This window comes from Pinus tabuliformis, chromosome 9, assembly GCF_031772625.1.
Source record: "Pinus tabuliformis cultivar Carrire ecotype Pingquan chromosome 9, CPIR1, whole genome shotgun sequence".
Lineage (NCBI taxonomy): Eukaryota > Viridiplantae > Streptophyta > Pinopsida > Pinales > Pinaceae > Pinus > Pinus tabuliformis.
In genome coordinates, this window is record NC_142307.1 from 1633080560 (window position 1) to 1633152648 (window position 72089).

Sequence of the window (72089 nt, forward strand, 5' to 3'; positions counted from 1 at the left end):
GGCAAGCCTATCTTCTACAAGCATAAGAAGACAAAAAATAGAAATTTAAGTGAAATTTATGAGCAAGATGAAGTTGATATTAGCGCTGGTATGAATTCCTTATTTGCATTGTTTTGTCATGTAGATGACCCAATCCATTTTGAAGATGTAGTCAAAGAAGAAAAATGGGTTGCAGCAATGAATGAAGAAATGAGAGCAATAGAAAAGAATGACACATGGGAGTTAGTGGAACTTTTGCAAGGAAAAGAATTCATTGGAGTGAAGTGGGTCTATAAGACCAGGAGCAATGTTGAAGGAAAGATTGAAAGGCATAATGAAAGGCTAATTGTCAAAGGATACAAGCAACATTATGGAAGAGATTATGCGAAGACATTTGCGCCAGTCATGAGGATGAAGATGGTGCATACCATGTTGTCAATTACCGCACAACATAAATAGAAATTGTATAAAATGAACGTAAAATTAATGTTCTTGAATGGAGTGCTGAAAGAGGAAGTATATGTTCCGCAACCACCTAGTTATGAGCTATCAGTACAAGGCCAAAACATCATTTTTGCTTCAACAAGTGATGGAAAATGCATCATCACTTTTACAATATAAATTACAACAAATGATTTACAAAAATACAACCATGACAAGCTAACACATCTAGAGAAACCATCTCTCACTTATCAAAGTGAATGGGTCATCTCCTTGTGGAAGATTCGCTTGTCAAACAACTTTTTCAACTAGTTCATGCACAAACGCTTTTCCCTAAAGACGTTTCTCTAGATGGACCTTCCAACATGTGGCTCTTTGATGACCACCTTTGTTGCAATGACTGCAAAATTTTTTCTTCCTCTAGACCTGCTTAACCTGCTTCTTTCCTTGTTGTGGAGAAGGCCTTTCAGACCTCATCTTCTTTCATGTTGTCATTCTCTTGCAGCACTCAGCAACCACATGGTTATGTAGACCACAAAAAATACATGTTTTTCGATGCCATGATTTACATTCATCATTAACAAAATGATTGTAATTGAAATGAACTTTATAATATTGAGACTTGTTATACCTTTCTTGGATGTCTTTGGTGCAATTATGGCGATGAGAGCTTGCCTCAGCTCTTCATGTGGAATGTGCACTGCCATGGGGTGATGGTGATGTGTTCCCATCATTCTTTTTCCATGATGGTTTCAACAATGTCTTGGAAGCTTCTAACACCTTTGAGCATTTTCCTTCACTGTATCCCAAACCTGTGAATCAAGGTATTTCCATGTCCTACAATGGATGAGTAACGCCTTGGCCATTAACACCAAGTCCTCCTCCTTTATACCCCATCTTGGTAAGGAGTCTCATGCCAGTTCCTATAATGGTTACCTCCACATTTCCAATAGAAATAGTGTCATGTGAAAACAAAGCTGAAGAATGATCAACACTGTTTACCTCAACTATTGATTCTGAAATAGGTGATGATGGCTTCTTTAAGATTTTGTTGCACTTCAACTTCTTGAAGTCCTCTGTCGTGGCTCATAGCTAAAGTTTTAGTCTCTGATTCTCCTCTTTCGATTCTTCTAGAAGTTGGCTCAATTTAACATTCTCAGCGTGAAATCTCTCATTGATTTCCTCGTTCAAATGATGAGAAGATGATGAAGGCGATGAATGTTCACTTGAAGTGGTAGATGGAGCATCACCCTCTACAATTTCTTTCTCCTGTTCCTCTATTCTCTGTCATAAGCTTCATGTATTATGTCCACCATTTTGGATATCCATAGAAAGGCCTCATACATCCCTCTATCATCCTCCATTATTGCATGTTTAATCATTCACACTCACAATTCACATTAGCAAGCAGACCGATCTGATACCAAACTTGATCCATATTTCTTCAGCTATCGAAATTATCCAAGATATTTTACTTTTGTGATGTTAATATAATTACATTTGAAAGAGCATAAAAGAACCACATGTGCATTCTTAAGCAAGAGGAAACATGACAACGATCATCGAATCAAATACACAATAAATTTGATAATGAAGTTCACCTGGTGTTGGTTACGTCTCTGGGCTTGGTGTTAAGATAGTGGAGGTTGTTAGAGTCCTATAATAATAGGATTCATAATTTTGAATTGGTTGTGATTAAGTCTTATAATAATGTACCTACCTTTTCTTTACTGCAAACCTTTTCCATATTAAAAAATAAAAAATGTAAAGAGGGTATGTCCTAAAAGAACAAAAAAGAATAAGAGAAGATAAAAAAAAATGAAAAAAATATGAACCCCAAACAAAAAAAGATCATGAAAGTGTGCAAGTCCAAGGGCCACTACACTTTACTTTAATGTCTAAATTAATGATTGTGTGCAGCGTGTCATACATGCCACAACCCATGATAATCAAATTGTTTAATCATGCTTTAAATGTCTTGTTTATAGTTAGAGAATAAAGATCTAGCCAAACTGTTTAATCTCAGCAAATAAGTAGATAGGTAGAGAAATAAAAGGAGCTCATCAGTTTAATATAAGCCCTTGGAAGATATAAGGTTAGAAGTAGATAGTTTAATTTTCAAAAAGAAAAAGGAAAGAAAGGGTTTGCTAGCTTAAATGCACCCAACAAAGTGAAGAAATTTTTTTAGGGTATGTAGAAGAAAGGTTGTAGAAAGTACAAAGTTGATTGAAGCATAAGAACATCTATCATGTTTAATCATGTGTTTCAGTGTGCAAGAGTAGTTATCAAAGTAAAAGGATGCTTATAAGCTAATTTGGTTAACTTCCCATCCATTTCCTTTTACCCCCCACTAAATACTTACTAACTTCCCCTTTTACCCATTCATTTCTCATGAAGACACATTTTCCCTTAATTTTCACCCTTGACCCTTGGTTTCACACATTCCCTAGAAAATTACCCTCCAAATTCATTCCCCTACCCAAAAAACCCTTTTTCCCTTGTGTGAAACCCCTTTCGCCTTTAAAAAAAATCACTTTCCCTTTGATAAATTTCCCTAAAAACCCAAGAAAAAAAACCCATAAAACCCTTTATCATAAGTTTTATCCCCCCAATGCATTACTTTATTAACTCCACTACAATATCATTCTCCCAAGAAAACCTTGGCCCCACTTCATAAACCCGCATTACATTTTAACCCTACAATTATGTTGGAGATAATACTGAGAGGCGGGGGTGAATCAGTATTATCAAACTCTTTTCAATATATATTCCAGATTTATACTTTAACTTATTTGTATGTCAGTATCATATAATGATGAGCAAGAACAAGAAAAACAGATAGTCACACCAAAGAACACCAGATATAAGGTGGAAACCCAATGTGGGTGAAAACCACCTGCTGCAATATGTCTCTATCTTCTTTCAATTAGAAACTTCTTTTACAATGATTTTGTACTGGTGCAGTCCTTTACCAGTACACAAGCTGCAACCTACAGAGAGCTACAACCCTCTCTCATTTTCCAGTCTCTCCTGAAAGGGAGCTACAACCCCCTTAGCTCTTGTACTAGCTGAATTACTAGTACGTAGGTGCTGACCTACTTCTTTTCTTCCAAGGACCACGTTTCATTAATTTTCAGACTCGATCCATGAACATCAAATAATCATCAAGTACATGTGAATCAACCAATCTCATTTTACAATCAACCAATGAATGAACCAATAACTTCTCAGAATGTAGTAACCAGAAAAGCAATACCAGTCACCTAAACCCAGAGCTCTGCAGCAATAGACAAAAGGCAACCAACAAATACTTCAAGAAAAGTCCGCAACTTCACCAATAGTAACCTCTGAATATCCGCAGTTCTTCTGTGTCTAGACTGCATAGCTCCACACCTGCACTGTCTACCCGACAGCGCACCTCCGCACCTGATCCTTCTTCTGCACTGCGTACCTCCGCACCTACGCCTTCTGCTTTGCTACGTACCTCCGCACCTGTGCCTTCTGCTATGTTGCGCACCTCCGCACCTATGCCTTCTGCTGCTCTGCGTACCTTCGCATTGCGCCTTCTGCTGCACTGCATACCTCCGCACCTGCGCCTTCTGCTGTGCTACGTACCTCCGCACCTGCGCTGTGGATCACCTGCGGACCTCCGAATAGAGCCAAATTATCAGTCCTCCAATGTGCCACAGATTATCAGATCCTCAGATCTGATCATGTGCCAAAGGGATCACGACCTATCAATAGATCCGCCTTACAAATCATAGTTTTCACCTTGATTTAGATCTAGCTTTTCAAACCGATCACCCAAAATTTCAGATCTTAAGATATTCAAATGTTCACAAGTGTCTAGCCAAATGATCTCCTTTCCTTTTTATAGGCAAGCCCTTGCTCAAACCATGGATCAAAACCATAGAAAACCAATAGAAGGGACCCAAAATCGGGGTTCAATAATTTAGATGCTATACCACAGACCAAAACCATAGGATCATCCACGTCGGACTAAATACCATGGACCACCATAGGATTTCCCACGTGCGTGCGCTTTTCTCTGCATGAAAGTGTGTGTACTGGGGGTCCGCACCTTCTGTTCAGATAACCTGCTGACATGACCGCACTTTGTGAATGGCGTGCTTGCGGGCCCGCACCTTTTGAACGGTGTACCTATGAACCCCTTATTTTCTGTCATTTTGAGAGCCTGAATAGTGATTTGCCACTTGAGTGAGTTGCCATCAAGGACAACACCTGTGCCATAACACCAAACCTGAATCATAATGCCAACAAATTATCCATTAATTAATTATACTTCAATGAAATTATTTCCCCGAGCCCCACTAAATGTCTCACCCATCTCTCGTCGTGCAACTCCGCCACGCGATGGCCATTGGATCTTGCACCCTCAGATCCTATGACCCTCGGCCATATTGCATCCACCCATCTCCTGAACTTTACCAGCCTGAGAGCATTCGATTTGGGTGGTATTGCTTGGGCCCCCCTTGGGTTACATAGCCGCACCGTGTTAAATTGTGTGCTCTCGGGAAAATACCACCCATCACTCAAAAATAGTGCAATGGCTCCCTAAACCACCTCCCCACCAAAAGGAAAAACCATCACTATTCACTAAACGAGTTTTCGCGCCAATTTTTAACCGCTACTGGTTAAAAGGCCACAAACCCCCATTTTCACCCTTTTCACTTATTTGCTCTGCGAAAGCTTCCTAAACATTTTTGCACAATCCTGAGCTTCTGCAACTAGTTTTGACCACCAATTGCCTCTCGAACATGCTCTGGAAGCCCAATTTAGCTCTCCAGTGCACAACTGAAGCACCAGTACCCTCTGCAGCCACCATTCAAAACCAATTTGCATCTTGAACCACAAATTCCGGGTATTTCAATAGAGAACCAAAATGACCCTTCAGTTTAAAACGTACAGTGAATTCAAGAAATAATTAATTGAATTTAATTGATTTCCCTTTGAATTGAGAGTATTCCCCCCTAAAATACCAAAACCCCTATCCTACAAACTGCCAATAGCCTATCTTTGAACCAGACACATTCAAACTTCACTTCTAGAGTTGTATAAGCCCAATTTCCTAATTTTATCACAAAGATGGCTTCCTAGACCTCCCTTGATGTCAGACCTATATCAACCCCTCACCTGGAAATTGACCATTTGGCCCTAGTAGACAGGGATTTCCAAATTAAAGACACTCCTACTCTAGGAAACCTTCTGAAAATCCACTACTGGATTAAGGATAGGTTTCTAAACCATGTAGATGACATTCACCTTTGCGAATCCTTTTTGCACAAGTATACATTCCCAGAAGTTCACCCATTCTGAGACATTGTACATTTCTGTCATGCCTACTATTTCCCAAACCAAAGGGCTCTCATGGCACCAAACCATGAGTTACTATTCACCATTACTACTGAATCAATCAACCAGATGCTACAAATCCAACCTAGCCCTAATCAGACCCCTCTGTCCATTGGAAATCTGTTAGACCTGTACATCACACTAGACCCAGCCAAAATCAAACAAATTTTCTAGAATTTCACCATTGAGGAATGCCATACTCCTACAGACACTCCACCCTATGTTGCCTCTATTATTTCAGAGACTAGCAGGTGCATAATCACCATGCTCTCATGCATACTAGGATACACATCAAATGAGCATGTGGATGAGGTCATCATGGCCTTCCTGTCCATTTTCACTCCAGGCAAGCCTCCTTCTATTATGTATGATTATGCTCAGTTCATTGCAGACAGAATGCATGAACAATTCACTAGACTTCCCACTAAAAAGAGTTTACAAATACTCTTCAGTGTGTTTTAAATGTTTTTGTATTACTAGACAGACAAGTTCCATGCGAGGATCTAGAAATTGGACACCAAGGGAAAGGATAGATTAGTCATCTACTAGACACCCTTTGTCCAAACGTTTTCCACAACATTCACCTACAAAGACTTCATAGACTCTTTTGTGTACCCAGTCATGAACATGCTGACTTCTAAGACTCAGCCTAGAATCAACCCAGAGATCAAGAGAGTACTGCAATTGGCCAAGAACAACAAGGTGGGAGATTGGTACTTGTACCAAAACCACATTGAGATAAAAAATTATGGCTGTGAGCTAGCCCCCTATAAGCTGCCCAAATACCTCCCTATGAGGATATTTTCTCTTGAATACTTTAGACAAATCATCAACTCTCATGAGGTCCACTTCCTAGCTTATAGGAAGAAAACCCAGTTCAAAATGAAAAACCAAATGGGTCCATTCATTTGCAACATCAAAGAGGCTGGACCAGAGGCCAACAGGTTATTTCAACAAATGAAATTCAAAAATAGTTTCATGTGGCACTATGACTCACATGGTGTCATAAACAAGCTTAGATTCAGCGTCAAGTTGGGAGCATACATCCACCACCCAAGACCTGACATTGAACAGTTTTCTAACCACGATGAGTGGGTGGAGAGCACCTTGATTGATATGAACATCACTATTGTGGATGTAGAGAACACACTCATTGACCTTGAAAGACAATTTGATCACAACTCTTTCCTGCAGGTTCTAAAACAAGGGGAGCCAATGAACATTCCTCCTATCATACAGACCCCAGCCAATGAAGAGAAGAATCCTAAGAGGAATAGGGAGGAAGCATCTAGCTCTACCATGGAAACTAATGATGAGCTGTTTGAGCCAAGCAAGAGGTCCAAGTTGAATCTTGTCTTTGAACAGGAGGAGAACATTGCTTCAGAGGAAATAATTGACATTGAGGCAATGGGGAAGAGAAGTGATAAAATAGCTGCATCAGGTGAAACACAACAGCCATCAACCTCCAACACATAGATGATATAGAGACAATAGAGTATGGAGGTTTCTTCCTTGGTCAGGCCAGCTAAAAAAGGAAAGGATATCAAAGATAGATTCAAAGAAATAAAGGTGAGGAATGAAAAATTGAAGGCAGTGATATATGCCCAATACCTCAAGCTTACACCACCAAACCAAACTAGATTGATGTCAGCCTTTGACATCAAAGCAGGAAAAATGCAGCTATCATTTTCATAGCCCACTGTACAACAAACAAAGACCTCAGCGGACTACAAGAAGAAAAATTTTGAGGTGTTGGCCAGGGATGTTCATCCCTTTAATCAGATAGAGTTCCATAAGTAGGATGGAGAAATTATTTAGTCCACCCTCACAAAAAATGACATGGATGCCTTTAAGCTAAAAGATTCATTGGATAATTTGACATCCCAATTCAAGCTGGAAAAGGCCTCCTCACAGACCAAAGACATCGAGATAAAATCCTTGGAGGACTTGATCATTGAACTGGGCCATGACCCAAGTTATGTTAGGTCCACAAAGAAATTAATCAAGAAAAAGAATGAGGATATAACAGCCCTCAAGAAATAGCTTAAGCTACCTCCTTCATAGCACCCATAGACAAAGGAAGTCCTGGAAAGCTAGCCCAATCATGAGGAAGTGTTGGGCTTAGTGCTGCAACTGAATGACCAGTTGAAGGAGATGAAGAAAGAACTAGATAACTTGATGCAATTCAAACAAGCTAGTCTAGATAATGCTCCTGCAACTGTCACCACCGTTGTACCTTCTACATTGGCAACATCCTTGTCTCCCACTACTCCAATGGTGTTGTGGGGAAAAATGCCTATGCAGGACGATCCTATCCACCTAAGGTGTGACAGTGCCTTAGCAACAAATAGAAACAACTATTCTAGTATTCTTCCTTTATGAATTAAGAATGAAGAGAGATAGATGGACTAACCGGTGTCTTCCATTTGTCCCTTGATCCGGTTTCTCTTCTCTTTGAGGATTCCCAGCTACTTGCCTTCTCGCTCGCCCAGCTTCAACAGGTTTCTGCAAGATCACAAGAAGAGAACACTACACAAAGACATAGATTCATATTCATAACTAGTTCAGGATTAGAAATAAACTAAACATAATAATGCAATCATACATCAAAGATACATCAGTATATAGGAGAAACCAAGATAGCTTTATTGATGAATAACAAGGTTCAGGAAGAGATACAACCTAGAAGGCTCCAATCCAGCATCTCCTTCCCAGCAAATGAAATTCCTATCTTCACCTTCCTTCAAAGAATTAAGCACCCAATGATTCCAGTCTCAAACCAACAGCAATTCTTTGCAATAACAAAATTCAAGCCTCTAGATCTCATGGAGGAGAGATCCATATATAGATGTTTGGAGAGAGGATGAGTGAGCTTGAGATCTAACTAGTGTCCTCTCCCTCTGTCAGTTCTTGCTTCCACTTGGAGACTAAGATCCTCTTACTCATCACTAGTCAAATTCCTTGAGGCAAGTGTCATTGGGAAATATTCTGGAAGCTTCCAAGGTCTTTCCACCTCGTTGAATGAACTTTCCATTTGTCACTTCCCACTCAGCGCACCCTGGTAGTGCTTCTACCTGCTTTGCAGTGCACCTAGCCAGTGCAATCTTTGCATTTCAGCGCAGATAGCTAGTGGAGCCTCTAAATTGATCCTGAATTGACTTGTTTTTGAGCAGTTTCTGGTGGAGAACTTTTGTGAATTGCTGTGGTTTGTTAGCCTTGTTCCTCTAGGGGTAGGAAAAACATGTTTAGGGACTTTGGATCCCTTATATTATGGACATTTCATGCTCAATGCTGTAAGGCACAAAAATGTCTATAACAGTTGCCCCCTAAAGTATGAGGTCGTTTATCGGGTGAAATGCTTTATTAGGAGGATCCGAAGTTCTTTCATTGCTGGGAGGAGACCTGTAATACAATACAATACAATACATTATTTTTCATACTGCTTTCATGATCTAGCTGAGGCAGGCATCCCCATGCTCAGCTTTATAAATTCATTTTTCTGTACATAGAACAGACAATCATCTGATGGTAGACTGATAATTTTGATGAAATTATCATCCTTTGGGTAGGATGATTATCTGCTGCAATGATGTACATGTCAATGTCTTTATCTTTCCTGAATATATATCGCAGCCCGGATGGATGAAACTAGATCCAGGGTCTTCAAACTTGTTCGATCTTCACTCTAAGTACAAGTCGATCCATGTGAGAAATGTTCTGAAGTCGAACATGGAAAGACATCGCTTGATTACCGGTCAATGAGGTAAACCGTTAACAAGCGCGAGAGGAATCACCGATAATGATAATGACCCTCAAGGTACTGCAGTACAATTCACGTGGTGTGAATAAAGGACTTGGCGTCGAACACCACGCAAAATCTTTCAGTCGAAGGTCATTGATGTATACCTATCGCCGGAAGTGAGAAACTTGCCATTGAGGCATGCAAGCTTCAAAGTACTGAAGGGGTTGTTCCTAGATCAACTTCTTGGATAATGAGCTGATGTCGACAAGAAGCAATCCGTCAAAGGAGGGCCTTAATGAATCCCACATCAATGACACAGAACGGAGCAAATGATTTTGATGGAGGTGAAAACGATCTGATGACATATGATTCAGGGTGGCGATCATGAAAGGATGAAGGATAATGTATGGCAGTGGATGGGACATGGTTGACTTCTCTGAACGACTTCTCTTGAACATATGGCGACACTTATGCGATGGATCGGTAGCATTACCCCAAATATGGATGGTATGGCGAGACCATGGTGATGTGACCGGTGAATGAAACAACCCAACCCGATTGTGGTACGGAGGAAAAAGTGTCATGTTCAAGAGCGACTTGCTACCATCAAAGTTTTCTTGAGTTTCTCCCAATTTTTCCCCAGTGATTGCTGACCAGTACCTCTTTATTTTTGTCAAGCTTGAGGAGGATAACATATGCTTGTTCTATAACTTGCCCTTCGGGCAAGCCCATCGCTATGTTTTAACGAGCCTAGCGATAGTGAAACTCGTTCTCGTCTAAAGACAAGTTGGTCGCTATTTAATGCTTTTAACGAGTCTAGCGACAAACATAACTCGGTCCTTTTCATTTTTAGAGAGTCTGAAAAGGTACGTAAAGTCAACTCCGAAAGTCCTTTCTCGTCATCTAATCCCTTAAGTCCGAAAAAGTATAAAACAATACAGAAGGGATGAGTTTTCGATAGTTTTAACGAGCCGAACAAAACAAGCGCTCGATCTTTTTATGCAATAATCCCTTAGGTCCAAAAAGATTAAAATCTAGAGGAGGGATAGCACTTCTGGTCGCTTTAACGAGCTGGAAGGCCAAAACTCGGCAATCTTTTCATATTTTACGAGTCAGATGAAAAGAGCTTAAAGAAGACTCGTCTTTTGAGGAACGAGTGATAAAACGGGTTAGCAGCTGATTCTAGGTACGGGTTGGAATTTTCCAATCACGGCAGTGTCACAAGGATGGCTAGTGAAATCACTCTTCGCAGCTGTTCCTCAAAATGGGTAAACAATCATATGGAGGTGAACGATCGGCCAATGGAAAAGTGGAGGTGATGGTGCAAACACGACCAAGGCTTTAATGGTTGATGATATTACATTCACGGTGGTTATTTACCGGAATAGTTCATATTTTAACGAGCTTAAACGTGGGTGGAAACATTTGCTCGATCTTATGTTTATTTCTTAACGAGCATGAACTATGCGCTAAAACTGCTCGGATCATGCATTTATTTTTTAATGAGCATGAACTGTGTGCTAAAACTGCTCGATTAATCCAGTCATATGATAAGAATGTCTCATTAAGATTCTATTTTTTATGGAGCTTCATCTCACAAAGCTTTGCTCCAGATCCTTTCGTTATGCAAGTTTGGAAACGACTAATCCTACGAGTTTAAAGGGTTAGACCTACAGGTTTAAAGGGAGGACCTAAAAATTTAAAAAATAAATAGCCGCCCCTTGCTTGCACTCCAGAAGGTTTGCATGCCCCCAGGCATAAAGTACGATTTCAAGGTTACCCCTTCTTAGTCCAATAAAACATTTGTTTCACCGGGAGAGGCCTACCTCTTTCAGGTTATCCAAAGATTGTCTCGTTAATCTTTCAAACAAAACACTTCTTCGGCGATATCTACCGAAATAGACAAAGGTGAGAGACTCCGTCTGTCAACTCACATAACTTTGACAAAAGAATCTTATTCCAGAACAACCCCACTTCCAACCACGGATGGGGTACGGACTAGTCATATTCTCCCGCGGAAACCTACTTTATACCCAAAGTTTTCCTGCCGAAGCAGACCAGGATGCATGCCCCCTGGGTTCCAGTCATATCCTTCCGGATTACTCGCGCTCATCGGGAGGACGGACCGTGGGTTGAGACATTTATTGTGTGAAGAGACCATTTATGGACGGTATATGACTATTTGCGATGCATGATCTGGGAAATGAAAGCTGGTCCACGAGCTTGACCACTCTTCCTTCGTGCGGAAAACACATTGCTCTAAAGAGTGAGGAGACAATAACTCCCATGCAATATATATAGTCTCGTCCAAGGAGTAGGTTATAATCCAAGGGTCCATGAACGACCATCACGTTCATTTGAACGGTCTTCCCTTTCAATGTTATGGGCACATTAGGGAGGATCCCTAAAGGTCGACTATTTCCTTTATCAAAGCCTGTCAGATTTCTCATTTCAGGCAAAAGCGCTGGCGAACCAAGTGCTTTCCAAGCAATAGAGGAAAGGATACTCACAGATGCCCCCTCATCAATGATGGTGCCAGCATTACCATTCTGTATATTTGAATGATAATCCTGAATGGTATGCTTGCTGGCAAACGGGGTCTGCCTAGTTGGTTCCAGTCGAACGAGACAACTAGGTTGCTTGGTGGTGGGACCGAATAGACGGCCGGGTATGACTCTGACGAAGTTCCTTCCTGTGATAAAGGAATGGGCAAATTGCCCTCTTGTTCATCGAAGTCTGTGTTGATGAAGAGAATTTGGACGGTGTCGTCTTTATTCTCCTCTGTGATGGTATCATTTGAAGATAGAGCCTCTGAAGGCAAAACCGGGTCAACTGACACCTCAACCTTTTGACTTTCGTCAGGTATGGATTTAGACGGTTCATCTTCAATGATAGGTGCTTCGGCTGACCACCTGAGCGGGCCAGCTGGGTTCTAAACTGGTGAAGGACTTGGCAGGAGTTTTTGATATCCAGGAGGAAGTTGCACTGGTAAAACCGGGCGATCTTCCAAAACTCTTTTAGCCTCGTCTAAGAAGGGACAACGGTGGATGGCATGGTTGCCTTCGCACAGTCTACAGGGAGATCTAGCTTTCCCTTTTTGTCCAAGGACTTCACTTTCACTAGTTGATGGTGTGCTGTCAACATGGCTATCAGAGGTTGACGCTACCGAATTGTGCAAACGGGGAGACCAGTCCCTTAGTATCCGAGGGATGCAGGGACAATATCTGTGGAAGTGGTCTCCCTTGCATATGACACATGGCGATTTAGGCCTAGTCAGTGCTGTGTGTGGATTTTTGTCAGACGACACTTGTTTGCCCCTAGTCGCTTTTGGCTCCTTCTTCTTCTTCTCTTTCTTCTTCTTTTCCTTCTTCTCCTTAAGAACTTGGTTTTTTGTTTTACCAGTTCCGTCAAGCGAAGAGGAAGGAGGAGAGGAAGAATTAGATGAAGTAGAAGGCTGGTGGGTAACTCTGGTCTGGTCTAACTATTGATTCGACTGTTCAGGAATAGTGGTGTTCTGAACGACATTGGTTGAAAAGAGCCAGACGGGCAAGCCAATTGTCAGTCCTGGAAGCGACAATGTGGCCATGTGGAGCGCACCAACATCTCCCCAAGAGGAGAAGGGACTAGGATTTCCACCAAGGGGAATTCCTTGGTTGGTGTCCTCCACATTCTCAACCTAAAGATCAATGCAGGAAGAAGGGGTGATTGTTCCGTTTAAAATAAATTTTAACGACGCTTTAGACACAACTTGCTTTTTCAATTTTAAAGAGTCGAGAAAAAGATAAAGATGACTCTAGTCTCCTTCGATGTTTTAACGAGCCCGAAGTGAAAAATTCTCGGATGGACTTTTTCCGTTATAGAGTCTGAAAAAGGCCAAAAGGAACTGCTCTGGAGTTCTAGGTAGTGGGTGTGCCAAACTTTTAACAAAACCGCAGAATACTTTTTAAGGTACGGGTGGTCGATCTTCCTGAATGCTGTGTTCAGTGCATTGCGATCAGTAGGGCGACCGACACGGCTTCCTAAGGATAAAGGTTTTATGCCTATAGGGGTCTCCCAATATATACTCGATGGTACGTGGGAGCACAATCCGTACTGGCGCTATCGTTCCTCAGGAGGAATCACCCACCATCAACGAGATCGACAGTCACCAGGCTTTACGACGCCGGAACACGTCTCTAGCCTAGACCTCTATGTTGTGCGGTAAGTTACAAAGCGTTGTTAAGTTCATTCAATTTATTTTAGGTTGATCTTTTTATAAGTTTGCCTTTTGAGGTTCACCACGAGATGTATGATACAATTCCTAAATGCAGTCTAAAGATGATAAGCAAGCTTTATCTCTTTTTCAACATTGAAAATCCTAGCTACAAAGGGAAAAGAAAGACACCATCTTTTCTCCAAGAGCAATCAACACACTCTAATGCACTTTTCCTAAATCAAGCATGCAAACTATCAAGATGCAAATGCACAATGCAGGTGTTTGTTTTCTGCTCTCTTAATATTGATGCCTAAAAAGAAAGCTTTTTGTACAACTTTGAATTTGCTTTTAAATGGCAAATACAAACAAGTTTACTTTTTCGAAATCGGAAAGGGTAGAAGAGATTACAACACTTAATGATTTTCGAAATGAATACTTGTTTTGACACTCAAAAGAGACAAACTCAAACCAAAAGCAAAAATGAATGTATAATCAACTGTAAACAGCCAATGAATTCTCTCCTAAGATCACAATCAACAGATCTGAATCAAGGGCTACAGGATGACTATTTCACTCTTGCAAAGGAAAACTGTAAGTGACGCCACAAACACATAAAAACACTCACAGTCTTTTTGTAAAAAAGGAGGCGGAATTTAAGTAGAGAAAAGGAGTTATCAGACAGGTACCTATGCTGGTTACAGGCTGCAAAAATTAGAGATCAAAACAAGGCAAAACAGAGCAGAGAACCCCAGCTGCACAAGGCCTAACTGGATCAACGCACCCTCAACACAGAGGTTTTGACATTCAGTGCAGGTAGCCTTCACGGGACCTGTGTTGAAATGCAGAACCTCTTCACAGGGTCTGCACTGAAGGAGAAACGAGAGTTTCTCACTGGGTTCTAGGTCACAGTTTGCTATTTAATCTACAGTTTCAGGCCAAATAAAATCAACAAGCAAGGTACAATCAAAGGGATGCTTTGAGGAAGGGCTAAGATCTATCACAAAGGATCATCAAATCATTTGTGAATCCATTGCTCAGATCATAGACAAATCCAGTGATTGGATCAAAGCAGGAGTTGTCTACTTTGCATCTGAGAATAGCAGATGCAGTTCGATTGTTGCTGTTGAGTCTATGAAACAAACAATGATAGAGACACAAATAAAATGACTAAACAGATCTCCCCAGCGGAGTCGCCAATTTGTTGTGGGGAAAATGCCTATGCAGGACGATCCTATCCACCTAAGGTGTGACAGTTCCTTAGCAACAAACAGAAACAGCTATTCTAGTATTCTTCCTTTATGAATTAAGAATGAAGAGAGATAGATGGACTAACCGGTGTCTTCCGTTTGTCCCTCGATCCGGTTTCTCTTCTCTTTGAGGATTCGCAGCTACTTGCCTTCTCGCTCGCCCAGCTTCAACAGGTTTCTGCAAGATCACAAGAAGAGAACACTACACAAAGACATAGATTCATATTCATAACTAGTTCAGGATTAGAAATAAACTAAACATACTAATGCAATCATACATCAAAGATACATCAGTATATAGGAGAAACCAAGATAGATTTATTGATGAATAACAAGGTTCAGGAAGAGATACAACCCAGAAGGCTCCAATCCAGCATCTCCTTCCCAGCAAATGAAATTCCTATCTTCACCTTCCTTCAAAGCATTAAGCACCCAATGATTCGAGTCTCAAACCAACAACAATTCTTTGCAATAACAAAATTCCAGCCTCTAGATCTCATGGAGGAGAGATTCATATGTAGATGTTTGGAGAGAGGATGAGTCAGCTTGAGATCTGACTAGTGTCCTCTCCCTCTGTCAGTTCTTGCTTCCACTTGGAGACTAAGAGCCTCTTACTCATCACTAGTCGAATTCCTTGAGGCAAGTGTCATTGGGAAAGATTCTGGAAGCTTCCAGGGTCTTTCCACCTCGTTGAATGAACTTGCCATTTGTCACTTCCCGCTCAGCGCACCCTAGTAGTGCTTCTACCTGCATTGCAGTGCACCTAGCCAGTGCAATCTCTGCATTTCAGTGCAGACAGCTAGTGGAGCCTCTAAATTGATCCTGAATTGACTTGTTTTTGAGTAGTTTCTGGTGGAGAACTTTTGTGAATTGTTGTGGTTTGTTAGCCTTGTTCCTCTAGGGGTAGGAACAACATGTTTAGGGACTTTGGATCCCTTAGATTATGGACATTTCATGCTCAATGCTGTAAGGCACAAAAATGTCTATAACAAATGGCTACTGCACTACTAGCATCTACACCAACTACATCAGCTACAAGATCAACAGCAATAGCCTCCACAGGTGATGAAGCAAAAAAATTGGTCAAAGCAATGGAAGAAAAATCTGTTCAGACCACTGAGATGAATACACTTAAGGAGAAAGTCACCAACTTATAGACAGATTACAAATAGGCCCAAATCATGCATAAAGAAGAACAACAAAAGGCTACAAGGATGAATGGAACAATAAAAAGCCTGGAGAAAGAACTGACACTGAATGAATCTATAGGTATGGCTAAAGAGAAACTATGGGCCAATATCATTGACTCTGTCAATGATATTTGGTCATCCATCCAAGTTATTTTTTAACAAATTGATTTAATAAAGCAAGCCACAAAATCCATTCATAAAGACAAGGAAGAACTTGGAGATATGCCAGAGGAAGATGCAAGAATCATCCACTTCCTCAACTCTAAGAATAAGTATGAGTTGCAAGAACTTGAGATACTTGACAGGACAGGTACAATTTTGGAAGTCAAAAAAGTCCTCACTAAGAGGAATTTGATGTTAAACTTGGAGGATAAGTGTCAAACCATGCAACTAGTCGTTGACATGTGCATGGTTAAGTTCAAACTTTTGAAGGAAAAGGGATTGCCTAAAACCTTGGTCATAAATGATAAGCTAATCACACAAGAAGATTACAATAAAAAGATCAGGGAAGTGGCCAAATATCATGTAAACACTTCATCCATGAAGGGCATACCAACAGGCAAAGTATTGTATCAAACATTTGAAAACTTGTTTTACCTCTAGCATGAGGTAAAACACCTGTTTATTAATAACACAACTTCTGCCAAATACACAAAGGCACATGAGATATACAGAAAGATGCTCAATATCCAATTACCATATGATGAAAGATGGTAAAAAATGAATTATTTACTATAGTAAATACATAGTAAAAATATAAATATATAGTAACAAGTAAAAGAGCACAGTAAAAGGATATTGATAGGTCAACAAGGTTAACGTGTATGAGATGGAAAAGTATCAGATGAAAGGTTAAAGTAAAACAAAACATCCAGCGTGAAGACCAAAAAAACAACCAGCTTAAAGGGCAAAAGATCAAAGAGAAAAGCCAACAAAACCTAAATAACGGGGACAGCGAGCAGCAATTCGATAGCTATCTCTATCTTCTTGCATGTGGATATTTCCTTTTCCTAGATTAGTTCTCAATGCTGTTTGAGATATTTTGTAAATTCTTTTTGTATAAATACTTCAGACTTTGAAGTATTATGGTGGATTATTTTACATTTGTAGAGTTATTTTGATCTTAAAATGTAAGGGTGATTGTACTATTTTCAAGTCAACAGACTGGAGCAAGTAATAAAAGCAATTATCTATAGGATTCATGAGCTGTGCTATTTGCAGTGAAGTATCTTCCTTGTTTAATTTTTTTACCTTCTTATGTGTTTCATAATCTTAAATGTGTCCTAAATTTGAATGAATTAACTGGAGATATCACTCAAAATTTGTTTAAGTACACTCCGTTTTGCACAGTTAGTCATTTACGTGTTTTCTCTGATACCTAGATTTGACAACCCTTAATTTCTCTCCCATCCCGGTTGAATTCTTTCATTCCTTCGAGATTCTAGCCTAGGAAAATATTAATTGCTCCCTGGATCTGATTTGAAACCATTTTACCATTTAGCCTTTGGGATTTGCAGTAACTCGTCTATCTTGCCCTGTAGACACTGTTTTTAGAATTGAATCCAGTCTTGTTTGTTTGACATTCGACCCCATAGCCCAATGGTAAAATAAAACCTCTATTCATTTAAGTAATGTGATCCCACCACCCAAATTCAAACCAAAATCCAAGTGCAAACAATAACTAGCCTAAAGTCATATTAACTAAAAAAAGGTTAAATTATAAAGAGAGAGCCCTCTTTGAGCATCAGGAAGGCTAGGTCCTGATCTCCAAAAGTGGTTTGTGGTTACCTTTGAGTTTTCTTCCTTCATTAACTTCAAAAGAAATATCAGAGTGATAACATAACTGGCGACCATACTGGGGATTTCGATCCTCGATCTCATAAAACTTTAAGGAAACCTTGAATTTCATCTTAAGCCCGTTAAGGTCATTTTCCAAAGTTAATCTTGAAAAATTTCATAGAAATAGTTAAAAGGGTTAAAATTCTGCCTCCCAAGAAGATTCACTAGACCAGGGAAAACCCAGATCCAAACCCTACAACTATAGTTGATGACCCAGACAAAATTCTAAGAAAACCCAAAACACTAGAAACTCAGGCAAGTAGTAATCGGTTAGTCAGAGTTAATTCACTCCCTGAGGAGTTGTCAAATTTATAGGAAATACCTTTTGATTTGTCATTTGACCTCTCATTATTTAGAACTAAATTTGAGAATGCCATCCATGAAACAATCTTAGTCCCTGAGTTTACTCAACACATTGAATAAAAAAAGGTTATCCATCCAGATTTAGATAAATTTGTCTTCGACGCTTTTGACAAGTTAGAAGCCTTGACCTCTACATTGATCAGCAATATAGATAGTGCTTACCTTCAACAATCTATTGAACTCGCTGCCCTTACTGCTGCTACCTCTGAAATTTCTACATAGTCTTCACTCACTATAAATACACCTTCTTTTACTACCACTTCACCAATAGTATCCATAGTCCAGCCACCTAAACCAGTTACTAATCAACCATCCTCATCATCATCTAGTTTACCTCCATCCAGTTTAGGTCACTCCTCAAGCACCACAACTTTACCCCCCAGTCAAACCAGAATCACAGCTATGGCAAACCGATATGCACCTCTAGTTTTACATGCACAACTCCATGCCATGCCCGAATATTATCAAAGTAAAATCTTCCTGTTTGATGCTACTAGTCAGTACACTACCCAACAACATGTAAACAAGATGTTTGACTTTTTTGAGTTGCTTGAGATAGATGAAGCAGATGTCCAAATGAGGTTGTTTTCCCAACATTTAACTGGGGATGTCAAGAAATGGTTCAAAGCCTTTCCTGCCAACCATATTGCCGACTTAGCTAATTTTCATAGATTATTCATTGATAGATGGGAGAGAAAGAAAAACCCATTGCAAATACTTTTTGAAAATGAAAACATTAGAAGAGCTCCTAATGAGTCAGTTCAGGACTATTACATTAGGTTCAATAGTATCTACAATGCAATTCCAGCCAATATTAAGCCTCCACCTGACCTAACATTAATTAAATTCCCTGATAGTTTTGAAACTGACATGTAATACCAATTAAGGGAAAGAAACCCTAAAACACTAGAACAAATGCAAAGCAATTCTATTAGTGTAGAGGCCAACCTATTAGCTAAGAAAGCCCGAATGAGAAATGAAAAGAAAATTGTATTTAAAGATGAAACTTCCACCTCAGATGGAAAGGTATATATTTTATCTAAGAGATTAGAGAGAATAATGGATAGATTAGAAAACATGGAGAGGAAAAATAAATGGGAGAATCAATAACCACCCCCAATAAGAAACCCCAATTTTAGGAAGAACCCTAACACTAGAAAAAACGCCATACCAGATAAGCAGATTAGGCCTGTCTTCCAATAGAACTATGCTGAGGGTCCATAGAGCCAAGAAGGAGAGGATGACACATAGATAAAATTACTAGAAACCAAAGATGAAGACATTGTTCCTCTTACTTAAGAAGAATAGGAGTTATATATGCTGCAACAGTTGCAGTTAGAATCTAGTGAATCCTTTGATTTTAAACAGGGATATGAGTCAACTATATATGAGGTACACAAACAATATAGCTTAAGAAGTAAAAATAACAATGACACCCCCATTAAAAGAACCATCCAGACCCAGACTAAGATAATAAATGAAGCTCCAGTTACCAAAGTGTTACAAATCCTCCCTAGGGGAACACCGGAGACTTCTACCCCTAAAATTGTAGATATAACCTCCATTGAAACTCAAACAGAGACAATTACTGAAATCAATCAAAATAAGAGAAATCAAGGCAAAATAGTAGAAACACATACTGAAATCCCTAGTACTAAGAAACAGGATAAGAACACACAGAAATCCACATGTTAAGGAAGATCTAAATCAAACAAACAAATCTTAGCTCCCTTTCAACATCAAAACTGAAAAAGCAAAATTAAAGATATCAATTCCCTTGACCAAACTAGTAAAGAATGAATCGTATAGGTCATAGATAGCTAAAACATTAAACATAGGAGAGAGAGAGGATGTTGTTAACTTGAATGATGACCAGCTTGAAATAATGTTTGGCCCGGATGCTAATGGTATTCATCAGCAAGGGGAGTTCCTCCTTTCTACATTAGCCTGAAAATTCATGACAAAATATTGCATAATGCTATGTTAGACTCAGGGGCATCCCATAATTTGATGCCAAAGGAAATCATGGAGAGACTGAACCTAGACATTACGAGACCATATAAATATTTGTTTTCTTTTGACTCTAGCCAAGTTAAATGCCTTGGTTTGATCAAGGAATTATGTTTAGCTCTTCTCCAGTGCCCTGCAAAGAGTATTCTAATGGACATATTAGTTGCATACATCCCACCCAAATATGGAATGCTGCTATCTCACTCATGGGGAGAAAAACTGCAGGGATCCTTACAATTAGATATGTCTTATGCCACCATATCTTTTTTTGGCCAATCAAGAAAACTATATTGAGAGACCTTGATGAAATACATGGTGAGTAGTGATGAAAAACTACAAAAATTTCCCATATACTCCATGCATTCAGATATGGACTCCTTTATCTTGTAGAATGCAAAACATGACAATAAGGAAATCATAGCTAAAGACCTGAAATACAAAAAAACTGATAGTGAGAACATTTTTCATGAGTCCCTATGTCATCTAGACTTTGATGGTTCTGTTAATAGGTTAGGGGCTAGTGCAAGAGTGTGGATCCGTAATATGGAGAATAATCATGCTGAGGGACATGCTTTCATATTGAACTTCAATTGTACTAATAACATGGCTAAACATGAAGCCCAAATTATAGGGTTACAATTGGTTAGGAAACTTGGAGCCAAAATAGTTTCCATCATGGGAGACTTAGAGCTGATGATTAAATAGATTAATAGTGAATATTCTGTAAAAAATCCTAGACTTGGAAAATATAGAGAAACTTTCCTAGACTTGATTAAAGACCTCCTGGAAACAAACTTTGTTGCCATTCCTAGAAAACAAAAAATGCAGGCCCACAGTCTGGCCACTTTTTCTAGTACATGTAAATTACCATTTTAACCCAAACATCAATACACTGCAAAAGTCATAAATCGGCTTGTTATAGCAGACAACCTGAAGTATTGGCAGATTTTCTCCTAGGACTCTTAGATTTATGATTTCATGAACAATGAAGGTGAGTTTTAGAATTGTAGGATAGATACAAACGGTATAGTAGACAATAATATAGAAAGTAACATAGATGTAAATATTTTAGCTATAGCTAAACCCACTAAATTTATTAGAGTAGAAATAAATAGTTTAGAAAATGTAGAAATTGAAGAAATAATGAATGATGATTCAAAAATTCTAAATCTGAAAAATAATTTTTTGCCTAAGGGATTAGTCCCTTTAGAAGATTTGTTTGACTCTAAAGATGTAGCTAGGAAACCCAAAATGGAACCTTTAAGAGCTGACATAGGAGAGTGTAACATAGGAACTAAGGATAAACCAAAACTCATTAAAATATCAAAAGCCTTACCTCTAGAGGAAAAGGTTAAATACATCAATTTGTTTAAAGAGTTCCATGATGTATTTGCCTGGAGTTATGAAGACTTAAAATCTTATGACACGAGCATAATCCAACACAAAATACCTCTAAAACAAGATCATAAACCTTTCAAACAGAAACTTAGGAGAATAGACCCAGTTCTTATGTCGTCTATTGAGAAATAAGTTAAAAGAATGTTTGAAGCCCAAATAATAGCCCCCATTAGATACTCAGATTAGATTTCAAACTTAGTCGCTACTAGGAAAAATACTGGTGAGATTAGACTTTGTGTAGATTTCAGAAATTTAAACAAGGTCTCACTAAAATATAACTATCCTATACCAAAAATGGACCTTATCTTGTAGAGGGTAGTAGGCTCATCTAGGATTTCACTGTTAGATGGATTCTTTGGGTATAACCAGATCTTAGCTCAACCAAAGCACCAAGCCAAAACTGCATTTACTACTCCTTGGGGTACCTTCATGTCTTTGAAGATGCCTTTTGGATTAATGAATGCAGGTGCCACATTTCAAATAGCTATGGATATAGCTTTTCCCGAGGAGATTCATGAATTCCCGGTAGTGTACCAAGATGACCTCACAGTCTTCTTTAAATCTGACAATGAACACCTACACCACCTGAGAACAATATTTATCAAATGTAGAAAATTTGGGATTTTTTTAAATCCCGAAAAGGCATTTTTTTGTCTGGAAGAGGGAAAACTGTTGGGACATATCATATCTAAAGATTGGATTAGAATATTCCTGCTAGAATAGAGGCCATTTTGACCATTACCCATCCTAGAAACATTAAAGAGTTACAATCATTTCTAGGCAAGATAAACTTTCTTAGGAGATTCATTTCAAATCTAGCAAACCTGATTAGAGAATTAAATAACATGCTAAGAAAGGACTCAACACTTAAATGGACAGTGGAGGCCAAAAAATCCTTTGAAGCCGTCAAGGAAGCCTTAACCAAGACTCTAGTCCTTATAAGCCCTGATTTTAACAAGGATTTTATAATTTTTCTTTTGCTTCAGAACACATCATTGTAGTAGTCTTGCTGCAAGAGAACAACCAAGGATATGAACAACCAATTTCATTTTTTAGTAAATACTTAAGAGATGCCACACTCAAATACAATATTATGGAAAAACAAGCATTAGCTTTAGTAAAGGATATCAAAGACTTCAGAGTATACATTCTATATTCTCACATTATTGCTTATGTTCCAAATTCTGTAGTTAAGGACATTTTGACACAAAATGGGCATGAAGGGAAAAGAGGCAAATGGATTGCCACAATATTGGAATATGACATAGAGATAAAACCAACTAAGCTTGCCAAAGGCCAAGGTTTAGCCAAACTCATGGCTAAATTGAACTGTCAAGCCCTTGATATAAACTTCATTAGTGCCCTTGATGATTAGGAAGAGATGGCAACTCCATCGATCAATGAACCTTTTTCACATTCACCTTGGTATGCAAATATTAAACTTGTATTACAGAATTTACAAGCTCCTCTCGGTTTAACAAGAACTAAAGCTAGATTTTTAAATATGAAGTCATTAAAGTATTGTATCATAAATAATGCATTATTTTGGAAAGACAATAGCAGTATTATTTTGAATTGTTTACTGAAAAATGAAGCTGATAAAATCATGCAAGAGTTTCATGTAGGGGATTGCGGAGGACACTTGCACTAGAAGACTACTACTGACAAAATCCTGAGAGTTGGTTTCTACTGGCCCAGAAGTTCACCCATTCCCATACATTGTACATTTTTGTCATGCCTACAATTTCCCAAGCCAAAGGGCTATTGTGGCACCAAACCATGAGTTACTATTCACCATTATTGTTGAATCCATCAACCAGATGCTACAAATCCAACCTAGCCATAATCAAACCCCTCTGTCCATTGGAAATCTATTGGAATTGTACATCACACTAAAACCATTCAAAATCAAATAAATTTCCCAGAATTTCATCATTGAGGAATGACATACTCCTACAAACACTTCACCTTATGCTCCCTCTATTTCTTAGAGACTAGCGGGTGCATAATCACCATGCGCTCATGCATCCTAGGATACACATCAGAAGAGCATGTGATGAGGTCATCATGGCCCTCCTGTCCATTTTTACTCCAGGCAAGCCTCCTGCTATTATGTATGATTATGCATAGTTCATTGTAGACAGAATGCATGAAAAATTCACCAGACTACCCACTGAAAGAGTTTTCAAATACTCCTCAATGTTATTTTATATGTTTTTGTATTACCAAATAGACAAGGTCCCTGTGAGGATCCAGAAATTGCACACCAAGGAAAAGGAGAGATCATTCATCTACTAGACACCCTTGGTCCAGAAGTTTTCCATAGCGTTCACCTACAAAGATTTCATAGACTCTTTTGTGTACCCAGTCATGAACATCCCAACTTCTAAGACTTAGCCTCTAATCAGCCTAGAGATCAAGAGAGTATTGCAATTGGCTAAGAACAACAAGGTGGGATATTGGTACTTGTAGCAAAACCACATTGAGATTAGAATTTATGGTTGTGAGCTAGCCCCCTATAAGTTGCCCAAATACCTCCCTATGAGGATATTTTCTCTTGAATACTTCAAACAAATCATCAAATCTATTGAGGTCCACTTCCTAGCTTATAGGAAGAAAACCCAGTTCAAAGTGAAAAACCAAATGGGCCCATTCATTTGTAGCAACAAAGAGGTTGGACTAGAGGCTGACAGGTTACTTCAATAAATGAAATTCAGAAACAGTTTCATGTTGCACTATGACCTTGATGGGGTCATAAATGAGCTTAGGCTCAGGGTCAAGTTGGGAGCATACATCCACCACCCAAGACCTAACATTGAATAGTTTTCTAACCAGGATGAGTGCGTGGAGAACACCTTGATTGATATGGACAACATTGTTGTGGATGTAGAGAACAAAATCATTGTTCCTGAAAGACAATTTGATCACAATTCTTTCATGCAGGTTCCATAACAAGGGGAGCCAATGAACATTCCTCCTGTCATACAGACCCCAGCCAATGAAGAGAAGAATCCTAAGAGGAATAGGGAGGAGAAATCTAGCTCTCCCATGGAGACTACTGATGAGCTGTTTGAGCCAAGCAAGCGACCCAAGTTTAAACTTGTCTTTGAACGGGATGAGAACATTGCTTCAGAGGAAACAATTAACAATGAGGCAATGGGGCAAAGAAGTGAAAAAATAGCTGCATAAGGTGAAACATAGTAGCCATCAACCTCCAACACATAGATGATAGATAGACAACACAATATGGAAGTTTATTCTTTGGTCAGGCCAGCTGACAATGAAAAGGATATCAAAGATAGATTCAAAGAAATAAAGATCAAGAATGAAAAATTGAAGGCAGAGACATATGCCCAATACCTCAAGCTTACACCACCAAACCAGACCATACCGATGTCAGTATTTGACATCAAAGTAGGAAAAATGCAGGTATCATTTTGGCAACCCGCTATACAACAACCAAAGACATCAGTAGACTACGTGAAGACAAATTTTGAGGTATTAGCTAGGGATGTTCATTCCCTTTATCGGATAGAGTTCCATAAGAAGGCTAGAGAAATGATTTACTCCACCCTCACAGAAAAGGCTATGGATGCCTTTAAGCTAAAAGATTCATTGGATAATGTGACATCCCAATTCAAGCTGGAAAAAGCCTCCTCACAGTCCAAAGGAAACATGATAAAATCCTTGGAGGACTTGATCATTGAACTCGGCCATGACCCAAGTGATGTTAAGGCCACAGAGAAATTAATCAAGAAGAAGAATGAGGATATAATAGTCAACAAGAAACAACTTAGGCTGCCTCCTTCACAGCACCCACAGACAAAGGAAGTCCTGGAAAGCCAGACCAATCGTGAGAAAATGATGGAATTAGTGCTGCAACTAAATGACCAGTTGAAGGAGATGGAGAAAGAATCGGATATCTTAATGTGGCTCAAACAAACTAGTCTGGATAATGCTCCTGCAACTGCCATTCCAATTGTCACCACCACTGTACCTTCTACATTAGCACCACTACTAGCATTTGCACCAACTACATCCACTACAGGATCAACAACAACAGCCTCCACAGGTGCTAAAGCAAACAAACTGGTCAAAGAAATGGAAGAAATGTCCATTCAAACCATTGAGATGAACAGACTTAAGGAAAAAGTCACCAGCTTGGAGATAGATTACAAATTGGCCTAGATCATGCATAAAGAATAGCAATGAAAGGCTAGAAGGATGAATGAAAGAATAAAAAGCCTGGAGAAAGAAATGACACTGAGTGAACCTATAGGAAAGGCTAAAGAGAAACTGTGGGCCAATATCATCGACTCTGTCAATGATATTTGGCCATCCATCTAGGTTATTTTTGAACAAATTGATTTAATAAAGCAGGCCACAAAATCCATTCAAAAAGTCAAGGAAGAACTTGGAGATTTTCCAGAGGAAGCTGCAAGAATCATCCACTTCCTCAACTCCAAGAATAAGTATGAGCTGCAAGAACTTGAGATACTTGACAGGACAAGTACAATTTTGGATGTCAAAAAAGTCCTCACTAAGAGGAATTTGATGTTAAACGTGGAGGATAAGTGTCAAACCATGTAAGTAGCCATTGATAGGTTCATGGTTAAGTTCAAACTTTTGAAGGAAAAGGGATTACCTAATCCCTTGGTCATAAATGATAAGCTAATGATAAAATAAGATTACAATAAAAAGATTAGGGAAGTGGCCAGAGATCAAGTAAACACTTCATCCATGAAGGGCATACCAACATGAAAAGTATTGTATCATTTGAAAACTTGTTTTACCTTCAACATGAGGTAAAACACCTATTTATTAATAAGCCAACTTTTGCCAAATATACAAAGGCAGATGAAATATACAGAAAGATGCTCAATATCCAATGATTTATTCTAGTAAATACACAGTAAAATATAAATGTATAGTAAAAAGTAAAAGAGCATAGCAAAAGGATATTGATAGGTCAGCAAGGTTAAAGTGTATGAGATGAAAGGTTGAAGTAAAACATAACATCCAGCATGAAGAACAAAAAACCAACCAACTTAAAGAGAAAAATATTAAAGAGAAAAGCTAGCAGAACCTAAATAATAGGGACATCAAGCAGTAGTTCAATAGCTATCTCTATCTTCTTACATGCAGACATTTCTTTTTCCTAGATTAGTTCTCAATGCAGTTTGAGATATTTTGTAAATTCTTTTTCTATAAATACTTCAGACTTCAAAGTATTATGGTAGATTATTTTACATTTGTAGAGTTATTTTGATCTTAAAACCTAAGGGTGATTGTACAATTTTCAAGTCAACTGACTGGAGCAAGTAATAAAAGCATTTCGCTACAAGATTCATGATATGAGCTATTTGTAGTGAAGTGTCCTCTTTGTTTGATTTTTTTACCTTCTTATGTGTTTCATAATCCTATATGTGTTTTAAATTTGAATGAATTAACTGGAGATATCACTCAAAATGTGTTTAAGTACACTCTATTTTGCATAGTTAATCATTTACATGTTTTCCTTTAATACCCGGATTTGAGAACCCTTAATTGCTCTCCCATCCTGGTTTGCTTCTTTCATTCCTTCCAAAGTCCAGCCTATGGCACGCTTAATTTACCCCTAGATCTGATTTGAAACCATTTTAGCATTTAGTCTTTGATATCTACAGTAACTCATCTATCTCGCCCTGTAGACATTGTCTTTAGAACTGAGTCCAGTCTTTCTTGTCTAACATTTGACCCCATAGCCCAATGGTAAAAGAAAACCTCTATTCATCTAAGTAAAGTGATCCCGTCACCCAAATTCAAACTAAAACCAAAGTGCAAACAATAACTAGCCTAAAATAATCTTAACTAAAACAAAGTTAAATTATAAAGAGAGAGCCCTCTCTGAGCATCAGGAAGGCAAGGTCTTGATCTCCAAACATGGTTTGTGGTTACCTTTGACTTTTCTTCCTTCATTAACTTCGAAATAAATATCAGAGTGATAACAGAGGTCACTTCATATAATGTTTTAAATGATGTTGATGTACATGGGCTATTCTTTGTCATAACATGGACATACAACCTGAAACAGAGTGGCTTGTCTCTCCACAATACGTTCTCCCTGTAGGAACTCTCACTCACAAAGGGGTGCCCTTCAACATGACAAGCTAATACAATATCACAATATTGTGGCAACAAGCATCACAATTTCATAGTGATGTGATAACAATCATCCCTTAACATAGTGTCAAACAAAGATCTCAAGAATAATACATCATCTCAGCAATAACAAAAGGAAACATAGCATGACTACATCTTGTACCTCCACTTCTTAAGATGAGTGAAAAATGATAGGCTTGGCTGCTAAAACTGACTACAACACTAAATTTCTCATGTCGAGTAGTGTAAAATTGACTACCAATTCGCCCCATTCTGACACCGTCAAATTCTGGGCCTCCGAGAATCTTAAAGGTTCCCCCAAGATTCCTCTATACTGGCTAGCTAGAGATATTCTACTTAGATTGAAAATATGATCTTGCCATCATGGTCCTTGTAAAATTCAACAAGAATGAGTATAAAGTCGACCACATTTTGACACTGACAAAATTCAGCCTCCAAGGGAATCTAAAGATTCCTCAATATTTTTCAAAGATTCTTTGTTGCGGGGCCCCTAGAATTCTTCTACTAATATGGTGAATTCGACTTCACGATCGTGCTCCCTATGAAAATCTCATAAAAATAACTATAAACATGATAGCATTCTGACAATGCGAAATTTTACCTCTCAAGGAATCTTTTAGATTCCTCTCTGCATCAGGGAATATTCTTTGTAAAGATTCTGCCAAATATTCTTTAAAGGATTCTCTCAAAAATTGTGCCCATGTACAATTCCGGCACTTGGCTCCTAGTTTTGCCTTCCATTTGCCACACGTTGCTCAATGCTCCCCCATGCATCTGAGAAAAGTTTGTTTGTGGAAGGAAATTCTAACACCGTTTTGTCGGAACGTTGGCTAAGATGGAGGATTTGAGAAGGAACTTCAGGGGTTCCATTCCCGCCAACCCCCCACCGATGGCAAGCTATTTTAACCACCGTATTAAAATTGGCACAGGTAAAATTTTGCTTAACCGTTAACAATTTTTTCATTGGCATTACCATTTAATGGACATGGAATGGTACACAATGTGAGTCTTGTGCCACGAGGTCAGGTAGGACTGTCAGGGGTGGCCTGACCCACAACAACCATCTGATTTATATATGATAACAGTTGTGGTTGGGGGTGGCGGGGTTGGTGGCCCGCCACCCCACTATATTTTTTTAATTTTTTTAATAGTTTTTGTCAATTTGACCGAAACCAAGGGCCATTCGACAAATTAAGTGTTCAAAAAATTCGCCCATCTGAGTGGTTGGATTTTATGCACTGGGTCTCGACAAATTTGTTTCCTCGTTAAGCCTGCCACTTGGCCAGGTTTGACCATCTCTATATTCTTCATACGAACTCGGATTAGGGTGTCATTCACACCGTTGGAGTTAAGGCAATGATGGATCAGACAAAAAGGGGGAGAAGTCTATATTCGTTGGATATAGTGATGAATCCAACACATACAAGATCTATAATCCATCAACCAAGAAGGTGATAATCAACATAGATCTGCAATTCATAGAAGAGGAAGCATGGGATGGAAGTTCATAGAAGACAATCAATGTGAAAACATGTATACCACATGAGGACAAAGAGGAATTGAGCGTAACAAGTAATTCCTCAACATGTGCTCCTTCTACTCCTATTCAATCTCAACAAAGCAGTCAACAAATAATATAAGAGTGTCAGGCAGTTAAGCAAGTAATACTCCAAGCACATTGCAAAGACCCACAACCTCATCTATTTCAAGTGCAACATCAAGTGATATGTCAAGCCCATCTTGAAGAAGCATAAGAAGACAAAAACATAGAAATTTAAGTGAAATTTATGAGCAAGAGGAAGCTGATAGTAGCGCTGGACTGAATTCCTTATTTGCATTGTTTTGTCATGTAGATTACCCAATCCATTTCCAAGATGTAATCAAAGAAGAAAAATGGGTTGCGACAATGAATGAAGAAATAAGAGCAATAGAAAAGAATGACACATGGGAGCTAGTGGACCTTCCGTAAGGAAAAGAACTCATTGGAGTGAAGTGGGTCTATAAGAACAAGATAAAGGTTGAAGGAAAGATTGAAAGGCATAATGCAAGGCTAATTGTCCAAGGATACAAGAAACAATATGGAAGAGATTATGTGAAGACATTTGCGCCAGTGACGAGGATGGAGATAGTGCATACAGTGTTGTTGATTACCATGCAACATAAATGGAAAGTGTATCAAATGGATGTAAAATCAACGTTCTTGAATGGAGTGCTGGAAGAGGAAGTATATGTTGCGCAACCACCTGGTTATGAGGTACAAGTCCAAGAAGACAAGGTGTATAGGTTGAGGAAAGCTCTCTATGGTCTAAAGAAAACACCGCATGCATGGTATAGTAGGATACATGCTTACTTTTTGGATAATGGTTTCGACAAATGTGACGATGAACCTACTCTCTACATTAAAGAGAGTGACAATAAGCTTCTTGTTGTTGTTTTATATCTAGATGATTATATTTTTACAGACATTGATGATTTCCTCATCGTTGATTTCAAAGAAGTCATGAAAAGTTAGTTTGAAATGAATGACTTGGGGTTGTTAAGGTATTTTTTGGGCATAGAAGTGAAGAAAACAAAAAATGGTATTTTTATTTCCTAAGAAAAGTATGTAGCAGACATTTTGGAGAGGTTTAATATGCAGAACAAGCCTGCACCAACTCCAACTATCGTGGGGTTGAATTTGAGCAAAGAAGATTGCACCAGCAATATCAATCTAACATTATACAAAAGTATGATGGCAAGTTTGTTGTAATTGACAACAACTATGCCTGATATAAGGTACACACTGAGTCTGGTGTTGAGGTTCATGGAGACACCCAAGGAGACACATTAGCAAGCAGCCAAAATGATTATACGATATGTCAATGGGACAAAGGAGTATGGTATTTTGTACACCGCTACAAGTGATTTTAGGTTGGTTGGTTACATTGATAGTGACTGGGCAGGAAGTGTCGATGATAGAAAGAGCATGTCAGGATATGTTTTTCATTTGGGTTGGGGATTTATCTCATGGGCCTCCAAAAAGAAACCAATAATGTCATTGTCAACAACAAAAGGTGAACATGTCACCACAACAACAACATCGTGTCAAGCAATTTGAATGAGAAGAATGTTAAGGGATTTATGCCATGATCAAGAAGAAACAACAACTATTTTCTGTGACAACAATTCTGCAATTGCACTATCAAATAATTATATTTTTAATAAAAGTATGAAGCACGTTGATGTTAAATATCATTTTAGTAGAGAATTGATTAACAATGGTGAAATTGTGTTGCAGCACTGGAGGTCATAGGAACAATTTACTGACATTTTCACAAAGCCGTTAGCATGAGAAAATTTTGTTTATCTTAAAGACTCTTTGGGAATTGTCAATGGTGGTAGTTGTGATTAAGGGGGAGCGTTGGAAAATTAATCCCAGCCACCGCGTTTACTAAATTGACAACAACCATACTTTCCAAGTAGATTTTGTTTCCAGGCCGTATATTTTTGTTTGCGGGTTGAAGGATAGATTAAATGAAGTTCTCATTAGGAGTACAAATTCTCCATTCCACAACAAAAATCAAGTAACTAAGAAGGAATGTGTAGTTAATGAAGGATTGGTAAAAACGTAGGCAAATATTCACTATGCAAGATAGAAAAACATTTTTGTATAATCACCCATTCTATGTCTTAATGTTTTACTCTGTCATGATAAATTTGTCAAAGTTGTATGTTTTGAATTATATGTATGTAAAAGTCTTTTGTGTAGTCTAGGGTTTAAGTCTCAGAGGTCAAAAGGAGAAAATTGTGGAGAAAATTTTGGTAAAGAGAACAAGGAGTTCTCACCATTTTTCTTGATCTTGTACTCCAATTTCACATGATATGATCCCCATATTTCCTTGGCCTTGAGAGACCCAATCCAAGCCACTTGTACAACTCTGATGTAGTGATCAATATGATTGATTTTGGCATTTGGCCATAAAGGCAAAGCTTCAATAACCAAGACACGGGCCCGTTCCCAAGCACTATAAAGGAAAATGCGAGAGTGGGGTCAAATTTTCCGAGTCCAATTGCAATTAATTTTTTATATTATAATCATTTTATTTTCATAATATTTAATTCTAAAGAATAATATTTTTGAAAAATATTTGATTTATTTCTTTCCCTTTTCCATATATTATTATTTGTAAAAATATCTAATCAATATATCATTATTGATTTTAAAAATATTTAAGCTTGTTAAATATAGGAATTGAGATTATTATTTTTTATCGATTCAAATTAAAATAATTTAACCCCCACAAACTAAGCATCACACTCAACTCTTCATGAAATTTAAAAGTAAATCCTAATAGGATGAAATCCTATATTACTATTTTCCCTTTGGGAGGAAAAAAAAACCCTATATAAACCGACTAATCTAATAACTCATCATGAATTAAAGCACTTTGTACCTTATGTTTATCTATTTTTCCACTATCATTTATTGTTTATAGGAATAGGCAGTTCATATTTCTATTTTAAATTGGTGGCTTTGATTGATTTTCATACTCTATTTGTAGTATGCCTAATCCATTCAACTTAAAATAATTTAACCCCATAAATTAAGTGTCTCACCCTCAACTCCTCCCATGAAATTTAAATATAAATCTTAATAAAATAAAAACCTTAATAAACCTAAATCCTATACAAACTAATTCATTTCAAAATTCATAATGAATAAAAACACTTTTATTTTATGTTTATATATTTTTCCATTATCATTTATTGTTTATGGGAACAAGTAGTTTCTACTTCCTTTTTGTATTTCCTTTTTGTTAATAACTTTGATTATTGAAAAAGTAATTCATATTTTTATTTCAAATTGGTGGCTGTGATTGATTTTTAAAAGGACTAATTCATTTTCTATTTTAGGTTGTCGCATAGATTGCTCGCTTATTTATTTTGAAAAGGAGTAGTCGTTTTTCTATTTGGGTTGTGGATTAGATGGCTGGTTTTTATTGATTTTCAAAAGGAGTAGATATTTTTATTTTAGGTTGTGGTTTTGATTCATTATGAGGAGTAGTTCAAGTTGCTTATATAGAGATTAATTTGGTGATGGGAATCTTATGGTTGGCGTTCAAGAAATGCGGTGGTTGCTTCTGTTGAGTTTGAATGGCTTGGGGACTTTTGCTACATGAACGAAGTAACAGTTACAAGGGAGATAGAGATATTTCTAGTGTATTGTATGCTTGGCAGAGGGTTGTTTCTTATCACTTTCCAATGATATTCCAGCCACTTGACTTCATTTGTTACAAGCGGCCACTGTAGAAAGGCATCTATGGTTATTGATCCTTAATAGAGATGAGAATTCATAATTGTAGAAAGACATATATGGTTATTGATCCTTTGCCAATAAAGCTTAAATATGTTGTAAATAATTCCAGTATCAGTAACTCACTATATTTAGAGGATATAATTGTTGATGCATAAAATCTTCTAATGATTCTAGCAACTTAAGGGAAGACTTGTTTACTCTTATTTATTGATAAAAAACTGATACATTACATTATTGAGCTCATATATTTTTTCTTGATTCATCAAAGAATCTTGTCACCATTTATTTTATTCTACACTCAGTAGAAAAATTGTTTTATATTTTTAAATACTATATATAAATTTATAATTTAAATTAAATATTATCTCATTTATATATAATTTTTTACTAAATTAAACTTTTAATATAAGACAACAATTTTTATCATGCTCAACTAAGGCCAATAACATATCTGCTTATGGCTTTAATTAAAAGTGCCTTAGGATTGAAAATTTTACACACCGTTGAATTAATGAAAAAATATTCCAAATAACCAAGTAACATTACTTTTTTCCCTTTTTAATTTTTAATATATTTAAAAAATTAAAAAAATTATTTAAAACTATGTTTACCTTTTTTCCTTTTTAATTTTTAATATATTTTAAAATTTAAATAAATTATTTAAAGCTATGTTTATGTTTAAATAAATTGTTCCCGATTCAAGAGGGTTCACACGGTCCATCTCAAACAAATCTATTATGGATTTTAACAAATATCACATCCTATATATGGACTGGCATTCAAACTTTTAACAAATATCACATCCCCTATATAGACTGGCATTCAGACTCGGGACAATGTTAACCATCATTGCCTCAAAACGAAAGCAGGATAACAACACATGAACAACATTTTCCAATGAAATAAGTTTGATTTTTATAATAATAATAATAATAATAATAATAATTATATTTAAATGATTTTAGTTTTTATAAAATAATAATAATTTAATTTTAAGGTTATTATTAATTTAATTTGGAGATGAAATTGGTGTATGATATATTTTTCAATGTGATAACAAAATTCGTGGATGAAATTCTTTTCAACCGAGTAATTATAAAAGAATACATACTTTATTTGTATTTGAGCTTCAATTCATAAACACATACTCTTAACCATTAAATCTACTTAAATTGTATAAAATATATATATATATATATATATATATATATATATATATTCACACAGTTTTTGTTTACAAATTTAAATAAAACATTCCTATTAACACTTTTATAAACACAAAATTCAACCATAAGAATTCTCAACTTGCCATCCACATAAGCAGCTATATGCAAAATGTATTTGGAATATGCATTGACATTAGGTTAAGAAATAAAACAATAATAAAAGATAATAATATGGTGGTATTTTGAATATGGACTGAAATAATTAAGAATTAATTCTCAAGACAATTATTAATGTAAGAGTTGACATATAGAGAGTGTATTCGCTCAAGAGTATATTTAGTAAAAAAATTGACAATACACCTTAACACCCACCCAAAGAAGAAGTTGCAAATATTTCTAAAATCATCATCAAAAACATCAACACTTGTTTCATATTTTTCCAATCACTTTAATTAAAACATGAAAGTATGAGAATTCTATTTTGCATATCCAAATCGTCAAAATAGGCAACTAAATGTTTTTAAATATTAAAATATTCACTTGTGAAAATGCAATTTTCTACTATAAGTTAGGACTAGGCAACATAACTTATACCACTTTAATGCTATAATATTATCAAAGAGAAGAAACTTTGACAAGTGAAATTCAAGCGAAATCGTTTCACAAAAATTCAAATATCATTGAAGCCCATAACCAATTTGTATTCAAATTCTATTTAATAATAAATTTATTTTGCATACTCTGTATAAAATAATATAATTTTTAATGTGTTATTTAACTATTATATGTTTTAGAGTTTTTGGTCCAAGTGGACAAAATAAATTTTGGTCAAATCTTTATCTTTTGTTATTTGAAATACCTTTCTGATTGCATATAAGAACATGCCTATTATAAAGAGTTTACAACTCAAACTTGTGATTCAACAAATTTTTATTATTAAATAGTGAGCAATTTCTACAAAAAAATATGCCAAAATTTTTCCAAAACATATAACAATAAATAATTATTTTTCAATATTAACATAATAGATAAAAACATGTGTTTTCTCATTAAAAAAATGAAATAAAATACAATATTTCTCCCTCCATAAATTAGTCAATTTTTTTTTTAGCGAAATGAATCTTTATTTTTATTTTTTTCCAGCTGAAATTTAAACCTGCAACAACTCTCAAAATATATAGTTTATCCAAGATTAGATTGCTTTTCCCACCCGTTAAAAAACTCATACACTTTAAAATAGAAAAGCTCACTCGTTAATCATTATGCAATGCAAAATTTTGAAATACTTTCATTACATTAAACAATTTCGAGTAACCAATTTACAGTCCTTTAATTAGTAGAAAACAATTTCAATCTTACACAGTAAATTTTTGTGTTTAGGTTCTCAAACCTGAGCTAGAAAATTTTGAAGTTCTTTGATTTAGACTAAACAATTTAAGACTTGTAACATCTCCTTCGCCTTCTTTTTTTTCACTACTAATTATAGTACCCATTATTACCCATGTATGGTACATCTCATTTTTGTTTTTTTCCTACCTTACTCACCACATACTTATCTAAATAACGTTTACCTCTGTCAACAAATTTTTTAAGCAGGATTATCATGCATCAAAATTACGGTTTAATGACTATAGTCATCCGTTCTGTGATAATTTAGTTAAGGCCACAACTGTTATAGTGGCTACTATAATTGTTTATGAGCCACCTGCTGATGTGACTGATGTGACTGCACCGACAAATTCAACGTTATGTGACTGCACCGATAAATTCAACGTTAGACTTACAGTTAGGTTTGTATATGATTATGTAGTTCACAATATTTCCTTTCCATTCAAATGTATAAATTTTTGGTTGATTATATTTGTGGTTGGCGGAACGTATTCAGTTTTTCATTGCTTTGTGTTTAGTTTTTTTATTAAAAAAATTTTAAATTGCCAAAATTTAACATTATGAAATTAAATTTATTATTTTTAAATACAATTTATTTTTATTTATGTCAAATATGATTACTTGAAATGTCTTTTTTTTATTATGTAATGATGACAAGAATTGACTTTTGTGTACTCTATCATTAATTACTATATATTATATCACATGGAGTAGTCTATAATGCAACTTTTCGGAGATTCTGATCATCCGAAAAGCGCATTATTCCGGCCAGCCACCCAACCGACTTTTCCCTCACCTCCATCTTCATCGCCTCACCGGAATGCTACTCAATTACCTCCGTAACCGTCACCTCACACGCCAACCGCCTATTTCAACTTCACCAACCTCGTAAATGCCTTAATGAGTGTATGGCAACTGCACCAACTCGATTTGAAAAATTTAAGTGAACCAAAGCATCCCCTGCTACCCCGCCCTTGCCTAGAGCCTGACCACTGAGCAAGTGAAATGTAGTTTTATGGACAGTGATGATTGTTGGGTATGCATAGAATGGACAGCTGGGTGAAGTGTTCAAGCTGTTTAAGGAGATACCCGAGCTAGATATGGTCACTCGGACGGCCATGGTTGTAGGATTTGTGCAGAATGGGCAAGTTGAGGAGGCTTTGGAAATGTTTGAGAAAATGCCTGAACAAGATGTCGTGTCGTGGATTGTGATGATTTAAGGGTGTGCGTAAAATGGGTATTCCCGTAGGGTTGTCGAACTTTTTCAATAAATGTATGAGGCAGGTGTAAGGCCAGGCTCTGAAACATTAGCGAGTGTTCTTCCAGCGTGATGCATTTTGTCAGCACCGGAGCATGGCGAGGAGGTTCACGAGAATGTGATTAAGAGTGGATTTCAATCACATGTATTTGTTGTGAGTGTTTTTGTAGATATGTATATTAAGTGTGGGAACCTCACTGCATCCCCTGCTACCTCGCCCTTGCCCAGAGCGTGACTGCCGAGCACTACGGCATAGCAATGCCTTTGCAAGGGGAAATCAAACCATTTCCAAGATTTGAAAGGCCAACTTTGCTAGTTGTAGTAGTGGGATAAATAAATACTTTGTTACAATGAAGGCTAAATTTATTTGTGTATTATTCAAGTCATTTCCTATTTCATCTTTTGTTCACCATATGGGTTTTCTCAGTTTTGAATATATCATCCATAATGCAAATGAAAAGGTAGATAAAGTGCCCCAATGGTGCTTTAGGTGGATGTGATATTTGATTCTGTGAGCCATTGAAGGTTGTTGGATTTTGGTAAACTAGAGGTGGTTATATTCTTGGTACAATATCTACCATATTTGGGAAAATCATTAAATTCGGAAACCATAACCTTTAATTGTGTTGAGATTTTAAGATAAGCAATACAAATAAATTTAAGGATCCAATTACTTCCTCATCCAAGGCCAACTCAAATCCAAATGATTCTCAACACGAAACTCTGAAACAAACTGATGATATCAACAATCAGCGAGAAATGCTAAAAACTCACCCAATAGGAAGGGGGTTGTAATTTAATAGCAGAGACCGAATTCAATGTGTCCTCCTCCATATCTTTAACCATGGAATCCATTAACTCGTTCATGTTATTATTTTATTTAGGCCCTACAACCCAGTCGCTCATAAACTAACTCATCAAGTGGCCAATATAATGTCTATGTCAACAGAAGACCATATATATATACACAACGAGAATCTTGCAGGAGTGATTGAATTTTAAGGAATATGTAGTGAATATAGGATCAAGGAGACTATGAAAGGAAAGAAACCAACTGCTTCTAAAATGACCAGCAGCTGCTACATAATTTCTACTAGAATAAGGAGCACAGGTATTAAACCTACAACTAGACTTCTCTGAGTAAATGTTCATTATGATGGGTAACATGGAAACAAACTGCCAAAATGTCGGCCCTCACATGAGGACACAGAAGGTTATCAATTCAGATTGCTATGATATGACTATACTAACATACTCTAAACAATTTGATATGTGGATAGCTTCAAGGCTGTCTCAGTGAATCGGTGGCATAGGTTCTTAGAGTATTATTAGCCTGTTACAGGGAAAAGTGTCTATATAGAACTGCTCTATCCCACTAAGGTGTGACAGTTGCCTTAGAAACAACAGAGAAAAGCTACTTTTGTCTTTCCTTTATGAATTATAGATAGAGAGGAATAGAAAGACCAACCTCTGTCTTGCGCTAATCCTTCAAGTCGATTCCTCTCTTCTTTGATAGTCCTCAGCTACCTGCTCCCTTGCACGCCTAGCTTCACAAAGTACCTATAAGATCAAAGAAGCATAGCACTATACAAAGACATGGATCTATATTCATAAACAATCTAGGATCAGATGTAAATTGACCATACAAATGCAACAAGCATTAATGATACAAGAGCATTGAGGAAAACTCAAGAGCATGGAGGAAAACTCAAATAGCTTTTATTGATAAACAAGAAAAGATCCAGGAGGAGTTACAACCAGTGGTTCCTGACCCAGCATCAACCTCCCAGCAAAGAAGCCCCTCTTCACCTCAAACAAATCATAGATCACCCAACAATTTGATGTTTGTCTCAAAAAACCAACAACAATTCCTTAAAATATGCAAAATTCCAGCCTCTGGATCTCTGGGATGAGGGATCCATATATAGATATCTGTAAGGGGGATGAGTTAGCTTGTGATTTGATTAGTGTCTTCTCTCTAATAGTTCTTGCTTCCACTTGGAAACTGAAGGCCTCTTACTCATCCTTGGTCGAATTCACTGAGGCAAGTGTCACAAGAGAAGATTCTAGAAGCTTCCATTGCCTCTCCACCTCGCGGAATGACACTGCCATTTGTCATTTCTCGCCCATCGCACCCCACAGAAGGGAATTTTGAAATGCAACGCACCCTCACAGTGTATTTAGGTGCAATGCAACGCACCTAGCCAGTGGAGCAGCTGAAATGATCCTGTTTTTGACCAATTCTGAGCAGTTTCTCATGGAGAACTTCTGAGAGAAGCTGTAATCTGTTGACCTTGTTCCTTTAGGGGTTAGAACAACACTTTTAGGGACTTAAGAGCCCTTGATTTATGGACATTTCATGCTTGGGGTTGTAGGGCCCAAAAATGTCTATAACAGTTGGCCCCTAAAGTATGAGGCCGTTAACCTTTTGGTGTTAGGTGAAATGCTTTATTATGAGGATCCGAAGTTCTTTCAATGCTGGGAGGAGACCTGTAATAAGATACAATACAATACATTATCTTCATATTATTTTCATGATCTAGCTGAGGCGGGCATTCCCATGCTCAGCTTTATAAATTCATTTTCATGTACATAGGACAGACAATCGTCTGAGTGTAGACTGATGATTCTGGTAGAGCCATCATCCTTTTGAGTGGATGATTATCTGTGCAGCAATGATGTACATTTAATGTATTTATTTCCCTGAATATATATTGCAGCCCGGATGGATGAAACTAGATCCGGGGTCTCCAATCTCGTCTGATCTTCACTCAAAGTACAAGTCGATCGATGTGAGAAATGTTTTGAAGTCGAACATGGAAAGACATCGCTTGATTACCAGTCAATGATGTAAATTGTTAACAAGTGTGAGAGGAATCACCGATAATGATAATGATCCTCAAGGTACTGCAGTACAATTCACGTGGTGTAAATAAAGGACTTGGCGTCGAACACCACGCAAAATCATTCGGTCGAAGGTCATTGACGTAAACCTGTCGTCGGAAGTGAGAAACTTGCCATTGGGGCATGCAAGCTTCAAAGTACTGAATGGGGTGTTCCTAGATCAAATTCTTGGATAATGAGCTGATGTCGACAAGAAGTGATCCGTCACAGGGGGGCCTTAATGAATCCCACATCAATGACACGGAACGGAGCAAATGATTTTAATGGAGGTGAAAACAATCTGGTGATATAAGGTTCAGGGTGGCGATCATGAATGAATGGAGTATAATGTATGGTAGTGGGTGAGACACAGGTGAATTCACTGAATGACTTCTCTTGAACATATCGGCGACACTGATGTGATGGATCGGTAGCATTAACCCCAAATGTGGATGGTATGGTGTGACCATGGTGATGTGACTGGTGAATGAAACAACCCAACCCGACTCAGACACGGAGCGGAAGTGTCATGTTCAAGAGTGACTTGCTACCAACAAAGTTTCTTTGAGTTTTCTTCCCATTTTTCCCCAGTCATTGCTAACCAGTACCTCTTTATTTTTGTCAAGCTTGAGGAGGATAACATATGCTTGTTCTATAATTTGCCCTTCGGGCAAACCCATCGCTATGTTTTAACGAGCCTAGCGATAGTGAAACTCGTTCTTGTCTATAGACAAGTTTGTCGCTATTAATCTTTTTAACGAGTTTAACGACAAAGATAACTCGGTCCTTTTCAATTTTAGAGAGTCTGAAAAGGAACATAAAGGAAACTCCAAAATTCCTTTTTCGTCATCTAATCCCTTAAGTCTGAAAAAGTATAAAACAATACAGAAGGGATGAATTTTCGATACTTTTAACGAGCCGAACAAAACAAGCGCTCGATCTTTTTGTGTAATAATCCCTCAGGTCCAAAAAGATTAAAATCTAGAGGAGAGATAGCACTTCCTGTCCCTTTAACGAGCTGGAGAGGCCAATGGCTCGGCAATCTTTTCATATTTTACGAGTCGATTTTGAAAAGAGCTTAAAGACGACACGTCTTTTGAGGAACGAGTGATAAAATGGGTAGCTACTGATTCCAGGTAAGGTTTGGAATTTTCCAATCACGGCAGTGTCACAACGATGGCTAGTGAAATCACTCTTCGCAGCTGTTCCTCAAAATGGGTAAACAATCAAATGGAGGTGAATGATCGGCCAATGAAAAAGTGGAGGTGACGGTGCAAACACGACCAAGTCTTTAATGGCTGAAGTATTACATTCACGATGGTTATTTACTGGAAATCGGTTCATTTTTTAATGAGCTTAAACTCTGGAGGAACATGTGCTCATTTCTTATGTTTATTTTTTAAGGAGCATGAAGTCCGCGTTAAAACTGCTCGATTAATCCAGTCATATAATAAGAACGTCTCATATAAAAACGGCAACTTTTATATTTTTGCCCCACATCCTTTCTTTATGCAAGTTAGGAAACGACCAATCCTACGAGTTTAAGGGTTAGAGGTCCTACAAATTTAAAAAATAAATAGTCGCTCTTCGCTTGCACTCCAGAAGGTTTGCATGCCCCCAGGTATAAAACAGAATTTCAAGGTTACCCCTACTTCTTTCCGTCAAAACAATTGTCTTGCCGAGAGAGGCCTACCTCTTACAGGTTACCAAATATTGTTCTATCTACGGTGTAAACAAAACACTTCTTCGGCAATGTTTACCGAAATAAACAAAGGTGAATGGCGATGCCCGCCAACCCACATAACTTTGATAAGAGAATCTTGTTTTAGAATAACCCCCTCTTCCAATCACGGACGGGGCTACAAACTAGTCATATTCTCTCGCGGAAACCTACCCTATACCCGAAGTTTTCCTGCCGAAGCAAACCAGGGTGCATGCCCCCTGGGTTTCAGTCATGTCCCCCGAATCACTCACGCTCATCAGGTGGACGGACTGGGGATTGAGACATTTCTTGCGTGAAAAGACCATTCAGGGATGGTATATGACTATTTTCTATGTGTGATCCGGGAAATGAAAGCTGGTCTACGAGCTTGACCACTCTTCCTTCGTGCGGAAAACACATCACTCTAAAGAGTGATGAGACAATGGCTCTCATGCAATAAATATAGTCTCGTCCAAGGAGTAGATTGTAATCCAGGGGTCCTTGAACTACCATTATGTTCATGTGAACAGTTTTCCCTCTCAATGTTATGGGCACATTGGGAAGGATCCCTAACGGTCGACTGGTTCCCTTATCGAAGCCTGTCAGATTTCTCATTTCAGGCAAAAGCGATGGCGAACCAAGTGCTTTCCAAGCAGTTGAGGAAAGGATACTCACAGAAGCCCCCTCATCTATGATGGTACCAGCCATAACCATTCTATATATTTGAACAATAATTTGGAATGGTACACTGGCTGGTAAACAGGGTCTGCCTAGTTGGTTCCAGTCTCAGGAGACAACTAGGTTGCTTGGACGTGGGACCACATGAGCGGGCCAGCCGGATTTTCAACTGGTGACGGACTCGGCAAGACTTTTTTATATCCAGGAGGAAGTCGTACTAGTGAAACCGGACGATCATCCAAAACTCTTTTAGCTTCATATAAGAAGGGACAATGGTGGACGGCATGATCGCCTTCGCACAGTTTACAAGGAAATCTATATTTTCCTTTTTGTCCTAAGGCTTCACTTTCACTAGTTGCCGGTGTGTTTTCAACATGATCATCAGAGATTGACGACACCGGGTTGTGCAAACGGGGAGACCAGTCCCTTAAGATCCAAGGGATGCAAGGACAGTCTCTGTGATAGTGGTCTCCCTTGCAAATGACACATGGTGATTTAGGCCTGGTAGGTGCAGTGTGTGGATTTTCGTTAGATGACACTCGTTTACCCCCATTCGCTTTTGGCTCTATCTTCTTCTTCTCTTTCTTCTTCTTTTCCTTCTTCTCCTTAGGTACTTGACTTTTGGCTTTACTAGCCCCATCAAGCGAAGAGGAAGGAGGAGAGGAAGAATTAGAGGAAGTAGAAGGTTGGTGGGTAACTCTGGACTCGTCTAGTTGTTGATTCGATTGTTCAGGAATAGTGGTGTTCTGAACGACAGAGGTTGAGAAGAGCCATACAGGCAAACCAATTCTCAGTCCTGGAAGCGACAATGTGGCCATATGGGGTGCACCAACATCTCCCCAAGAGGAGAAGGGACTAGGATTTCCTCCAAGGGGAATTCCTTGGTTGGTGGACTCCATTTTTTCAACCCAAGATCAACGTAGGAAAGGGGTAATGAATATTCCGTTTAAAATAAATTTTAGACGCTTTGACACAACTTGTTTTTTCAGTTTTTAAGAGTCGAGAAAAAACAAAAGATGACTCTAGTCTCCTTCAATTTTTAATGAGCCTGAAGTGACAAGTGCTCAGATGGACCTTTTCCGTTAAGGAGTCTAAAAAGGAATGAAAGGGACTGCTCTGGAAGTCTAGGTAGAGGGAGTACCAAACCAATCGCAAAACTACAGAATACTTTTTACGGTACGGCAGTCAATCTTCCCGAACGCTGTGTTCAGTGCATTGCGATCGATAGGGTAGCAGACACAGCTTCCTATGGATAAAGGATTAAGCCTATAGGGGTCTCCCAAAATATACTCGACGGTACGTGGGAGCACAAGTCCATACTGGTACTTATCATCTCAAAGTGGAGGAATCACCCAGCCATCAGTGAGAACAACAGTTACCAGGCTTTACGACGCCGGAATACGTCTCTAGCCTAGACCTCTAGATGTTGTGCGTTAAGTTCCAAAGCGTTGTTAGATTCATTGAATTTATTTTAAGTTGATCTTGCTTATGAAGTTTTCCTTTTGGGTTCACCACGAGATGTAGATGTAATTCCTAAAATGCAATCTAAAGATGATAATCAAACTTTTTATCTCTTTTATGCATTGAAAATCCTAGCTACTAGGGAAAAGAAAGACAGAATCTTTTCACAAAGAGCAAAGAGCACACTGTAAATGCACTTTCCTAAATCAATCCAAACAGACTGTCTATATGCAAATGCACATGCATGTATTTGTTTTCGACTTTTTTAGTACGTGGATGCTAAAAAGAAAGTTGATGCACAAATCTAAATTTCTTTTCAAGCGACAAATATCAACAAGTTTCTTTTCGAAATCAAAAATGGAGACGATCACAACACTTTACGATTTTGAAATGAACACTTGTTCTTGACACTAGAAAATTAAAAATTCAGACCAAAAGCAATAGTAACAGGATAATCGACCATCAACAGCATTCAAACTCTTTCCTACGATTGAAATCGACACTTGCGACAGTTTCAAATCAAAGGACGACAGTATGACTATGCTACTTTTGCAAAGGAAAATTGTAAATGACTTAACAAACACACAAAAACATCTACAGTTCTTTTGTACAAAGGAGGCGGAATAACAACAAGGAAAAGGGGTTTCAAACAGACATATACTGATCATAGGCAGCAAAATTCAGGAATAGAACTAGAAAGAATGAAGCACAGAATCCACAACTGCACAGAGCTAGTCTGATCAGCGCACCTGTAACACAGAGAATCTGAAATGCAGCGCAGGTTGTCCACTCGGGAAGTGCACTGAAATTCAGAATCTCTTAACAGTACCTGCACTGGGCCAGAAACGAGACTCTGTTTGGGTTCCGGGTCACGGTTTGCAGTTCAGTTCTTGGTTTTTGGCCGAGTAAAAAGCAATCAGTAATGCAACAATCAGGGGTAGATCTAAGGAGGATCTAAGAGCTATCACAAGGGCAATCAGAGAGTTTGTGAATCAGTTGTTTAAATCATAAACAGATCCCGGAGGTCGACTGAAGCGGCATTTATCTACTTTGCATTTGCATAGCAAATGCAGTTCGAAAGCTACCTGGCACAGCTTCAGACTCCGTCTGTAAGTTTATGAAAAAGACAACAAAGAAGATAAACAAACAAACTAATTCGTCCCCAGTGGAGTCGCCATTTTGTTACAGGGAAAAGTGTCTATATAGAACTGCTCTATCCCACTAAGGTGTGACAGCTGCCTTAGAAACAAACAGAGAAAAGCTACTTTTGTTTTTCCTTTATGAATTATAGATAGAGAGGAATAGAAAGACCAACCTCTGTCTTGCGCTAATCCTTCAAGTCGATTCCTCTCTTCTTTGATAGTCCTCAGCTACCTGCTCCCTTGCACGCCCAGCTTCACAAAGTACCTGTAAGATCACAGAAGCATAGCACTATACAAAGACATGGATCTATATTCATAAACAATCTACGATCAGATGTAAATTGACCATACAAATGTAACAAGCATCAATGATACAAGAGCATGGAGGAAAACTCAAATAGCTTTTATTGATAAACAAGAAAAGATCCAGGAGGAGTTACAACCAGTGGTTCCTGACCCAGCATCAACCTCCCAGCAAAGAAGCCCCTCTCCACCTCAAACAAAGCATAGATCACCCAACAATCTGATGTTTGTCTCAAAAAACCAACAGCAATTCCTTACAATATGCAAAATTCCAGCCTCTCGATCTCTGGGATGAGGGATCCATATATAGATATCTGTAAGGGGGATGAGTCAGCTTGTGGTTTGATTAGTGTCTTCTCTCTGATAGTTCTTGCTTCCACTTGGAGACTGAAGGCCTCTTACTCATCCTTGGTCGAATTCAGTGAGGCAAGTGTCACAAGAGAAGATTCTGGAAGCTTCCATTACCTCTCCACCTCGTGGAATGACACTGCCATTTGTCATTTCTCGACCATCGCACCCCACAGAAGGGACTTTTGAAATGCAACGCACCCTCACAGTGTATTTAGGTGCAATGCAACGCACCTAGCCAGTGGAGCAGCTGAAATGATCCTGTTTTTGACCAATTCTGAGCAGTTTCTCATGGAGAACTTCTGAGAGAAGCTATAATCTGTTGACCTTGTTCGTTTAGGGGTTAGGACAACACTTTTAGGGACTTAGGAGCCCTTGATTTATGGACATTTCATGCTTGGGGTTGTACGGCCCAAAAATGTCTATAACATAGCCTAATATGTAATGTAACTCTGCTTCATCTTCTATATCAGAATCCCTATGGAGAGAGGGCTTCCACCATGGGAATTCAATGTGTTCTGTTATGAATTCTAACTAAAATGATATTATGGTTTTTAGTAGAAGGGGCATTTGAAGATGTGTAGTAAGTTATGTTCACTACAGTCCATCTTAATTGTCTGCAGTCTGCAGCAACACTACTTTGATCTCCTCTGTTGTAACATCTTCCCCAGTGGACTATTGATCACAATGTGCAAAATAATATAGTTAGACTAGGAGCTATTGCAGTTTAATGGGTAATCAATTGAAACATTACATTACCTCTGCTCGAAATACATCTAGTGAAAATCCATTGAGGCGACTTAAGATTGCTTGCTTAACATCAAGACCAATTCCATCTAGAGCCTCGATTGTGGATAGAAGAAATCCTGACTTATTGAAACAAAACATGTGAATGTTTAGGAACTTCCCTTCTCTTCTACTTACCTCTTCTTGCATTTCCAGGGAGAGGATATCAAAAAATATTTTCTTTTTCAATGAATCACCATTGATTAGATGGTTACCTAAAACAACTCACAAAGAAACCACCAATGACAAAGAAGCCTTGAAGCTTGAAAATAGAAAGAGATTGGTTGGCAACTATGACATTCCAATGTGATCAACAATAGAAGATTTATAAAATTTTATGAAGGGTAATATGAAAAAATTGAACTTGCTGATTGGCAGAATTTCATCTAAGTCACAATGGTCTACCAGTGGGTCTGTTTAACCCAAACAAATGTGGCCAAGGTTTTTCTTATAAAATGGTCTCACCTTGGTCACCACACATCTAGCTATGTCTATGTACTTCTTGCCTTCATTAAACCACCAACTCCAACTTTACCTCAATTTCTACATTTTCCACTAATGCAATTATCTCACATGTATTGTTGTCACATGCCAATCTAAAGTTGTCTCATGCGTTATGGGCATGCAATCACTACCACACCAAATAATTTCGTACTCAACTGACTTATATGAGTCTTGTGCCAACAAACTCCAACCATAATGCCCCCCAAACCCCTTCACACACAAACAACTCAAATGCAACACCTAATCCAATGTATCTCACCTAGTTAAGCAATTAATTCATGACAAGATAAGTAGAACCATCATAATTCGTTACACTCATGGTTGAAGTTTCCTAAATTACAATCTCTTGTACACCATCCAATTGATTATGCTCCAGTTGTAAAGAAAATTGGAAATGAGATCGTTTTAACTCTGGTTGATCTTGAGGGTATTTTACCTTCAGCAATCATTATGGTTGTTTCAGTCACTGCATCTACCACTAGTGGTAAGCCTCTATCAGAAGAAAACTTGCAAAAGACTTTAGATGCCTGTGATAGAGCACTTGCACTTGATGCAAAAAAAAAGAAGGTTTTGGATTTTGTTGAGAGTAGGATGGGATACATTGCCCCCAATTTGTCTGCTATTACAAGGAGTGCGGTTGCAGTGAAATTGATGGGTACTGTAGGGGGTCTGTCTTCACTGGCTAAAATGCCAACTTGTAATGTGCAGCTTCTAGGTGTAAAGAAAAAGAATTTGGCAGGATTTTCAACAGTGACTTCATAGTTTCGTGTTGGATACCTGGAACAAACAGAGATTCTCCTTTGCGCGCCACCTACTTTGAGAATGTGTGCATGTCGATTGTTAGTTGCTAATTTTTTTTTTCCATGAAACAATTGAACCAGAGACTTTGCATTTCCAGTTTCTTTAAACTTAATAGTTCAAGTATATAACTTGTGGGCTGCAATGAGAAGATATATGACACATGAAATTAGATCTAAAATTTGTAGCTAGGTACTCCCAATAGGCATCTCTTGGAAAATCACCTTAATAAGTGACAAACTCCTTTTGTTCATTGAATTTCAAGAAAAGTGGCAACTTCTTAGGATCAAACTCCTCTACTTGATTTGGGACAAAAGAAAAGAAGCACTTTGTAGCAAGACATAAACTAAAGAATTTTTTTATTGGTATGTTTGTATCCTGATCTGTGTAAATATTCACTTGCAGAATACTATCCAAGTCCAAAAGGTTGAAATGAAAGTGGCAAACTTGTGCAACAAGGATCCCCCTAATCACTCTGTTTTCCCCTTAGCTTTTTCTAGGCAACCCTAATGCTTAGAATCAAGCCACAAACATTGGGTTTGCTGGCCTATTCAACAAAGGACATGGGAAGAATGGCATCACACTTAGCCTCTCCTGCTTCAACAACACACTAAAAAGTTCCTTCAATTAGTTCTCACTTTATTTGAAGCCAAGAAAACCCCAAGCCCAAAAAAGGGAATGATCGACGGGAGCCTTTGTACCATACCTTGAATAGGTCATTGTGAGAGGATCACCAAATCGAATATCATCAATTTTAGATGTGCCTATTTGAATGCTTAATTTTTATTTCCTAAGTCTTGCTGTCTTACTTTTTCTTTGTGTTCATCTTCATCGATGCCATTGTCTACTTTTGGAAACTATTTTAAACAATTGAACACACATGCTTTCCCTTTTATCAAATAACACCTGCAATGTTTCTTGTGCTAATCCAATGGCTTTGAGCTCGATTATTTAACACGGATTTTTCTTTGCAGAACATTGTCCAAAAACTTGTTTTAGTATAGACGCATGAATTTTATCGTATAAAATACCACATAAAAACTCCATCCTAAAGAAATATGACCACTGATATTATATGTTTATACGATTCTAGCCATTTTGATATTTTGTCAAAGTGTTGGTTTTCATACTGTTGTAGGTGACTATTTGAGATTTTATATGAAAATAGGAAGGTACAATGAACATATATGCCAAAGAGACTTCAATATAACACAAATAACATAAAAGCCAGATTGTAGCAAGATTTTTGAACATGCCAAGATCACTTGTATTAAAGATGAAAATACACATACCACTGACAACCCATGGGGAAACCAACAATTGTCAGATAGATTGAGAAATATTAGCAAGAAAATAAGAGATATATGACTGCATATAAGTGTTGCTTTAATTAAGATAAAATATCAATAGTTTCAGCACCTTCCACATGGATAATGCATACATAGGAGTATGCATATGTCACCTTCAAATGTTTGAATTTGCCCAAAAATTATGTACAGGTCCAGTAACTCATTTTAGTATAGACACATGTATTTTGTTTTAGAAAATACCACATAAGAATTTTGAAGAAATATGAGCATGCACAGCAATAGCCATTAATAAATGTATTGGTAAAGTTGATTTATTTTTAAACCAAAATCAAAAAAAGTGTTGTCAAAGAGATACATCTTCAAGTCTACATATACCATACATATCAGCTACTTCCCTTTTATATTAGAAGTGCTTCAGGTGCAAGAGGCATTGGAGTCTTTGTTGTATATAATGATTTATTGCATTCTGTCATGTGAAATTGTCATTATAAAAAAAAGTGTTGGAAATTACGCAATGAAGAAAGAGAAGACAAGCTCATAATCAAATATGCAAGTACTGGATTATTGGACCATTGAAACACTTTATTTATATAGAAAATATGAAGTAAATGTACATACTTGCAACTTATCACAAGTTGGAAAAAATTCAAACCCTAGCTAGCAAAACCAAGAAAACCCTAACAACCAACTCCTCATAGATGAGAATCACAGTTAACAAAAGCTGGTCACTACACCAAGAATCCTCAACAACCTAGCATCATCAACTACAATGACATTCATGACATGAATGTTGATATGTGGGAGATTAAATAAGAAGACACTGCATTTTCTCTCACAACTTGTTTGAGAAGCCTACAAGTTGGTTAACCTTTATGTCTTTTCTTTAGCCCTGTTGGTTTATTCTGTGTCATGGTTCAGTATGCAAACATTCAGATGCCACTCTAACAATGGCAAAAAAAACCACTACACAATTTAAGAGAAAACTAAGAGCATAAACATGGAAACAAACCTGGAAAATCACCAATTTGGGTGTTTTCAATGAGCCAATCATGTTCGGATGGAGGTTGATCCATTGAAGAATTTTTCGTATCTGTAAGATAACAATGCAATTTCCATCAGAACAAATAGTATCATGTGAATTAATATAGGCATAAAAATACAAAATATTTCAATTAGGGATCCCATTAAATGCACATTGACTCATGTGATCAATAGAGTGATGGTGCTTCTGTCTACATGCTTAAAGTGAAGGCACAATATTGGGATGATGCAACCTTGCAAATATTCAAACACTACATTAACAACATCAACAACATCAACAACATCAACAACAACTAGTACACACATATAAGAGAAAAGACCTAACAACAAACCTCGAAAATGAGCAATTTGAGTGTTGTCAATGAGCCAATCATGTTGGGATGGAGGGAGATCCATTGAAGAATCTATTGTATCTGTAACCTAACAATGTAATTTCCATAAGAGAAAATAATATGATGTTAATTTATAGAGGCATCATAATACAAACTACATCAATTAGGTGTCCCATCAAATGCACCTTGATTGATGTGATAAATAGAGGGATGATGATTCTGTCTATGTGCTTCAAGTGAAGGCACATTATTGGGATGGTGTACCCATGCAAACATTCATATGCTACATTAACAACATCAATAACAACTAGCACACACAGATAAGAGAAGACCAATTTGGGTGTTATCAATGAGCCAATCATGTTCGAATGGAGGGAGATCTATTGAAGAAGCTATTGTATTTGTAACATAACAATGTAATTTCCATCAAAACAAATAATATGATGTTAATTTATAGAGGCATCAAAATACAAACTACATCATTAGGTGTCTCATCAAATGCACCTTGATTGATGTGATAAATAGAGGGATGGTGCAACCCTGCATGTTAATCTAGGCTGTCGTTGATGTCAATATAGTAGTGTTTGTGATGACAAATTCTTTGATACACGATTTACCATTGATTCTCATTGATCATAATGCTCATAGTGATGAAAGTTTTATATATGATGATATGATGATATGGAGGACCCAAGTGAATTGAACAAAAGGAGGTTAATTTAATAGCAAATGACGCAGGAGGTCAATTGAACAACAAATCACATAGGTTGTCAATTGAATAGCAATTGAACAACAATTGAACAACAGTAGGTCAATTGAATAGAAATTGAACAACAAATGATGTAGGAGGTCAATTGAACAACAATTAAACAACAATTGAACAACAAATGACGAAGTAGATCCGTGAAGCAACAAGAGCAAGAAGTCAAAGAGGAGAATTAATCGTGAAGCCAAAGAGTAAGATGAAGAGTTTATCGAAAGCCATGAAATAAGCAAGTCATCGAAGCAAGAGAAGCAAGTTATCGCATATGGCCAAGGGTAAGTGTTATCAAAAGAACAAAGAGCAACAACGATAATAGAGGAGTAAAGAAGAAAATAGTGGAGGAGCATAAATGGAGTTATAAGAGGTCATAGGAAGATAAGCCACAAGAGCAAAAACTATCAGAAGAGCGGAAGAGTGAAGAGAAGTAATGGCAGCAACAACTATCGGAAGAGTGAAGGTTAGAAGTGTACATATGTTTTGATTGTGGCTAAAGGCCCATGCTAAATCTTAGCCATCAATCTCATTTTCAAACGCTTACGTCACAGTCAACGGTGGGGGTTAGGCTTATTTTTAACCCGTGTGCTAGTTTAAAACCCATAAGCCATAGATTTGATGACCTCGTCTATCCAATAGATATTGGGTCATACAGTGATTGGACGTTAATCTCAAAACGGACCTGAACTTGTATACATTGAGGATTTATAATCCTTATCGGCTCCGTAAGGGTGGTTAAGCGTTGCGCAAGTTCCCCAACCGATATTGTTGTGAACCATTTGATCCAGCGCGCCTTGATCAAATAGTGGAGGGTCGGTGATTGGGTTTGTTGATCGAGTGGATCAACAACCATCTGATTAATGATGAGATCAACGATGGAGAATTAATCCGATAAGACTTGGGATTGAGTGGACCCGAGAAGTTTATGGAAATGAGCTTATTTTATTTAGGGTTTGGTCTTGTGCATTTAGGTGGGACTAGCATTCGTTTGCGGGATTAAAGGAATAACTCCATTTTTCTCATGAAGTTGTGATTGCGATTAAAGGTGATGATGTGGCATGTGGGACCTCCATATGGATAATGTATCTCAGGCATCTATCACAGAGAAGAGGTAACAGTTCCCAACTCATGAACTTGAAGGAACAGAGGGAGTTGGAAGGTCAAGCGAAGAAAAAAAGAAGTCAAATGGTCAAGAAGCCAAAGGTCTGGCAAACGATGAAGGTACAAAAGAAGCCGAAGATCGAGTCAGAACAATGTAAGCAGTAAGATAGAAGGAAGCTGTAGGTCCATCAGGACAAAAGGAAGCCAAAGGTCCAGCAGGACAGAAGGAAGCTGAAGGTCGAGTAGGATAGAAGGAAGCTGAAGGTCACAGCAGGAAGAAGGAAGCCAAAAGGGCCAGTGGAAGATGAAGATCTGTATGATCTTGAACCAGCCAAGTAAGATTTTATCAATCATCAGTTGAAGGGTGCAGTAGACAACACCAGCGTTGAAGTATTTGTGAGTTTGTTCCTTGGAAGTAAGATACTGCAACAATCACTCCTAAAGTAGTTACTACGACAATAAGAACAAAGGCTTGAAAACAGAGAATTGCTTTTGTGCATACATTGAGGCTTAGCACAGATATCTTGTTGGAAAGCTTCAACAAATCTTGGAAATACTGTTGTAGATCATGATCACTATTTGAAATCATCATGAGGTAAATTTCCAGACTCTTTGTGGGAAATATGAAGAGTTGTGAAGAATCCTATATATGAATACAGGTTTTCATTGATGATGTAGCATGGAGACTACAATGAAGCTGTAGATTGACAAAATTCAGTGAAGAAGATTTTGGGAGTAGAGAATTACTATCAAACATATCTAGATAAAATATAGCAGTGGGTTGGAGCCCAGAGGATTGGTGCCTTGAAGGTTGGAGCCTCAAACAAACAAGGTTGGTGCCTTGACAAGATAAGGTTGGATCCCTTGGGGTTGGTGCATCAGAATTGGAAGGATTGGTGTCCTTGGAGTTGGTGCTCCTAAACACAAGGTTGGTGCCCTAGAGGTTGGAGCCTCACAAAAGACCAAGTTGGTGCTTGACAACAAATTGGAGCCTTATATATATTGTATCTGATTTATTGTAAATATTATATTAATAAAAACATTTATTCATATTGTTCATTTTGCATTCTAAATATAAATGAGTTAACTGGTAAAAATAACAATTGAGAAAGAATACTGATTCACCCCCCCTCTCATTATTTCCAACACTTCAAACATTCAAACACTACATTAACAACATCAATAACAACTAGTGCACATAGTTAAGAGAAAATACATAGAAACAAACCCGACAAATCACCAATTTGGGAGTTGTTAATGAGCCAATCATGTTTCGTTGGAGGGCGATCCATTGAAGAAGATGTTGTATCTATAAGATAACGATGTAATTTCCATCAGAGAAAATAATATGATGGTAATTTATAGAGGCATTAGAATACAGACTACATCATTAGGTGTCCCATCAAATGCACCTTGACTCATGTGATAAATAGAGCGATGGTTCTTCTGTCTACATGCTTCAAGTGAAGGCACAATATTGGGATGTTGCACCCCTGCAAACATTCAAACACTACATTAACAAAATCAACAACAACCAATGCACATGGTTAAGAGAAAACACATATCATCTAATCTCTCTATAGAACTTACTTGGGATAGTAGAGGATGCATTGTTGGAGCGAGGATGACCATGCTTGTTGTGGTGTTGAAATTGAAATGGTTTATCTTCAGATACAAGGACATTCAAATCAACATCCAAGCTGGCATTTTTTTTTCTTCTTTTATTTTTCTTTTTAGGACTAAGGAAACTCTTCTTCCTCCTCAAAGATGACTCATAAGCACCCAACCCAAGGGTGAAGTCATAAACCATAATATGAAGATCATTAACATCATCCACAAATATTTTAGGAAAATCAATCAATTGTTTTGTCTTTCTCACAGTAGGAGGACTATTTCGAAACAGGTCTAGATAGCCAAACAACTCCTCTCTCAAAAAATTAAGGTCTTCAACATTTTCATCACCCATAATAGTTATGCTAGTATCTGCATCAAGGTTTGGTGCCTCTATACTTATCTCAGGAGGGGCATTCAATGTATTAGGTGTGGTATCAAGGTCCAATAAAGGGTTTGAATCCATTAAGAAGGAATGCAACCAATCTACCTTTATGGAATGCTTGCAAATGTTTCCACGAATAGACCATGGGCAATCACAACTGATAAATTTTTTGCAATGCCATATGATAAGATATTTCTTATCGGGTTTACTTTGACTCCTCACCCAATAAGCTTGAGATATGCTCTCATGAGCTCTACAATCACTGTCTAGATTTCTGATAGCCTTTTCCATTAATGATTCAAGCTGCATCGCTTTCTTGTGGTTGTTCAAATATCCTTCTTTTTTCAAAATTTCCTTGAATCGATAACGTGGATCAAAATTTTTTATTAGAGTATAGAATAGCCAATCCATCCTACAAGAACATTTCGTTTGTCTAACATAGAAAGGTTGTCTTGAGATAACTGTGGTATGACTCCACAACATTATTTGTCTCCTGATTTGCATGAGGATAATCTCGACAGCCTTTAACCCACATCTGTAAATGTAAAAATCGAATTAGTAAATATATCTTGTCGTTATAAAATAAAAAATGTATGAAATAAAAAAATAGTATGCGAACTCACACATTTTTTCAGCAACAACCCAATTCTTGTGGAAATAGTCCAAAAACTTCTTTGTAGTTGAAAATTTGGTGAAAAGACCAGTGATTGAATTATCCATTTCATCATTAGAAATATTTTTCATTATATAACCAAGTTCATTGAATATCTCTTTTTCTTTTTCTTAACTATTGGCCAACCAATTAACATTCTTTAGCCATGTCCTCCTTACATGCCAAATACACAAGATCACTTCACATCTGGTGATTCTCCTGCCAAACTTAATTCATTTTAAGTGAGAAATATAGAATGAATGCAACTTGAAATGTCAAACAATAATATTGATGTTACCTCAAAGCAATGATTTCAGCCAATGCATCATCAACCATAAAGGCATTGACCTTCCAGTCAAGACAAAGCTGAAAACACCTATGCATGAGGTGCTCCAGCCATACCGCTATATCTTGCGATGTATTACGTGGCATCACCACCCATGCGACTTGAACCCCACTTTCTTGCTCATCAAACACCACAAGCATGTACAACTAAAACTGTCATATTAAGAAAAATGAAGTTAATGTTAAGTCAATAATCATATTGAATCATTATAACCAAAATGATTCATTAATGTTATCATTGCAAAAATATTCACTCCGTATTTATTTCTACTGAATGTTGAGTCCATGGCTATCAAGCTATTTTGGGATAACTTGACCATAGTTTCCAACATCCATTTTGTTTGTATTCTAGCGATAAAAGGGATCTCTCCACCATTGGGCTTCTAGTAGAAGAAGAAATCATTATGGTGTTTTTCATATCAGAGATTCACACTCATTTCATATTTGTTATGCAGTTGGTAATTTTCTTTTGTCAGACGATTATAGATGTTTACAATATCTTTTTTGCATAAGAAAAAATCCCTATCTTGAGCTGTGGCATGTATGTCAACATATTTCTTAATATGCATTTTACAAACATAGTCAATTGGCACTTGAAGGAAAAAGCAGCTTTCTAAATAAGAAATTATGTCTCTTGAAAGTCTTGGCTTCCTCTAAGGACCATCATCACCTAAAGTGTCGTGTTTGCCATGAAAAGGACATCCTTGCCCATCTTCATGATCATACATGTTGTATGTTATTATTGCAACGTTGAGATCTTGAACCATGACGTTTATAATAAAATGGCATTGGCAACCTCTCTTTTTGACAATTGAACACCTTGGTTTGGTTTTCCATTCTTCTCTCTTGTCCTCTGGGCCATATGAGCAAGTATAACTACAAAATATATTTTGAAATGTCAACACATATGAAAAATGATAAAGCACTGTTAATATCAACATGTAAACAATGCTTTTCTAAAATACTTATAGTTCCCATAGTAAGGCAGCACTAGGTCTTGAGCTGGGAATTTTGATTTTTTGACGCTGGAAGGAACATGGAGCGTTTGCATTTGATTCCTCTCCTTGATAAAATCATTAATTCTTAGTTTAGGAATTTTTGCAACAAGTTCAATAAGCATGTTCGTCTTGTATACTTCAGACCAAACTAAATCTTTACTAGAAAATATGATTTTCTCTTTAGGGTCTTGCACCTCAAGGCCCATAATAGTCTTCCATTACTTTTCCATGTTGTCTCAATGTCTGCAAAAAATGTGGAAACATATTAGGAAGTTGAATCTAAAAACTAAAGTTTTAAAAGAGAATAAATAGTTGCATTTACAAGTAGACTATTGTCGTGGGTCCCCTTCATTGAAAAATATGGAAGAAAGAAGGTGAAATGTCAAAAGAAAATATTCTACACTATTTATTGAGAAAGAACCCCACATTCTTCTAGTTTGTAGTACAAAAACATCAATGACAAAGCTCACTGCCCCATGGAAATGATGTTGTGAACATTGTGCAAATTTGACAATGTAACCGTGGGCCTCTTGTTGTCATATGATATGATGTGTGAATCTCCAAAAAGTCACATATCATCACGCAAGAATTTAATGAAGAACCAAGTGTTTGAATGACACTTGTTCGCGGAGCTGCCATATGTTTCCAAGGAAATTTTAAACTCTGGAGTAGAACTGCTAAGTTCACAAGTGTCAAATGGTTGTCCAGGTGTGAGTTGACGATCAATGTGATAGCCCAATACACAACAGTTCCAAGATAATTATCTGACGCCATAATTTTCCAGATTTGTGCCAACTTTGCAAGAATGTATAACAAAAAATTATCAAATCAAAATAGGAATTTGATGATTTGGCCTCATATAGAGAAGCTAGATGTTAAATGAATATCACTGAAACAATAATCAGGGGCTGTGTGCTAAAGTTTCAATAATTTTATCTTTGTGTAATATTTCATAAATACAGAGATTTCTTACATAATAGGTGAGATAATTATCTAAGTAAGAAATTTAGGAAGCAAACAAGGGTTTCAAGGGAATCTACATAAGGTACGAGGGATAGAGAAACATTGCATACAAACAATGAATGCTTAATTCTTGAAGTTCTCAAATTTAGAAGGGATTCACATTAAAAAGAACAAGAAGGGATTCACATTAAAAAGAACAATAAACATCACATTTTAGGCTAGCCAACTCTTTAGGACAAGCAATGACAGATAATGCTCAATTTTCTTAAAAAAATGCTCTTAATACCCCTACTCAAAGGGTTCAGTGTGACCTTCAAAGAATTTGTAAAGTGAAGAAAGAATTGTAAATTCATAGTTGGTTTTATTTTTGTACTTATTTCTTATTCTTTAGTTGGTGGAGTTCTTGCAACTCTTTTAATTATCATCATAGTTTTCTGGGTTAAAGTTATATATCGAGTATATTTTCATGTTAATGGTTCGCTTGGCAAATTGGACTAATATTCTTTTCACATTTTTCGAAGGAGATGGATGCAAGTTCATGTTAACAAGAGATCGGCTGGCACCAATTTGTAAGTTTTCTCTATTATTTACTATCTGAAACTGATAGAATTCAAGTCTTGGTATTTGATAGCTTCATTGGAGTAAGAATAAGGGATATTGAATCAATAGTTAAAGGATTCAACTGGCAGAGTATTATGAGGAAGAAATGTGTTTCCATATATGAAGGAAACAAATCAACCAAAAAAAGTCAAATCCAACAATTTCAGGGTAATGAAGATATATGTGGCAGAATTGGGGCGTTTTATGGGAAAAAATAATAGATTGAAGATTTGTTCGAATTCAAAGGTATGAAGATATATGTGGCAGAATTGGGGCATTTTATGGAAAATAATAATAGATTGAAGATTTATTCGAATTCAAAGGTATGAAGATCAACAATTAAGGGACGAACGAATAGAAATGGCAGAAATCCCAATTTTCAAGGCAAAAAAGTAATCATCATCTCAACTAATACCTCATTCGAAGACTTCAACAATTCTAGAAATATTGCAAAGATAATTTTATTTTAGTTTATAGATAAGGAGTATTCTATAATTTGTGACACATTTAAAATATAAATCACACACCAGAAATTTCATGTTGCTTTGCATGGGAGATGAATTACTTCAGCATGACTCTTGCCAAGATGAATGAGAAAGTAATGCATTGCATTAAAAAGGGAAAATCTAGTTGCATACATTGCAAGAGAATTGGTGTAGAGTTCAACTTGGGCCATAATGAATGGCAGTATCATGAAATTGTGTTCTATGCTGCAGTGCTCATGTGGTTTATGGATTGAAAAGGAACTCTTTATAATGACTTAGTACCATAAATAATGGATGAAACTGTTAATTTTTAGTTGTTATGTTCGAATGCATGTTGTCACATGTTTTTTTTCCATATGTGAAGTTCAACAATCCTCCTCTCACAAATGCACTTCACTTTCTGAGCCCTCTGTGTTTTTTTTTCCTAGAATGACTAGATCCTAGTCAACTACATTGCCAATAAATTTGGTATGGTGAGTCAGAAGTTAGAGGCCATTGTCATTGTCATTGCATAGGCTTTTAGAGAAATCCTTAATACAGTCATATTTGTGATGTCAACCCATACCAGAGGTGAGAAAGCTCCATGTTGCTTGTTGTGTTGTGTGATGAGATTTAATTATGTTATTAGGATTCCCTTTAGCTAGATGTTTATTCCAAATTTATGCCAGAGCGCATTCATTTTCAAGATTATTGCTAACATTTCTAATATTTACTTTATTATGAAGGAGTTCGAACTCTTCAAAATTTCTGATGAAACTTGTATTTGTTAAGTGCATTAATCAACTGAGTAATTGCCTGGACTTCGAGTTACAGCTCCACAAAATGCGAGAGAAAGATAAAATATGTTATTACAGAAAAAAAAATGCTCTGTTACTGGGAATACAGGCTTGCATTTACTCTTTTGCCTTTAGTATGAGCAACTCGCATAAGAGATACCTTAAAAACATTAGAAACTTCTATACATCATAATGAATAGAATGTTGTGTAGCTGTAGAATAAATTTTGGATGCAGACTTTTGCTAACCTTCAATGGTGGAAAATTTAGAAGTTCAAATCTCACAAAGACAATGGCGGAGTAGTTATTCTCACTTGAGCAGATGTAGAGGAACTCAACAACGAAGTAATTCTTCTAACTTGAGCCGATGCAACGAAAATTCTGGGTACAAGCAGAGTAGCAGGGGATGCAGTGTCACCTAGGAAAATTCAAATGGAGCTAGCACAGTGAAGCATGGTGAAGAGTTGGCGCGGTGAAGCATGGTGAAGTTAATGCTGGGATTTGGCAGTGACCGCGCGAAGTTAATGGTGGGAGCTGGCATTCGGGGATGGTGACGGAGGTAATGGAGTAGCGTTTCGGTGGGGTGACAGAGATGGAGGTGAGGGAAAAGCTAGTTGGCTGGCTAGCCGGAATAATGCGCTTTTCAAATCATCAGAATCTTCGAAATGTCACATTATAGACTACTCCATATCACATTACTATGTAAAATAAATATAAATAATTTGAAAATTAACATTATATATTAATTATTATGTACCATAAACACAAATAATTTGTAATTCAAAAATTCCATTCTCTCATTGGATTTTTATGGATTTTCTTTTTTAATTGTCAAACAAAAAATAATTTATATTCTATAAATTTGAAAAAAATATATAAAAATAACATGTTTACAATTTGTACAACTCTCATTATATCAATTTGTACTCTATTGACATGACATGTATAACATACTTATTATAACATACTTCCATTGTTTAAAAAATAATTTTTTTATATCTTGATATTATTTTATTTTAATATTAATAAAAAATAAAATTTTTGATAAAACCCTTACACGAATCCACAATGCCTATCATAAATCCCCCACATTAAAACCCTGCTTTAGAATAAAAACGTAATGTCTGAGTTGGAGCGAGATAAAAACCAGCTGAAGCTGTTCTCGAAAACCAGTGCCAGACCTCTTTACTACTATTGTGCCTTTCTCACAAAGCTTAGGGGTTCATGTTTGAGGTACCTTTGACAAAGGAAAATTACATTCCACGCGTTATTATTTATTGTTGGATGTAGATTTGAGAAAGGAGAATGATAGGCCACTTTTCCATCGCCATGCTTCCAAACACTGCGGAGAGTAATTGGTAACAGTGAAATTGTTCTGGACGGTAAAAGGATTCTTGAGATTATTTTGCTTTTTTCATGTTAGTTCATGACGATTAATACTAACAAGCATAGTTATGAATAAAATCAAATTCATAAATAACTATGCAAATCTCACCTTATAAATAAATAATATTTTTAAATAAATGTATTATTAAACAATACAACAAATAAAGATTCACCAATAAATTTACAATTTTGATAATTTTTTAATCAAATTTTTAATAAAAATAATTAAAAATATATGAGGAAAAATCCAAAATTTAAATTTAAATTAAATTTTCAACTCTTTTTTTATGAAATTTTTTCAAATTCAATACAATAAAAAAAATTAACTACAATTAAAATTTACTATATATATTTGTATAATCCAATAAAAATAACAATTTACTTTCTAGTTCTCAAAATTTATTTAAAAACATTATTTATTTATGAGTGGAGATTTGCATAGTTATTCATATTGTCAAAACCTTTCTACACAATCCACATCGAAAGATTCGGACTATTATTTATTTTTTTTTTAACGGTTTCATGCAAAAAAAAAAAGTGAAGCAAATGAATTTGGTTTTCTTGGCTATTTTCTCATTATTTATTCATTTATTTACTTTACTTTAGCTATGTCTAAACTAAGCAGCAAGAAAAGCTAATTATACAATCTTGTTATATACCGAATACCTTTCATGGTGGTGGATATTTACAATGAGTTATCCAAATGAAAGATCCAGAAACTATATTCCAAATGTACAACCCTATATTCCAGATGTACAACCTTTATTAAACTGTCATCCATCCAGCGGAGTAGAAATGAGGCTTTAATTTTGCACCGTGGATTAGAAATGGGGTTGTTACTTTCATATTCACATTCATATTTTAATTTAAAAAGATGTCATTAAAAAAGGAAAAAGACAAATCTATGATGGACTTTAACAAATATCACATCCTGGCATTTAGATTGGGGATAATGTTAAGAATCATTGCCTCAAAACTAAAGCACGACAACACAGGACTAGCTTTTTCCAATTAAATAAGTTTGGCTATAAATTAATAATAATAATAAATATTTAAATGATTTTGGCTTTGCATAAAATAGTAATAATTTAATTTTAAAGTTACTACCAATTTAAGTTGGAGATGAAATTGGTGTATGACATCCTTTTTAATATGATAACAAATTTGGTGTATGAGATCTTTTTCAACCCAATCACTATAAAGCAATACATACTCTACTTGTATTTGAACTTCAACCTATAAACACATACTCTTAACCATTAAATCTTCTTAAATTATATAAAAAAATTAAAATATTCACATCCTAACATGCATATTTTTTTTTTACAAATTTAAAGAAAACATTGCACTAACACTTTTATAAACACAATATTCAACCACAAGAATTCTCACCTTGCCACCGACATAAGCAAAGCAACTATATGAAAAAATTATTTTGAATATGCAATGACATTAGGTTAAGAAATAAAACAATAATAAAAGATAATAATATGGCGGTATTTTGAATATGCACTAACATTATTAAGAAATAATTCTCAACACTATTATTAATGCAAGAATTACATATACAAAAAGTATTTGATTGCTCAAGAGTAGTTGTTGACACCTAATCCTCAGCGGTTGGGTGAACCCGGAATGTGAACAGTCATCAAGAAGATGAACTGATTAGTCACATTCATGTATATAAACAATAGCTACCTAATGAAATATACGAATCAGATTTTTGCCTAATCTGGAGTTACTCCTGGTCTGACATGGTATCAGAGCCAGTCCTAAGAATAGTCGTAACTCCTCTCATTGATTCTCTGCGCATGAATACCTGAGCGCTGCCTCTATCCTGCGTCTCATTGATTCTCTGCGCATCGGTTTACACTGCCAGCACTGCCTCTGTCCTGACATAACGCTCTCTGGCGCACCAGCGCTGCCTCTGTCCTAACATAATCTACTCTCTGGAATTTCACCAAGAAGCAGGCAAACAATTTCAGCCCATTTATTGCACTGAATATGGAAGTCCCAAGCAGATGCTGGAGCTTTACGAGCTGCTTGTAATAGACTCTCTTTTGCATCTGTGTACTCTAGTTGCATTGTTCGTATTCTACAAATATCGACAAAATTGTTGATTTGAATGAGCTTCAAACTGCGGAGCTTTGGATCGTAATTTCTGTGCCTATTCATAAAGGTTGTAGTGCAAGTAATTTCGAAGTAGGAGATTCAACAATGTTTCCTGACCCAGCTCATCATGTCGCAGTGTTGCAGTTCGATGTAACGCAAGAAGTGTACCTTTTGAGCTTCGGCTGCTATGGAAGCCGCAGCAGGAGGTATTGAAACACTTTACTAGATAATAATTATCATCTCATCTAGATATCTCATCTCCAATTCATTGTCCCTGCAATCGTTTCGACTGCTCTCTGGCTTAAGTATTTTACACAAATATTGTCTTTGAGGCTGATTTTGGTTTCGTTTCTGATTAAAGGGAGCATCAAAACCTCATCTAAGTTTGAATCCTTGTAGTTACGTTCTGAATTCGGGATTATGATCAGGAATTGTGGTACTTACAATTTACAGCATTGATTTTTCTCTGGCATTATTACATAAATGATGTCTTCATGAGATCGATTAAACAATGTGAAGGTTCCATGTTGCGTGGCGGTAGTTGTTTTACGGTGTAGAGCAAGAAGACAAGTGCGCAGCACAGACATTGGGAAACCCTTGTATATTCAGATCTTTGAGAATAAACTCGCAACAATTTTTGATGTAGCACTTGTTACAAGCAAAGACCCTTTTTCCAATCTAATATTACATCTGAAGTGTATGTTTGCAATCAGTATAGCCCTTCTATCAAAAGGATTGTTATGAGATTTGCGACTTGGTTATGAAATGATTGAAATTTTGGAAGATCTCATACCAATGCATCTTGCAAGAGACTCAATCTGCTGAAACAGTGAGGACTGAGAGTATTGTACAATATCATTCAAAATTTTTGAGTATTGTGCAGTATCATTCAAAATTTTTAAAAGGCGCTGCTTTCACAATAATATTGGATAATATATTGAAGTGATATATTAATACATTGAAATGATATAGTCATATACTGCGCTGCTTTCAAAATAGTATTGCATATTGATACATCGAAGTGATACAGTGATTGATATTGAAGTGATATATTGAAGTGATCCCTTGTGCGTTTTTTAACATAGTAGTATTGCATGATATATTGAAGTGATGCTGATGCTTCTATCAAACGTTAGAGGAAAATAAAGTGCATAAGGCTGTGACATAAGGATTTTTTTTTCATCATATTTCATCATATTCAACTACCTTTGAAGCTTTACAAAAGCTCAAAGAACTCTATGACTCACATTCTGCACTTGAAGTTGTTCAACTCATGATTAAACTCTTCACTCTTGAACTGAAAAATAATGATCCTCTTGCTCTTGCATCTGAAGTTAAATCCATAATGCATGATATCAAATCCACTAAAGTTGAGCTGGATATCCCTCTTATTGCTTTTCTCAAGGCACTCTATCCTACTTACTCCAATTATCTTGGGTCTTTACAAGCAAATGGAAATCTTAAAGATATAACCTTTGACTCTCTTGTGAAAAAGTTTGCTAAAAGAGAGAAAGCCTTTGGAAAGAAGACAGTCCATGAATCTTCTGAAGAGACTGTTTGCCTTGCTCATAAAGAAAAGCATCCTGCTCAAGATTCTACAAGAGGAAGAGGTGGACAAAGAGGAAGAGGAAGATACTTCAGAGGCAAGGGGGCAGACACTTTCAAGCAGAAAAAGCAGATCTGCATTGCATTCACTGCAAACGAAATGGATCACATGATGCTTCTACATGCAAGCTACCATGGGACAAAATTGAGCAGAAAAGAAACCAGCAGAAAGGTAAAACTAATGATACAGACAAAGGTAAAGCACCTGAATCCACTCATTATATTGAGGCACAATGTAACATTGGAGTAAATGAAGATTTTTTTAATGCTTCACTTGCTTCTTCGAAAAATGATTGGTTGCTTGATTCAGGAGCAACCTGTCATATGACTCATAGGAAAGATTTTTTTGAAGATTTCACTGACAATGTTGATGGAGCAGTATACTTTGCAGATCAGTCAAAAATCAAGCCATCAGGGCTTGGCACAATCAGGCTTAAACTGCCTGGTCTTCCAGACTTTCTTCTGGATCATGTTCTATATTTCCCACAGCTCAAGAGAAACTTGCTATCCTTGGTCCACATCCGCCAGCAATGTCACTCCATTCATATGTTTGATGGCAAGCTTGAGGTAAGAAAAGCTTCTGACGACTCACTTGTCATGAGGGGAATAGAAGAAGAAAGGCTTCTCAAACTGCAAGGAACCTCTGCTCATGCACAACATTTCTCATATATTTCTCATCATGAAGAAGGTACACTTCCATCAAGTTTATTATGGCATGCTAGGTTTGGACATTTAAACTATGACAGTCTCCGCTTATTGAAGAAAAATGGTATTGCTGGTTTGCCTACAATTCCTAGGAAACATAAGCAATGTGATGCTTGCATTCTAGGAAAGCATAGCAAACAGTCTTTTCATGATTCACATTCAAGAGCACATAGGAAGCTTGAACTCATTCATTCAGATTTATGTGGTCCAATGCCTGTTCCTTCTGCAAATGGAAATAAATATATCATGACATTTATTGATGATTACACCAGAATGTGTTGGGTTTATTTATTGAAGAACAAATCTGATGCTTTTCAAACATTCAAGAATTTTCATAAATGGATTGAAAATGATGCACAATCTCATATTGGGTCTATTCGCACTGATAATGGAAAAGAATATACATCAAATGAATTTGAACATTATCTTTGCCAACATGGGATTAAACATCAAACAACTGTACCTTATAATCCCCAACAGAATGGTGTAGCAGAAAGAATGAATAGAACAATTTTGAATATGGTATGATCCATGCTTTTCTTAAAAAATGTAAAGATAATGTTTTGGGCTGATGCTGTTCTATGTGCTGCATATATAAAGAATAGATGTCCATATAATGCTATAAGAAACAAGACTCCTTATGAATTGTGGTATGAACATGTTCCTTCGGTAAAACATCTTAGGATCTTTGGTTCTACCTATTATGCTTTGATACCAAAGGTACATAGAAACAAACTTGGTGCTAGAAGTCGTAAGTGTATCTTCCTGGGGTATTCAAACACATCTAAAGCATACTGCCTCTATGATGAAGTAAATAAAAAGTTTGTTGTATCTAGAGATGTCATTTTTCTTGAATCATCCAAATCTGACAATGTTGTTGAGCGGCAACTTGATCGCTTGGATAGATTCGCAAAAACGAAATCATTTCAAGAATTTGATAATCAGATTCCACATCTTGAAGGGGGGATTCCTATATTAGAACAACATGTGGAATCTTCTTCTGAAGAACAATCTCCCCTGCATGAAACTCCAACAACGGATGATGCTTTAAGTGATGTAATTGATAGAATTGGGAGACTCAATCTTGATTCAGTCCCAACTCAATCAACAGAGCAGCCTGGACCATATCAGAAAGGTCCCCCAAAGTGGCTGACAAAGACACTTCAAAGTGTTCATCCTGATGAAATTGAAAAAACAAGAACTAGAAATTCAAACCGACAAAATAGAGGTGATGTAGATGACTCTAATTCACCTGTTGATATGGATGTTACTTATGATTGTGAATTGAACTTGTCTACAGATTTTGAACCAACTTCCTTCAAAGAAGCTGCTTCTCATGATGAATGGAAAGAAGCGATGAAAAAGGAGTATGATGCCCTCATAAAGAATGGCACTTGGAAGCTGGTTGACCCTCCATTTGGAACCAAACCAATTGGATGCAAGTGGGTCTACAAGAACAAGTACAAAGCTGATGGCTCACTTGACAAGCACAAAGCTAGGCTTGTGGCAAAAGGTTTTGCACAGAAGGAAGGGGTCGATTATGAGGAAACTTTTGCCCCCACAGCAAAATGGGCCACCATCCGGACACTCTTTGCACTAGCTGCTCAGAACGGTTGGAAAGTCCATCAAATGGATGTAAAAACTGCATTCTTGAATGGAGATCTAAAAGAGAATGTTTTTATGTCCCAGCCTAAAGGATTTGCTGTGAAAGGACATGAACATAAAGTATGCAAACTTGTGAAGTCCTTATATGGCCTCAAACAAGCACCACGAGCCTGGTATGAAAAACTAACTGAGCATCTTCTGAAACTCAACTTCAATCATTTTGATCTTGATGATGCAACTTTATTTGTCAAGAAAGTTGGAAAAACAGTTGTATATCTTGTGGTATATGTAGATGATCTTTTAATGACATGGAACAATGAAAGCTATATTGCATCCATACAGAAAGAATTAGGAAAAAGTTTTGAAATGAATGATTTGGGCTATGTTCATTACTATCTTGGCATTGAAGTAACCCAACATCCAAAATCCATATTTCTTTCTCAAAAGAAATACATTGGAGATTTGTTAAACAGATTTGGCATGATAGAGTGCAATCCTTTTTCTACTCCAATGGAACAAAACTTAAAGCTCACATCTATTGAAGGAAAGGAATTTGAGGATGCAACAAAGTATAGACAGCTTATAGGAAGTCTCATCTACCTCACTACTACCAGACCAGACATTTCGTTTGCTGTTGGAATCCTCTCCAAGTTTATGCAAAAGCCTTGTGAGGGACATTGGTCTGCTTGTTATAGACATTTTTGTGCCTTACAGCATTGAGCATGAAATGTCCATAATCTAAGGGATCCAAAGTCCCTAAACATGTTTTTCTTACCCCTAGAGGAACAAGGCTAACAAACCACATCAATTCACAGAAGTTCTCCACCTGAAAACTGCTCAAAACAAGTCAAATCAGGATCATGTCAACTGCTCCACTGGCTATCTGCGCTGAATGTCAATGGCTCCACTGGCTACCTGCGTTGAATTTCAACTGGAACAAAGGCTACCTGCACTGAACGAGAATGGACAAGTGGCAGGCTCATTTCTCAAGGTGTCAAAACCCAGGAAGCTTCCAAAATGACACTTGCCTCAGGGAATTCGACTGGTGATGAGTAAGAGGTTCCAAATCTCCAAGTGGAAGCAAGAACCTCCAAGTGGACTCAAGAACTGACAGAGGGAGAGGACACTAGTCAGATCTCAAACTGACTCATCCTCTCTCCAAATATCTATATATGGATCTCTCCTCCATGAGATCTAGAATCTGGAATTTTGTTATTGCAAAGAATTGCTGTTGGTTTGAGACTGGAACTATTGGGTGCTTAATGCTTTGAAGGGGCTGAAGATAGGAATTCCATTTGCTGGGAAGGAGATGCTGGATTGGAGCCCTTTGGGTTGTATCTCTTCCTGAACCTTGTTATTCATCAATAAAGCTATCTTGGTTTCTCCTATATGCTGATGTTTTCTTGATGTATGATTGCATTAGTGTATTTGATTTGTTTCTAATCCTGAATCATTTATGAATATGTGTATTTGCCTTTGTGTTGTGTTCTTCTCTTGTCGCAAGTAGCTGTTCTCTTGTGATCTCGCAGGAATCAAGTAGCTGTTCTCTTGGGCGAGCGAGGAGGCAAGTAGCTGTGAACACCCAAAGGGAAGAGGATCTGGATCGAGGGACAAACGGAAGACACCGGTAAGTCTATTGATCTCTCTTCTTTCACATTTCATAAAGGAAGAAATCAGTATAGCTGTACTCATTTGTTGCTAAGGCACTGTCACACCTTTGGTGGATAGGATCATCCTGCATAGGCATTTTTCCCCACAACAAATTGGTGACTCCGCTGGGGAGAATTTGTGTAGTCATTTTATTTGTGTTTCTATCATTGTTTGCATCATAGACTTGACAGCAACATTCGAACTGCATCTTTCCCGGATGCAAAGTAGAAAGTTGCTGCTTTGATCTAATTGTTGGACTTGTCTATGATCTTAACAATGGATCCACCAATGATTTTATGATCCTTGTGATAGATCTTAGTAGCCTCTCAAAACATCCCTTTAGTTATACCTTGCTTGTGTTTCTGATTTGGCCTGAAAATGTTGATTTTTGAGCAATTTGTGACCCAGAACCCAGGAGAAACAAGAGTTTCTCCTTCGGCGCAACTGCTGTGAAGGCAGTCTGCATTTCAATGCAGGTCCCGTGAAGGTTACCTGCGCTGAATGTCAAATCCTCAATGTTGAGGTTGTGCTGAACCAGTTTGGCCTTGTGCAGCTGGGGTTCTCTGCTTTCTGTTGCCCTGTTTTGATCTCTGTTTTTTGCAGCCTTTAACCAGCATAGGTACCAGTCTGATAACTCCTTTTCTTTGCTTGAATTCCGCCTCCTTTTGTACAAAAAGACTGTGAGTGTTTTTATGTGTTTGTGGCGTCATTTACAGTTTTCCTTTGCATGAGTAAAATAGTCATCCTGTAGCCTTTGATTCAGATCTGATTGATTGTGATCTTAGGAGAGAGTTCATTGGCTGTTTGCAGATTGATTATATATTTACTTTTGCTTATTGGTTTGAATTTGTCTTTTTTAAAAGTGTCGAAACAAAAGTTTATTTCGAAAATCGTTAAGTGTTGTAATCTCTTCTACCCTTTCTGATTTCGAAAAAGTAAACTTGTTTGTATTGATCATTTAAAAGCAAATTCAAAGTTGTACAAAAAGCTTTCTTTGTAGGCATCAATACTAAGAAAGTGGAAAACAAACACCTGCATTGTGCATTTGCATTTGATAGTTTGCATGTTGGATTTAGGAAAAGTGCATTAGAGTGTGCTGATTGCTCTTTGAGAAAAGATGGTGTCTTTCTTTTCCCTTAGTAGCTAGGATTTTCAAAGTTGAAAAGATATAAAGCTTGCTTATCATCTTTACACTGCATTTAGGAATTTGTATCAAACATCTCGTGGTGAACCTCAAAAGGCAAACTTATAAAAAGATCAACCTAAAATAAATTGAATGAACTTAACAACGCTTTGCAACATAACGCACAACATAGAGGTCTAGGCTAGAGACGTGTTCCGGCGTCGTAAAGCCTGGTGACTGTCGATCTCGTTGATGGTGGGTGATTCCTCCTGAGGGACGATAGCGCCAGTACGGATTGTGCTCCCACGGACCGTCACGTATATATTGGGAGACCCCTATAGGCATAAAACCTTTATCCTTAGGAAGCCGTGTCGGCCGCCCTACTGATCTCAATGCACTGAACACAGCATTCAGGAAGATCGACTGCCCATACCCTAAAAAGTATTCTGCGGTTTTGCGAAAATTTTGGCACACCCTCTGCCTAGAACTCTAGAGCAGTTCCTTTTGGCCTTTTTCAAACTCTATAACGGAAAAAAGTCCATCCGAGCATTTGTCACTTCGGGCTCGTTAAAACATCGAAGGAGACTAGAGTCATCTTTTACTTTTTCTCGACTCTTTAAAATTGAAAAAGCAGGTTGTGTCTAAGCGTCGTTAAAATTTATTTTAAACGGAATAATCATCACCATTCCCTCGTTGATCTTCGAAGTTAGTCTCTTTTCATCATAAGTTCTTGTAGAATCGCTAGAAAATCTTTTGGATAGACTAGATATGTCTGAACAACCTTCGACATCAAGGACTATGTCATCCGACACAGCAGCGGCAGAGCCTCCTGCTGCTACCCCAACGATGTTCGATGGTATACCATCTGTCCCGGCAAGTTATCAACAACAAGCCGGAGTCGCATCAGGGACTGCTTCGACGACATGGTTAGTTCCTATTTCTTCATCTGGATTATCATCTGGTATTTCTTATGTTGAAACTCAACAAATTGATCCAATGTGTCTTCAAAGACCAATCTGCCCTTTAAGTACTGGATTGCCACCATATGGAGGGCAGTATGCCTTTTCATTGTTCCCTCCTGGAGAACAACCATATGGGAGTTTACAACAAAGTTCAGGTCAAACTGGAATTACATCCAACGGTTGGGTACCAATATTGCCTCAGCAACCAAGGGTTGCATATTCAATGCAACCAGTCCACCCTGTGTTGAATATTCCCACTATACCTGGTATGGTGATTGTGTCGCAAGTACAAGCACTACCTGTTGTATGTCAACCCCAAGTTTCTCAGGTTGCAATACAACAACCTCTTGTCTCGACAACTCAATCACAACCTCAGGTTAGTGCCTCCTTATCTGGGGCGACTCAGGCTCAAACAAGTACTATGACTCCTCATCTTGGTCAATCATCCAGTATTGGACAACAACAAATGGTCCAGCAATCATGTGATGACATTTCATCTGTGGTGTTCATCAAACACCCTGAATGATGATTCGATTAGGCTTCGCCTTTTTCAGAGGATGTTAACTGGTCCGACAGCAAAATGGTATATCGAATTTCCTAGAGCTTCATTCGACAACTTCAGTACCCTAGCCATGACTTTCTTAACCCATTTTCAATTACCAATAAGGTATGAAACGGGAACGGAACTCCTAACCAACTTCAAACAGACAACGGCCACTCACATATCTGATCATATACATGAGTGGCGACGTTGTCATAGGATGGTAAAAACGTACGTTCCCGATCAGCTATTAGCTGAATGGTTTATCAAGTCATTACTTCCTGCCATCACGGAAGATGTGGCAAAGGGGGGAGTCGTAACGGAAGAGAAAGTTATCGCTCGTGTGCAATATCTAGACTTGGTCTATACTTAGTCTGACACGCTCTACGAAAAAATACCTGACGCCCCTAGACCGGAATTCTCAATTCCTCCTCCTCCTAAATCAATCAATGACTCTCATGCCATTGATGGCGTGATTGGCACGACAGACACAAAATTGACAAAGGCTACATCTAAAAGGGCCCGTAAGATTTCCAGTCAAAATGAAAATGAGGAACTTCTTGCCTCGGAAGTAAATGCCGCGTCGACCGACAAGGGCAAACAACTGAAGCAACCAGGGGGCAAGAAGAAAAAGAAAGGGAGAAAAAGGAAACCCCCCGCGGGGTGTCATATATGCGATGAGGATCATTGGACGAGAGATTGTCCACATATAGCTGAAGTTAAGAAACTCTTTAAGAGTTCAAAAACCTCAGCAGTATTGACTGATCCGTTTCCAAGCCCGGGAACCAAACTGGTTGCTAATCAAAATGCTTCCCGATCCCAAGTGCTTATGTTGTCTATCTCAAAGCAGCAAAATGATGCTTTGGCAAGGAATAAAGATTACGGGAATCCACAGGTGTCAAATAACAAGGCTAATGAACAACCTAGTAGTTCGACAACAACTTTGACCAAAGTTGTGCCACCCACCGTTCCTGAACAAATGATAAAGTCGCCAAAGGGAGTAGTATACAAGTCGACATTTAATCCTCGTGCAAAAATAGCACAGAATTATAATATAATAGAGGACCTGGCCCAATCGCCGTCCGCTATGTCGACGCTTGAGGTACCGCAAAATTTCCCCTCCCAAGAGCAAGCTTTATTATCAGCAATAAGTGGGATTGGCCCAATGGATTCCAATCTTGTGGCCTTTGATCATAAAGGATATGACCCTCAGTTACCAGCTCAACTGGCTTTCCTTATTCAAGTGAAAGCGCTCAACAAAACTGTTCATCGAACAATTATTGATGAGCGGGCATCTACATGTCTTATGTCGATGAGTTGCTGGAAAAATTTAGGCTCACCACCCTTGTCGAAATCGTCAACAACGTTAAAAGCATTTGATGGACGATCATA

The 72089-nt window shown here is 37.4% G+C and overlaps 1 pseudogene; it reads left to right on the plus strand.

The window, feature by feature from the left end:
• Positions 1–7092: 7092 nt before the first annotated feature.
• On the plus strand, positions 7093–47617 carry LOC149155091 (U4/U6 small nuclear ribonucleoprotein Prp31 homolog pseudogene; annotated as a pseudogene).
• Positions 47618–72089: the final 24472 nt, after the last annotated feature.